At 36.1% G+C, this 71,603-nt stretch overlaps 4 protein-coding genes across 7 annotated transcripts; 2 read left to right on the forward strand and 2 right to left on the reverse strand.

The window, feature by feature from the left end:
* Positions 1-487: 487 nt before the first annotated feature.
* Positions 488-1,984, reverse strand: LOC137819407 (uncharacterized). Its single transcript, XM_068623244.2, has 3 exons — positions 1,136-1,984; positions 886-1,035; positions 488-712 (listed from the first exon to the last, which is right to left on the reverse strand). Exons 1-3 carry the CDS (start codon positions 1,982-1,984, stop codon positions 488-490), a joined length of 1,224 nt encoding a protein of 407 aa, XP_068479345.2.
* Positions 1,985-6,687: 4,703 nt separating this feature from the next.
* Positions 6,688-8,177, forward strand: LOC137819073 (Rhodanese/Cell cycle control phosphatase superfamily protein). The gene is made up of 2 exons (XM_068622813.2): positions 6,688-7,386; positions 7,881-8,177. Exons 1-2 carry the CDS (start codon positions 6,920-6,922, stop codon positions 8,071-8,073), a joined length of 660 nt encoding a protein of 219 aa, XP_068478914.1. The 5' UTR covers positions 6,688-6,919; the 3' UTR covers positions 8,074-8,177.
* Positions 8,178-20,626: 12,449 nt separating this feature from the next.
* Positions 20,627-23,715, forward strand: LOC137819773 (GDSL esterase/lipase WDL1). 3 transcript variants are annotated; one of them, XM_068623753.2, is made up of 6 exons: positions 20,627-20,865; positions 21,608-21,685; positions 22,283-22,423; positions 22,552-22,628; positions 23,156-23,305; positions 23,399-23,715. In XM_068623753.2, the coding sequence occupies exons 1-6, from the start codon at positions 20,755-20,757 to the stop codon at positions 23,610-23,612; spliced, it is 771 nt and encodes a 256-aa protein (XP_068479854.1). In that variant the 5' UTR covers positions 20,627-20,754; the 3' UTR covers positions 23,613-23,715. The 3 variants fall into 3 exon arrangements, with proteins under 3 accessions (XP_068479854.1, XP_068479855.1, XP_068479856.1); XM_068623755.1 differs by having other exon boundaries at positions 20,728-20,865; positions 21,593-21,685; XM_068623754.2 differs by lacking the exon at positions 21,608-21,685 and having other exon boundaries at positions 20,716-20,865.
* Positions 23,716-24,653: 938 nt separating this feature from the next.
* Positions 24,654-30,343, reverse strand: LOC137819772 (LIMR family protein At5g01460). 2 transcript variants are annotated; one of them, XM_068623752.1, is made up of 14 exons: positions 29,665-30,343; positions 29,451-29,536; positions 28,216-28,328; positions 27,999-28,109; positions 27,629-27,727; positions 27,418-27,540; positions 27,153-27,215; positions 27,006-27,070; positions 26,435-26,544; positions 26,220-26,334; positions 26,047-26,112; positions 25,528-25,638; positions 25,150-25,216; positions 24,654-25,068 (listed from the first exon to the last, which is right to left on the reverse strand). In XM_068623752.1, the coding sequence occupies exons 1-14, from the start codon at positions 30,012-30,014 to the stop codon at positions 25,021-25,023; spliced, it is 1,527 nt and encodes a 508-aa protein (XP_068479853.1). In that variant the 5' UTR covers positions 30,015-30,343; the 3' UTR covers positions 24,654-25,020. The 2 variants fall into 2 exon arrangements, with proteins under 2 accessions (XP_068479853.1, XP_090152400.1); XM_090296274.1 differs by having other exon boundaries at positions 29,661-30,234.
* Positions 30,344-71,603: the final 41,260 nt, after the last annotated feature.

Consider the following 71,603-nt stretch of genomic DNA (forward strand, 5'->3'; position numbering starts at 1 on the left):
TAATTTATTCTTGTAAGTGTTTTATAGTTATTTGATGACTATGTGTTTTAAATCTACTGTAGATATCTTTCATATGGGTTTCACCTGTTGTTATGGACAAATACACAATATAGTAATAGATACATGAATTCAAATTTGAGTAGGTAACATCTGAGTTAAGATTAGGCAATGTGTTAATACAAAGGAATAATACACGAATTAAACATTGTAATACAAGATAAAAAAAGAAAAAAAAACTAAAGGCCTTCTCTATTATAATTTGTTTGCTTAATTCCTTCTTCTGGATCAATTAATGGTGCATAAAATAAATAATAATAATTTCACATCAAGTTAGGTCAAATTAAAATAAATAATAATAATTTCACATCAAGTCAGGTGAAAGAAAAATAAATTTGTATATTTTTGCCATGAATCAATTATCTCAAAAAATTTACATAGTCAATGAAGGAATATGAATGATTTTAAATTTTAAATTACATTTTTATCATTATTGTGGCAGGTTCTCTGCTAAATAAATGTAGAAATGTCCCATTGCTCCGGTACGAAACTCATTTACATATCTAGATTCTAGAGTCAAAATTTCTCCATCATTAATCTTGATAGAACCTGGTTGTGGATAACAAATAGACATTCCAATGAGATAATCTTTCTCATTTCCTGCCTCATTTCCTGATCCATACATTGGTGTTGAAGTGCATAAGGTTTGTCCATTCTAAATGACAAAAAAAACATAAATTTTAGAGTTCAAAATGTATTAAAATTTAACCTACTACATGAAATTAAACCATTTATTATATAAAAAAATATTGCCAAAAATGTTTCATAAAATAATTTAACTAATAATACAAAATATATAAATTGAAGGTAAAAAACATGATTTATCACCTCTGCATATAAAGTTGCATTCACAACACCTGAATGCATATGAGCAGTGGCATAAATGAGATAACCTCCTTTATTCATTGGAATGTTTGCCTTTTGGACATGAGGAGAATCACCACTACTATTTGTATTTGCTGGAATGGTATACTCAGCCTACAAATAATTGATTTCTTTTGTTAATCCACTCTCTAATTGAGATTCAAAAGTCTATTTATTTGATTTTTTCAAATTACTATCTTCAATAATATATTACCTGGCAATCATGAATTATTTCAGAACCATTTGATGTTATTCTGTCAGTGGAATCAAGTATGTAAACTTTAACTGGTACTTGGTGCTTGTTCCAATCAACCCAAGAAATTGTATATCTCAAGGAAATCTTTCTTTTTGGACCTTGAAAACCATCTATTTGTTTGCATTGTAAGTTATCTTGACAACAAAAGAGTCCTCCTTTGTAATCTGTGGTCAATGGTTGGTTATGCACATCCACGGTGACATTATAAAAGTCCTTTGGAAGATTCATAAGATCACATCTGCATTCAGTGCAACCTTTCTTATCTTCTGCACCACGTGTATCAATCGCCATGATGTTGAGCAACCATTTCTCTTCATATCCCTCTGGAACATTTGTAGGATTACCTTGTTCTATTGCAAAAGGTTCAGGAATGTTTGAAGTTGTTCCTCGTGATTCAACTCCAAATCCCCAATAATGTGGAAGAATATTTCCATTGCACATGCCTTCATTTCTTTTAAAAGAAAAATCATCAGGATGACGAAGCTTAGGATCGTCTGACATAGTAATATTTTGTATGTACTTTATTGCAAACCAATGATGAAGGTAAGTTTCAAACGAAGGAATTGGATTTCCTTCTTCATCAACTAGTTCAGAATCAAAACTTTTAACTCCAACATGGCCTTTAGGAAACTCTATATTAAAAAATGTTTTTGCTGCAATTGATCCAGATCCCATTTCAAAACTTTCAGATACAAAAGTGGCTCTTTTTGTATGAACTTTAGAATATTGAAATAGTGAATATGAAGTTCTTGACAACAATAACATTATTGCTAATGAAATAAGAATTGCTTTAGAGATAAATTTCATGTCAACCTGGAGATAAATAAACATGTTACGTCGTTAGTTATCAATTATGTTTTTGAAATTCATAAAGATTAATGATATCTAACTTGCACAATTAAAAGAAACAGGAAGATTAAGTCGGAAAAGAAAATAGAAATATTTACCTCGTGAGAAGAAGAACATAGATTGGCCATGTTGGAGATTTGATTTTGGAGATTTGATCTTATTTGAAAATCATAGCAATAAATAAATTGGTGTGGAAATGAAGGTGTTGCTTCCTACTTTTATAATAAGAAGATTTTGTACCAACACAATTGACATGGCTAAAGGTAGATTGAACAGGTAGTATGAAATGTTTATTTCTATTACTAGCTGTAGTAGGTATTAATTGATAATTTTTAGGTAATTAGTTTGAGCATAATTTGATAAGAAGTGTTGGTGTCAATTGAAAATTTATGTAAACAATTTTTTTTTAACATTTTCAGCTCATTTTCAATAAAATTTTGTTCTATTTTTCCTTTTGATTTGTCTATTCATGATTTCTTCCAAAGGTGATACATACATTACATATTAACTAACAAATCAATAGAAACTCCTTCAAATTATGTAAATACTTAATTCAATATTATGTGGTATCTCACTTTTAAAAAGTACACAATTTTCTGGTATTCATGATTAATGCTTTTTCTTCTTTTCATCATAATAGAAAACACACTTAAAGTTGAAAAACTTTTTTATTTAATATTTTTTTTATCAATATATTTACTCTTCCATTATAAATTAGAATCCACAAATTTAAAAATGGAATTTCCAGCACTTCATAATATATTTTTATTTTCTTTCCTTTCATTTATTTTGTTGGGATGTGTATTTCATGCATACTTTTGTAATTAGACAAACAAATTTTCTCTCAACGATGCTAAATTAATGTCCTAAAATGTGTATCTCTACATTTAGTTTGTTCTTGTTTTAAATTATCCATATTTAGAAGAAAATTTACACCACAATTTAAATTTGAAATATAATTTATATAATTAAAGGTTTATCATAAATTTTAATTATTATATATGATTTATTTAATATTAAATATACGACTTTATTGTAATTTTTAGTTGTATAAAAGTAAACATTATCCTATCTAATTCATAAACTAAATTACTAATTTTTCACTATTTAGACAAAATGCTACCTTTTTTAAATCTTAATATTAACGGTAACATTTCAAAATGTGTTGATTAACAGTAACACGTAATTTAGTAAAATAATGGGTAATAATTTTTTATCGTGATTTTGGTGGCCATAAAATTGTGTGGATTATATTAATATTATTTTTTGGAATTATAACTATTTAAAGGCATTAAAATTCTTTTCGGAATGAAATTATTAATATACAGTGGAGTAAAATTCAAAAATACAAATGAACTTTTAGATAATATTGATAGAATAATAAGATGGGTGATAAATAAAAAGCTATTACTAAATTATTGAAGTGAAAGAATAAAAGTTAAAAAAAGTTGTTTTTTTTTTATAACAAATAATAAATAAAATAAGGAAACACATTAACTACATTAACATATAATAACAAGATATAAGAGCACATCAATATACAATTACATTAACTCTTTAAAGGAGCACATTCTCAAGACAAGATACAAAAGTTCAACAACTAAACTTAGTTTTTGTCTGCAAACATAAGTAAACCAAACGCCCAAGCGTCACCCTGTGATGAGGATATAGAAGCCAAAAAAAATTTACACAAAACACACCACGTCTTCCAAATTTGGACAAATCGTTAAACAAGAATAACCAAACATCAATTTCTCCAATATCTCATATAACATAAAGATTCCAAACACTAATCCGAGTAGGAAAAATCAACCAATCTTTTGTTTACCGTAACCCAAGACCAAAATAATCAAACCAACTCTGCTAGAAAGAAACAAAAGCCAAGAAAATCTGCACAAAACACACCACAACTGCCAAACCTAGACAAAATGTTAAACATAAATCATTAAACATCAATCTCTCAAATATTTCATACGATAAAGGGGTTCCAAACACCAATCCGAGTAAGAGAAATCAATCAATATTTCTTTTACCGTAATCCAAGACCAAGTCTTCCTTTGTACCACAGTAAAAAACTCAACTAGATCAACACATCCATTCTTAAAAATCACCTTATTCCTATGATTCCAAATTTCACCTATAATACCTACCCAAACCCCCCTAACAACTAGCAATAACATGTTTCAAACCTATAGGTTAAAACATCTTAAAGTGCATTTGTGCATCCCAATGTAATACTGAAGAAATCTCCAACCACTCGAGACACAGTCCCCAAACTCTCCGAGAGACCCTACACAAAAAAAGAAGAAGATGACTTACGGTCTCTTCTTCCACACCACAGAAGGGACACCGGTCACACATCGGAGAAATACCACACCTAAAAAGATTGTCCTTAGTGGCAATTGCTTTAGATAAACACCCTTCCAGCCATAATTTGTGTTGAGAGTAAGATCTTTAGATTCCAGAACTCTGCGAATAAGTCTCCGTACCCTGCGGACTCCTCCCCCAAAAGAATATTATAGATTGCTTTCACAGAGAAGTTTGTAGATTCTACATCCTTCCAAAGTCATTTATCGGTTGTACCTCCACCCTTTCTTAATAACCTCTTGTTATCCAACACTTGTGATAGAAGTTCAATCTGACTAGATTCCCACACAAGAAAAGCCCTTCTCCAACTCAACTTCCACAACTATCTATTATTATTCCAAATCCCAACTTGTGACAGAGTGCGACCAATATCTAAGGAGATCGAAAATAGTCTAGGAAATTTTTGCATTAAAGGAACATTGTCCACCCACTTATCCTCCCAGAACCAAATTTCTTCTCCATCTCCTACTTCCCACCTACCTTTGTCATCAAAGCCATTACCCCACTCCTCTAGATTCCAAACTTTCCATATGTCCCTCCACCACATCGACTCCCTACAATTATGAACTTGAGACTTTAAGCCCCTCCACCCACCATACTTAGAATCTAGGATATCCTTCCATAAACTTCTCTTTTCAGACTTAAGTCTCCAAATCCATTTCCCCAAAAGAGCCAAGTTAAACTTTCTTACATCAATAACTACTAAGCCACCTTTATCTTTTGACTCACAAACCTTGTCCCACGTCACCTAGGCAATTTTTCCATTCTCTAAGCCCCAATCCCACAAAAAACTCTTTTGTATCTTTTTCACTTCCTTCATCACAATAGTCGGCATACAAAAGAAGGAGATGTAAAATAGCGGCAAAGATGTAATCACAAATCTAATAACACATAGAGAAGAATTTCCCTTTCCAAGAGCTCAACCTACTCCTTAACTTATTGAGCACCCCTTCCCAAAAAACACACCTCTTATGATTCCTTCGTACCGTCACCCCCAAATAATTAAAATGTGCTTTCATAATATCACAGTTAAGAATAGAAACATAAACCATCATCTGATTGACGTTCACACCCACTCCACCAACCTTGCTCTTGGAATAGTTAACCTTAAGACCAAAAGAAAATTCAAAACACTTCAGAAATGCTTTTAAGGTCAAAACACTTTGAGTTGTGGCTTTACAAAAAAATAGGGTGTCGTTTGCATATTGCAGCATACTCACATTTACTCGCCCTTCCCCGACCTCGATACTCTCTACTGACATCTTCTCTTCCGCTTGTCTGACAACCCCTACAAGCCCTTCAACCGCAATAAGGAAGAGAAATTGTGCTAATGGGTCCCCTTCCTTAAGCCCTTCTTTGGTTTGAACTCAGTAGTTGGACTTTTATTTACCAACAAATATCGAAGAAGATTCTAAGCAATTTTTTATCCATTCAATCCACTTTCCACAAAATCCCAATCTTCCTAGCATGTGTCTTAAGCCTTTTCATAATTCACCTTGAACACCACACATTCTTTAATTTTCCTCTTTACTTTCTCAAAAGTTTCATTAGCTACTAACACACTATTCAAGAATCCTCTTCTAAGAACGCAAATTGCCTAAAAAAGTGTTAATAATTACATCAAATAATTATTTTTGTTTATAATAAGAGATAACAAATTATGTAAGAAGAAGAAAAGAAGAAGAAAAGTTGGAAAGTAAACATTTTATTCCCTCTATTTACACTTTAGTTACTTGTGCATTATGGATTATAATTAAATGAAATAAAAAAGAATTGTATAAAACTAAGTTAATTGTGTTAATAAAGCACAAGAATGTCTTAGGAGATAATAAAGAAGTAAATTGAATACGCAAATGTATACTTTTTTTTAATTTGTTAAAACTATATTTATTTAATTCGACGACTTGACATAATAATTAGATACTATACATTCATATATTGTTTAAATGAGAAATGAAATGAAAAATAATAATGTTCAATTTCCATTACATGGAAAAACTTATTAAACCAATATTAGTTATATTACCACTAATGATATTAACTTTTGAATTAGAAAAAAGGAACTCATAGCAGAAAAAGAAGATACATTTAATATAAAACGTTTACTATTTAAAGGTATTTATAAAAGGATACCTTATTTCTGGTTTTGTTCTAATTCCATAAAATGTCAGGTCCAGTTTTCATCTTATCCAACCAATTTTCAATATTATTGAAATTTAATTTTTATATTTGCAAAATTTTCTGAGAGCTATTAATGTCTGTCAGAAGAAAAAAAATAAAATGTTTGATAAAGTATTTTTTGCAGTACAATGAAATGCCTTTTTCTTATCTTATCCTTATGAGATAACATTTGATATTTTTGACTCTTTCTCTTTATATATATTAGAAACTTTGTAGCAAAAAGACAATAGGAAAATCTCAGACTCAACCAATGGTTATGGTCATTAACAGATTTTTCTTCTGTCATCCCAAACCAGTGAAATCAGATCCTTCACAGCAACAGAAAAGGGAGAGAAACATAGGAATATGGCAACCCAATTGAACCATGTGTTCAGAACTTCAATTCTGAAGCTCAAAACACAATCAGAGACCCCTTTGAGAACCTCATCAAGAACCCAAAGATTTGAAGTGATCAATGCAACATCTTCTACCAGCAGTGCAAGGCAGCTCATAGAGTCTGGCACAGTGAGGCCTATATTGGCCAAAGATGCTTCCTCAGCCATAAACTCAGAGGGCTTTATTCTCCTTGATGTTAGGCCAACATGGGAGAGAGAGAAGGCACGTGTGGCAGGGTCTTTACACGTGCCAATCTTTGTGGAAGACAAGGATAACAGTCCTATAACTTTACTAAAGAAGTGGGTGCATTTTGGGTATATTGGCTTGTGGACTGGCCAGTACCTCACTACTGTGAATTCTGAGTTCCTTAGTCAAGTGGAAAATCACATTCCTGGTAAGGACACCAAGCTTCTTGTGGCATGTGGAGAAGGATTGAGGTAATCATAGTGGAAGAAAGTTTTACTTTTATAAAATATACTTGTTTAGTTGTATCAAATTATTGAATTTTGGATGAACATACATATTTCTGCTCATTTCTTGCACTTAGTTGTTCCTGTTCTTGATGAGAAATTCAGGTGATTTTTATGGTAATCATCTCAGTTTTTGTCAAGTAACCTGAAAGTGGATCTAATTAAATTTCCTCCTGATGGAATCTATATATCTTTCTCTTTTCTTTTCTCCATATGCAACATTAAGATGTACAAGCTTATAAATATGTCACACCTGATTTCATAGTTCATAAAGTCATAACACTCTAATCAATAAAATTATCAAATCTGAACTCTTAAATTTTGTGAGACTATTTGAAGCTGTATATTAGTTTGTGTTGTGTAATCTGACATTTTCCAATTTACAAAACCAAGCAAAGCAAGAAGAAGAAGTTGATTATGGAAGGAGAATATTGATTTGTTGGTTTTGGTGAGTGATTCAGGTCAATGACAGCAGCTTCAAAACTGTATAATGGAGGTTACAAAAATCTGGGATGGTTGGCTGGAGGATTTAATCGTTCAAAGGACAATGACTTCCCATCAGCAGAAGGAAAAGAGAAGTTGCAGTATGCTACAGTTGGGGGAGCTTCTTACATATTCCTTCAGTTGCTCATATTTCTAAAGGCTGTGGGATAGCCAATTATTTTCACACCTATTAATGTTCATCTTTAAATTTGTAAACCTTTTATAAGGTTGAATTAAATTTAAAATCTATTTTTTAATACCAGTTTCCTTTTTCATACTATTGCAAAAGTAGTTTGTCATTTTATCATTAGTAGATCTCTTTTTTTGGTATCATAGGGTGATTATTTCCAATTATTTTATGAATTCCTTAATCTTTGTTTACTAGAACAAATTATTTTGGTTTATTTCTCATCATCAAAATATTAAAATATAATATTTTTCTTACTGGAAACCAGAAAGTATCTTGTATCTGAAGTTGAAGTTGGTAAAATAATAAAAAAGTAAAATGTGTTATATAAAATATAAAACTTTATATGAATTTGATTTAGACTAGTTACACATTTCTGAATAATCATTATTAACACAATAAAAGGTAAATTATAATTATTTTATAGATTAGTTATAATTTGTATTACATTAAAGATAAATAAAAAAAATTGAAGTTGTAATATATTATATGATTAATAATTGATATTATCTATAGTAACCGATTTATACGGTAATTAAATTATATTCCTTGAATACAATTAGTTACATAAACATTTTTTCATCTATTATCAATATCAACAATTGAGTGAAAGGTTTATGTTTTGTTACTCTCCTTTAGGGGATATTTTTTTAAGGGTTGAAAAAGAGGTTCTAGTTTTTTCAAACTTTTTTTCTAAATTTTTTAAAGTATATATATATATATATAAAGTATATTTCAATTCTTTAAAATTCTATTGCAAAGTTTTTATTCTTCCAAAATTGTTTTAAACCTTTTATACTCTTCCAAAATTTTCAATCAACTTCCCTATTAGTAATTTAAAATGTTAGTTTAGAATATTCATTTTGATAATTAAAACCTTAATAATTAATTAGATACCAATTTAAAAACTAGTTTATAAATTTTATTAATAATAGAAATTACTTTAGATACTAATAATGTTTTCCGTCTCTAAAATAATATATAATTTAGTCAATATAGTAACTAATTATTTTTTATCTCTAAAATTAATTTATATTCATGATTTTCTTACCGTGTCCTATGTCACCAGCCACTTGGCATAACTCCTATGAGACAACCACTTGGCTTACTATAGTCAAGGTAAAAAGAACTCAAACAAAGTCTAGATTCATAATGTACCTTTACAATTGCAACATAATGTTTTCCAACCGCTATTGTATTAAAAAAAAGAGGTATATTGTAAGTATGTTTGGGATTGAAACTCCTTTAGTCTAAAACTTTGACAAGCCTCCCTTAGATAGAACATACTTCAAAAATATTTTGTCAGAAGTTTCCAAAAGTGATATAGAGTTGTTGCATATACTCGTGCAAAGTATAATTGCAGAAATTGATTGAGTCAAAAAGTTGTTTAAACATGCTTCTAATAGGGATTGTACTCATTATCACTTTTGCTAGTATGTTAGTTGATTCCTCATTCAATAATTTTTGTTCCTTGTTGACATTGTGAACTTTGTGTTAACTCTACTTTTGACAAGTTTTCAAATGTTGCAATCCACTTTGTTAATACTTACACATTACTAACACTATAGCAACACTATAGTCCAAATAATTATCTCATTTCCCTATTTATTTTGGTACACTCCCCTCATAAGAATCACACCATTGATGTCATGTTCACAATGTTCTTAGACACACTTTAGGGCATTGTACCCAATATGAATAAGAGTATTTAGCTTTAGGTATCTTATGTGTTATCCATGCTCAAGCATTAAGTTGCACCATACAAAATACTTCTTGTGTATCTACCTTTCCATGCTTAAATACTATCTTGTTTTTATGATTCCAAATCATCCAAATAATCTCTATCCATACTCCCTTCCAAATTTTATTTTGTTTTTCAGTCAATTCCATGAGGTGAAAATGATGGAAATGTTTAATTATTTTGTTTTATTAAATTTTGATCGATAACTTGTTAATAGTAACTAATCGCTCAACACTGAAAGAGTAAATATTTTAAGAGAAAGCATATTCTATTCATTAAAAGAGAAGGGGGGAGCCACATCCCAGCCCTAAGGAGAAAAAAAAGATGTCAAAGCTTAAAACTTAATTATCTTCATCTTCGAGATCTTCCACGTGAATGCTCGGCCTGACTCCAACAACAGGGATATCTTCAAAGACGAATAGCCAGGTATCATGAGCATCTTTGTTGACGTCAAACTCACCATCGAATGATATACCATGATACAAAACGTGGACCTGTCGGACAACATGATTCAAGCTCGACTCGCACAAATCCAAGACATTATCCTTGAATTTGACTGTAGCACATTTTCTTTTTCTTTATTCAACTATCAATTATCATTTACAAAATTTAAAATAACTTTTTAATTATTTTTTAAATATCTCATAAGATAAAATAATAAAAGTTACAAATATAATAGGATAGTGATAATAGTAAAATTTGGCATAGAGATTTTTTTTAAGAAAAACACTTTTTAAAACTTATCTTTAAATTTTGAAATTATTATTTTTCCTATGAAATGAATAATTTTTTGGTTGATCATTATAAAGTAAATTATCTCTATTTATTAAAATTTTAGATATTTTGTTTCAAGACATAAATATTATTTATTTTAAAATTTTAAACAATCTAAAGTCATATATTAATATAACTTACATGTAAAATCTTTTTTTAAAAGAATAAGGGTGAATTCTATAAGTGGTTCTCTTTTCTAATCACATAATGAGTTCATCTTTTTTTAAATTTTTTTTTTCTGTTTTTTAATATTTTTTATAGATTTTTTTTTTAATTTTGATACTTTTGGCTCGTGATGATTAATAATTTAAATTATATTATATTGTAAATGACCAAAAATCAAAATAAATTATTATGAATCTATAACTTTTGTTTTATTTGAAATTTTTGGGTCTATAAATTTTACACTCATCATATGCTTGAGGATCAAACCCTTTGAATTAGACTAAATTCACGTCTCTACTGGTATCATTAATTTACAAACTCTATTGCCTAAGCATTCAATATATGTGAGGTCTATTTATTTTAGTTTTACAAATGGTATTTCAACCGACCATGTCGAAAGATTGAAAGGTCGATAAATCAGAAGAATGAAAGATTCATCAGTGAAAACCTTACATGGAAAGACATATACTGACTTAAGTTTTGGAGAATTTCTGCAGGTACCGCACCCCATACCGAATGACCGGGAGATAATACAAGAAATACGAGTGACTGAAAAAAGAAGTTGACAAATGAAAGAGGACAAATAGGAGTGAAACAAAGGTTGAAGGTGAAAACCCTCTACCCTATAATTTGTGTAAGTACAATATTTTCACATATGTTAAATGAAAATGCATCTGAAACCAAGTTTTAAAAGAGTATATCAACCAAAACCTCGATTTAGTTTCTCCAAATTATGATCAACTTTAAAGACAAGTCTTTATTTATTTTTGTTTCAATTGAATTTTAGATTAATATATTCACTAAATTACCATAAAAATATTTAATTAATTAAAATATAAGAAATATAAGATTGGACCAAAATTACATATTTTTAAAATAGAAAATTAAATATCTCTATTTTAAAGGGGACTTATTTCTTTAAAAAGAACAGGAGACTAAAATAGAAAATTAAAATTGTATTTGTTCCTTTATGACATTGCTCATTGCAATATATGACAAATGCTTGATCATTTCAATTTTACACCACCATATTTGACAACATAAACTTTGGTACTATATACATATACATGGTCCTATTCCTTACTTAATCATAACAATAAATACAAAGTAACTTCAACAACAGTTACGTGCTGCAAATGTATTGCTAGGTAACATCTGAAATGAGAAATACGAAATTACATTTTTTTATATAACTTAATATTTCAATTACGCTCATATTAAATGTGAAATTAGATTTATAAACTCTTATGATCATGCATTTGTGTCGTGACTGTGGTCCTTAGGTTTTTCAAAATAAAGATGCATTCGAATCTTGTACCATGTTCTCTTGCAACACCCCACAAAATTCCATCCACTCCTGGTTAAAAATCCACTGCTTTTAGACATTCTCATTTGGGTTTCATCTTCTGGGTTTGGTGCACATGAGCACATCTTTGGCATTCAATGAAGAACAAACAAAGTGAATTATAATTTGGTGAAATCAAACCTTTGGTTCAATGTATTTCTCTTTTCTTCTTTAAACACAATACTAGGGTTTCCCAAGAATGAGATCAAGCTCTTTCCTTATTTTTTTCTACCTCTCCTATTGTCTTTTATATAATGCCTTGTGGGGCTGTTATGTTTTGTTAGCTATAAGCATGGTAACGGAGTGTGTTTTCTTTGACAATGGAGTTCATCTGTTTGTTCTAGTATTCTACGTGTATATGTACCGTATTTAGTATGTTTCTAGGTTCTGTTTTTGTGTGATTAGTTAGTAATGAACTTGTTTCTCTAATTTTGGCTATGATGGGTTTTAGATATGTATCTATAAGTCTTATTCGATGGAAATCTAGAAGAATATCTATCAAATCCTCAATATTTATAATAAGGAGTTAAGAAAATTTAACTTATATATAATATTACATGCTGCACCAAATATTAGACTTGTTTTTCTTCCCTGTTGGTTAGATGAGTTTGAAAGATTGGGTACAACGAATAAAAAAAAGGTTGTGCAACACACATGAAAGAGAAAGTAGTGTTCATTATACTAAAAAAAGAAAGAATCACTTTTATATATAAAAAATATATTACAAGAATAAAATTGAGAATTTGAAATTTTGTATTAAATAAAATAACAATTTAATTTTCAAAATATGAGGACTTTGTATGTTCTTATACCCATATCAATGTCTACTATCAACTCTTTGATGAGTGAAACATAATTATAAGAGTTTACTTATGAGTTAGTTTCAATAATTTAAAAATTTATTTGTTTTAACTTTTTTAAGAATGTTAGAAAGATAGGAAAACTTAAATATGTTTGCCAATGCGAATTTAATTTATATGAGTAGAATAAAAATAAAAGAACTTTCACAAGAGAAAAATAAACAAGATATTAGCAAAATTGGAAAAAGAAAATAAAAGAGAAAATATGAAAAGACTAAGGAGATAGAAAAAATGGTGTATCACTTATAGGAGATTGATGGATGAATATTGGAGGATTTCACATTGCACCTTTGACAAGAGTCATGACTAGGACAATGGAAAAAAAAGTACCCAATAAGACATAAAAGTGAGAGTTATTAGAACTTATTTTTCACTTAGTCTTGTAAAAAAATATAGAAGTATATCCCTCTATATAGGTAAATTTGTAATTAGTAGAAGCATAAGTGGTCTTCAATTGGACCTTAATTAGGTGGTCAAAACCCTAGCTCCCAAGTTAACTTAGGCCACCCCAATTAGACCTCAATTGGAGAGTTAAAATCCTAGATAAGAAGTCTAAGTTGACCAACACATGATAAATAGTTTCTAAATTGGTATCTAATTAGCTACTAATTATTTAGATTCTAAAATAGTAGCTAAAATCTTAGTAGCTAACTATATACCAATTTAGAAACTATTTATCAATAATATAAACTAATTTAGATACCAATAATTTTTTTAGTATCTAAAATAGTATATAATTTATAGTTAATATAACAATTAATTATTTTTGTCTTTAAAATTAGTTTTTATTTAATAATTTTTTGTAATGTAATTTTTTTCACGTTTCTTCACTAAAAATAAATTTTTGCATTTTGTGTTTAGATAAAGATAGTCCAATAAACTTTTCACAAAAGGTTTCTTTGCCAAAAAATAAACTTGGGGCTTTATGTATTTAGATAAAAAAAACAAGAACAAATGTAAACCACTAAAGAGGTGAATAAAGACATTTAAGTTTACATTGGTTTATTCAAGAGTTACTTCCAATTTTCCTTCATCAAAATGTGAAGAGTTACATTAATCAAACTCATTACAAACTAGGTTTTTTTTCTTTTCATCATTTCTGATTTACAAGTATTCTTTATGTCTTTTTTGAGGTGCTGATAAAAAAAGTCTTTTTTGAGAAACACCTAGTTTTTTCTTTTCATCATTTCTGATTTACAAGTATTCTTTATGTCTTTTTTGAGAAACACTATATATACAGGTGTACGAGCAAACGTTTGAAAGAGATTAGAGATTTTATTTAACTATCCTTTTGTAATGTTTAAATTGTATATTGAAAAATTACATGTTTTGTACAGATCTTTGTTTAGTTTGTTTAGGGTGTTAAGAACCAATTAATACATGGTTGTTCTATCTTAATCAATGGTTTTGAGTTTGAGTGGTTGTTTGACAATAATTCAATCACAAAAGGTACTATATATTGCTCAAGTAATTTGAATTTAAATGTACTAATTAGGTAATAACGTTATAGGAGTTACAATGAACATGTAGGCTACAGGCTGAGAGGTCTCTAGATTTATGCTATTTGAGACCAACCTTCTAAATATGGCACACGAAGACTAGGTCAAAGGTTGTCATTTTAGGTTGGAATAAAATATTCTTTTGTGAACATATAAATACCTACAACCTACCATGTCAACTTTGCTCGAACCAATTCTTGGGGCGAGCCCTTGCTCCTTGGCTTGTTCATGCAAGCTGTGCTACTGAATTCTTTTGAGAGTTCAACATGGCAGAGTTCGAGGAGAAAGTAAAGGTTACAGCGAAGAAGACCAAAATTGCAGCAAAGAAAGCCAAAAAGGCTATAGTCAAAGGTGGGAAGAAGGCTTATCGTGCGTGCAAGAATGGTTGGGCAAAGATAAAGCAAAGCATCAAGGATCACAACGAGAAGAAAAAGAGAATAGAATATTTAGGCGATCGTCGCCATTGATGATTGTTCTTCATCTCTGTTCATACTCTGGGGAAGTTAAGGTTGTCTCATCACCCTCTGAAGTGAACCTATTTAGTTTTATTGCTTCTTGTTGATAAAAAAAATACTTTGTGGAAACTAATGAATGACATTTACACCTTACGCAGCATGATTATTGGTTATTGTCTTTGTTGTCCTAATACAAGAATTGATTGGTTCAATGGGAAAGAAGCGTGTTGTTTTCTTCGTTATGTCTTTTTCTTGTTGCACCATTTCGTTTCAGGTTTTACTTCTCATGCAATACGTCTATCATATTATATATCGCATGCTTCTTCTAATTAAAATCATATATAAATTATATGTGTAACGCACAGTTTAGAAATTCAAACAATATAATAGGAATTCTACAACTTTAAAATTTGGATGTTATTAAATAGCAAATAAAAAGTATAAATTATTTTCTATCATCAACGCTTTTCTTGAATTTATGCATGAAGAAAAAAAAATTCAGAAAATAATAATATTCTATATTATACATGTTTCTTTGTTCCATATGTAATTTGTATTAGATTTTCTAACTTCTTTCAATACTTCAATTAATATTCAAGAGTTTTGTTATCAAATACATGAAATAAAATAAGAATATATATATATATATATATATTTTATTGACTTTTGTAATAACTCACATGTAAACATGTTATATTTCGTGCGGCTTTCATTTCGCATGAATACAATTACTACGTAGAAGTATGAGAAAGATTGGTATAAAGAAAATTAACATGAACAAGGTTGGAGAGAAAGGAATCAATGTAAAGTATATATTCATGTTAAGATTTCATAATTATTTTGTATTTGTATAGGGTCTAAATAGTATTTACTACCGGTTTGAACAATTCCTTCTCTTTTCTCGGTCGCTCTTCCTTCTCGTACTCGTTCTCTGGTACTTAGTTGGGAGTAAACCTGCAAAAGGTTCTCCGAAGATCAAGTAAGTGCTCTATATTAGAATGAATGATATATTGATAAAAGCATACCTGACTCTTGTACAACAATGCTTATTTATAGTGCTAAGAGTGAGCTATTTCCTTTATGAGCCATATCTAATACATATCTTTAATAAAACAACATTACTTGAATTATCACATGTTTACGGATTTATAGCATATTACCTTATTTATCGTGTATCTCTTTATTATCTATTAATATAACCAATTTGTTCGGTAGATCGATTACTGATACCGAGTGATTTGGCTTACTCGACTTTGATCGATACACTTATCTCAAGCTCGAGGGAAAGCCATTCAGAAGAGCCTAGATGTGACTGTTGGGTGTCTCAAGGTAGGAAGTGATAGTTTTGAGCATGAAAGGTGTGTAGTGTCAGAGGTGATTGGATGTACGTCATTCAACACATCGTGCAAGTTTAACCTAATTTTTTATCTGAGAGATCTAATGATCCAACTGACTGTGTCGTTTCGTGTTCCAATTGTTTGAACTCGTTAGATTAAAGCGAATTCAATAATTGAGAACGAGACAATATTTTGTCTCTTTGTCATAGAAAATATATAAATAACAATTCATTTCAAACTTTTCTACATTTCGTTTACTTGCTCCGACTCCAAACACTAAGTGATTCCCCGAGTGTCGAGTTGTGACTAGGTGTTTTTCGCTTTCTTCTAAAGGTTAGTCATGTCTTCCTCTGAGTCTTTTCCTTCCTTTTGTTCTTCTATATAATCAGAAAGAACCCTTACCAATCATAATGAGGTTAGAGGGGATGTTGGGGGTTCTAGTCGGGCGGTCGACCTTGCTAGCCGATCGCATCAAACGCCTTACTTTGCACTTTAATTGGATTGTCGATTGTGCATTTTTCACTTTGTGTTTTTTCATAAGTATGAATTCTGACCAAATGTTTTTTCATAAGTACGATGGTCACTTTAATAAGTTGAATTCCAATTGCTTACTTAACCTTGCGTTTTTCTTGTTTGATGATCTAATCGTGTAGGTAGGAGTGGTTAAAAACCTTTTGGTAAGTTGTTGGGAGGAATTGTCGTTTAAGACAAAGCTTCCTTAATCGAAGTGGAGTAATATTTGGGCATCGGGAGGGATTGCCATTTTTAGGCAAAGTTTCCTTAACCAATGCATTCGGGAGGGAGCCATTTTTAGCCAACGCATTACGTGTGCGTTCGGGAGGGATTGCTAATTTTTAAGCAATGGCTTCCTCGACCGAATGATGTTCAGAATTTCGTCATAATTGAAAACTTCCTAGATATGTGGAAATCACAATGAGATGAGGGGGGGGGGGGTCCACTTTTTGGGGGTCATCCTTTATTTATAGAGTATTTTTGGATGATCTCCTCCCATTTATATTTTTTCACCAGAATAATATCACAACAAATTTAAATAATAACAATCATATCTTTAGAATAATATCACAACAGATTTAAATAATAACAATCATATCTTTTTATCTCTAGAATAATATCACAACAGATTTAAATAATAACAATCATTTTCCTGATTACTTCACATCATATTTATATTTGATTAAGATCATATCGGTCATATAATCAATATAACTCGAACGATACACAACCCCTAGCCTCGAGGGGAGCGAGCGAGGCAATGAGGCTTTAGTCAATGTTCACATGAAAAAAAAAACCCTTTGCATCAAAAGCAATTAATCCTTGTGTTGTGTACCGTCTAGATCTATAGTTTCGCCATACCGATCAATGTTCGGCCTTTTTCCAATTAGGAGGAAGTTAGTCATCCATGATTTCATCAGTAAAGAGATGTTCCTTAGGTTCTTTTTCCAGAATGAGAGTGCGTTCTAATTGATGGTGCCTAAAGTATTGATGAGTCTGAGTTTGGAGGATGGTAGTCTTCTCCTGATTTTGTGTATCCTTGGACTTTTTCGAGGAGGCTTGTCTTCCAGCCCTTGAGGCCCTGGTCCGGGTGGTGGTCTCCTGACTTTTGGGTTTGACCTTTGAGGCCTTGGTCCGGGTGCAATCCTGACTAGTTCTTGCTTCATTTGATCATTATGTTCTCAAAGGATTCGTATTTCCTCATCATTCTTCTAGCGGAGGGCTCGTATCTCCTCCTTGTTCTTCTGACGCATTTCTGCCATCTTTCTTTGTAAGGTTTGGAGCATAGCTACTAGCTCAGCCTCCGTCATTCTCTCATTTGTCGTCTACCCTGTCACCATTTGCTACTGAGTTTATCTTGGCCTCATGGTGGGCGCCAATTGTACATGTATAGGGCTTAGATAGTACTTGCTACCACCTTGAACAATTGCCTCTCGTCCCTCTGTTGCTTCTCCTTCTCCTTCCTTCTTGGTCTCGCTCTCTAGTACTCGGTTGTTCCTACTTCTCCTTCTTTCTCGTACTCGCTCTGTGGTACTCGGTCGGGAGTAAACCTACAAAAGGTTCTCCGACGATCAAGTAAGTGCTCTATATTAGAATGAATGATATATTGATAAAAACATACCTTATTCTTTTATAATAATGCCTATTTATAATGCTAATAGTGAGTTATTTTGTTTATGGGTCGTATCTAATACATATCTTTAATAAAACAACACTACCAGATTTATCACATGTTTACCGAATTTATAACATATTACTTAATTTATCGTGTATCTCTTTATTTTCTATTAATGTAACTAATTTGTCTCGCCAGTCGGTTACTCATATTGAGTGATGTGACTCACTTGACTCTAACCAGTACATATTTAAAGATCGAATCTAATTAGTGTTGGATAAACTAACTCTAATTTATCACTAATTTTTAAATTGGTTTTTTAATAAAGTCTCTCAGTGTTAGCTAAGCTTAGGGTAATGTTTTTATATTTAAAAATTCATTTAATTTAGCATTGGTAATTGATGTTAAATAAAATCTATTTTTAATATTAATTTAATTTCTATAAGTTTGGTTGACGCTACTGATGATAATTTATTTTAAAAGATCATAATTGACTATGTAAAAAAGGTAGAATGATTTGATTCTCCTACGATGTTCAACATCTTATTCATAAAGTGTAGTATACTCTAGATTGTTGGAGAAACAAACTAAAGAAAAATGTTGGTATTGAGTAAATATTTGGTATCGAAAGAAACACCTCGACTACCACAACCACCTCTATTCTTAGCCTATTCTGCAAATAAAATATATTGCAAATAGATAAGTCGTAATAAAAAAATCAGAGTGATCAATCAACATTTTAAATTTTAGCAATAATCAAAATTTTAACACATTACTTTTTAGAATTTAAATTTAAAATAATTTATAGAATTAAGTTGTTTTAGTTTATCTACGTGTTCAGAATTCACATTAATCTATTACCACAGGTTAATCCACGCAAGTTATTCAGAGTTAGTTATAAAATTATATAAAAGTCACTTTATAATAATGATACAACAGTGTACAAGTGTTCTTTGCCTGCGTGCAGTTTAATCGAAAACAGTGATGTTTTGACTTTAAAAAACTAGTATCTATAATCAAAATGAATATTTTAAATATATGATTCTAATATTTTTTTTAACATATAAATTAAATTCATAATAAACAATATAAATTATAGCATTCGATAATTTTAAACTATTAACAATTTAAAAATGTTAAATTTAATTTATTAATAAATATGGTGAGATTGTTGTTATTGATGTTTGATAGAAAAAAATAAACATGTAAGAAATCAAGTATTCAAACCCAGATCAAACGAATAGAGTAGTTTTGAAATGATTAAGAGAGATTTTTTTTTGGTAAAAGTAACATGTGAATACAATCTAAAAATATATCAAAAGCAGTATTAAAAATGTTTGGTCTTAGAATTTTAATTGAAAGAATAAAAAGAATCTAAGTCTCATCATCTGAATTATATACTTTAATAGTAAATATAAATAATTTAACAAAATTAAATGAAATAAATTTTTAATGAATTTCTACATTTGTATGAAAGGTATTTCACTTGAATTAGATATATAAAAACATAAGTTTTTCAGTTAATTAAAACTTTTCTAATTAACTCAAACGATAAAGATTCAGGTTAAAGATGACATATGTTATTAAATATTTTTTTTATGATGATAAAATATTGAATGTTATTTTTTATGTCTAATAATTTTTAAAGCTTTTTCGTCCTTTATAGTTATTCTATTTTAATCTTTTGCTAAATTGGTTTAGATTAACATAAAAGGTATTACGAACTGGAAATAAAATTTAGTAACATGTCAAAGAATTAAAACATATTTAAATTTATGTGTTATTATAAAAGTAAAATATTAATTTTCATTGGTAAACAAAAAGTACTTGAAATACCAATGTCTAAGTTATTTCATCCCATTTACGTGATTGATCAAAGCAAATTCTTCAAACAACTTCAAAATAGTTACCTCCACCTCATCCACTCTCAAAATTTTCAAAACTACCCAATTCTAGAATAGAATTCAAAATTCAAAATCTCATTTAAAAAAACAAATCCGAAATGTAAAAAATATGTTCTGGACAAATAAAATCTAGAAGTGGAAAAGAATTTTCAAAATTTAAAAATATATTAAAAAAAAATGTTTTAAAAGTATTTTTTAATTATAACTTAAATTCTAAACTCTAAAATCAAACTATCTTTTATTTAAAGGCATTTTTGTCATTTTACATGTAGATGGGGTTGATGAAATGCAAGAAGTAATTGCATTGATCAAAATTCCAAAAGCGACGTAACTTTCATATCGTTATCTACAGAACGTGTTCTGCCAATGAGAAGAGAAGGCAACAAGGCAAAGAAAGCAAATCCACCTCTATAAATATTGAAGTGTGAGTGTATTATTGAGATATATATTGTGAGAAATGGTAGGACCAGTGAGGCCTCAATTTGTGTTGTTTGGTTCATCCATAGTTGAGCTCAGTTATAGTTGTGAAGGTTGGGGAGCCACTCTTGCCAACTTGTATGCTCGCAAGGTACTTCATATTTCATCTTCTTCTTCTTCTTCAAACATCATGGTTTCATATAATGTTGTGTCTTTCTTTTTGCTTTTGGTGCATGCACTTTGATTTGCACAATCTTGGTCTTTCTGATTCAAGGTTACTCACTCACTTTTTTATTGTTGTGAATGATTCTCAAGAGGGTGAAGCTCTTTGTGCTTCGATTTTAATGACTCTTAATGATTATTTCTGTACAAATTTCTTTGAGTTTTTAATCTTTGGGAACAGGACTTCACCCAATAGAACAGTCCCTTTTGGGCCTGTTTACTACGTATTCTGATGCCATGAATGAATATATGGAAACTATGGCTGGTCGTTTTCTTGTGGAGAATCAAAAATAAGATGTCTATCATGGAGGAAAAAAGTGACTTAGAGGTGGTCCTGTTGCATGGTATTGGAAGAAATTAGTCTTCTCCATATAAGCACAGAGTGAAGAATTAGAATTGAAATTGTTACCATAACAAAAGTACTGATGTGACCAAAAAGAATATACAGAATCATTGTTGAGGGTGTCAACGCCACAGTTTGCACAACTTACATAGATATAATATAGATAATAGCTACCCTATGCTTGAAAGTGGTTTAAGAACAGATGCATTTAAAGTGTCTAAATATTCTGAAATATAACACTCAATTTACATTTGTACATAATTTTTGTGAGTGAAGAAGCATTAAGATGGAAAATGAGTTTAACTTATCACAGATTGACTTGACATAGGCAGATGTAATGTTGAGAGGATATTGTGGTTGGAATTCGAGGCGTGCTCTGCAGGCTCTGGATAAAATATTTCCCAAGGTATTGAGCATGTGTCTTAATTGCTGTGTTGATTCAAAATCTCACCTTTTCTTCAACTTCAATATATCATCCTTTCTTGACAAAATGATAAAATGTGGTTATTTTATTTGGAGTGCTTAGTAACTATGGAACCTCAGCTAGCTAGTTGACTAGCATTATCCAAAAGACCATATGAAGTCCTCAATTTGTCTTAGATCTGAACATCGATCTATTAAGAAAATTTATCTGAAATTCAAAAAGATCGAATGTATTATAGCAAACTTCATGTGGAAATTGCAGCATGCACACACAGACACTCATGTGGTGTTAATCTTTAGATTATTTTTGTACAATGTGATCACTTATTCTTATTAGAGATTCCACATCAATTAAAGATAAGGTCAATTTATAGTATAAAAGTAGGTGCAAACTTAACCTTGATATTGATTTGGTAAGATTGATTTAAACTTAAAATTCACTTCTTAAAATGGTATCAGAGTCATTTAAAATCTATTCTAACAAGAATTTGTTGAGTTTATCTTGCCACGTAAATCTCGACTAGGTTTAAAGTTCACTTGTAAAGGAAATCACTTTTTTGTTCTGTCATTTTCAACTCAGAATGCCAGTGATCAACCATCGTTGGTAATTGTGTACTTTGGTGGTAATGATTCTATGCATCCACACCCAACTGCCCATAGTCCTCATGTACCCCTCCAAGAATACATTGAAAATATGAGGAAGATTGCAATTCATCTAAAGGTAAACTTTTACTGAAGAACACAAGTTTCCTTTCTTTTCCCACACATCAGTTACTATTTATTTATTGGTATTGATAGTATTCTTTGCATCCACGTTTATTACTATGAAATTTTACCGATGGTTGTCAGAGCCTTTCAAAGAAGACTCGCTTAATATTTCTCAGTTCCCCTCCCATCAATGAGGTGCAAATGCATGAAATGCTCAGGTTCTCATTACAATTCATTTTGGTTATTCAGTATAATTTCACATTATCTCGAGGCTAAGATAGTGATGTAATGCTTGCATTTCTACTTTTTTATGACGCCTGTACTTTTCTTGACTGATAATGTATCTAAAAACTAAAATCATCATCATCATAATAGTTGAAGAACATGACTAAAATCGCACATCTATGATACCTCAGCGATCCAAATGGTGCAACTGAAAGCACGAAGTTCAGAATTACACTATTATGATACGTAGTAGACCAACTTATTTTTAAGTCAAACTTGTACCCTGGCCCAAAGATTGTTATAAATTGGTATTCAAACTTTAGACTAAGATTGAAAAATGGCATATCTGATATGTAAAAATTGGCATATTTGGCTTCATACCAACAATATCTGAATCAGTTATGCTGGCACATGATAAATTTAGAGGATGGAGGGCTCCAAAAGTTTTGACATTCTTGCTGCCTGATTTTATTGAAAATATAGTTTCTATCGTAAACATTAATGGTTGAACTTGAACCAGTGATCTGCTGGGTCCATTAAAAAGGACAAACGAATCTTGTCGAATATACTCAGAAGCATGTTTGGAGCTGTGCCGTGAGATGAATGTGAAAGCCATTGATCTCTGGTCTGCAGTCCAGCAAAGGCATGACTGGTCAGATGTTTGCTTCACGTGAGTATATATTCCAATTGCTCTCTCTCTTGTGTATATGATGGAAAAGTATAAATCTAGAAATGATTCATTTGATGAGGTGTTGTTTGATAGGGATGGAATTCATTTGTCACATGAGGGAAACAAAATAGTGGCAAAAGAGATACTGAAGGTCCTCAGAGAAGCAGATTGGGAACCTAGTCTGCATTGGAACTCAATGCCAACAGAGTTTGCAGAAGATTCACTTTATGATCCAAATGGTGTGGATGAGGAGAGTATTATAAATGTCTCTAACGGGAATTTCCAGGGAAACTCTCAATCAAAGTAGAATTATTCTGCATTTTTAAGCTACAGAAAAGCACATAATTTGAATCACAAAGTGGAATGGTTGTGTAGTTTATCGGTGCTTGAAGAAATATGGTGTTCTAAAAGCATATTGTAGCATGTTTAAAAACACTTCTAAAATAGAAACAAATCACATACGAAAAGAAACTATAACTATTAGCTTCTGAAAATCATATCCAACAAATGAAATTAAATACACTGTAATATGTCAATTATCATACAAGATCGCTGATAGCTAACGCTTTTTATACAGTACTGATCCCAGGCCATGCCTTATTTTTAATGGGCCATGTGAAGTTTAAAGAAAAGGCTGTGCAATTTGTGCACATGCATTAAGGATTGAAATGCATTGGTGGCACAAATAACTGCATTGAAATGCGTGCTATTTTTCTAATCTTGGCAAAATATTTATAAAAAAGGGCATTAATACATGTGTAAAATAATTTGCCAAAGTATATTTACCTATGAAGAACAAATAAAGGGCTACCAACAAAATTCAAATCATTGCCGTTTCGTCAACTTTCATGTTTAGATTATTTGTTTAGGTTTTTCTTAATCAAACTGATCGCGTCAACTTTTTGACAATTAATACGATTATTTTCACACACATGTAGCTCAAGATGCATATTTGATACACTTTTAAGTCCTGCAAGAAAGTTGTATTAATTTTTATTCAGGTAGTTAGCATAGAAGTGTCACTAAAGTATGTTTGGATTACATTTGGCATCATTTATTATTGTCTGTTTAAATGCATAAGCAGTTTCATTTATACATGTTAGCATCATAATTGCATTGTGTTTCTACATCTTTTTGTTTCGTCCCAAATCATGATATTTTTAGAATAAAACTAATACTTGTCTTGTCGGCCAAATCATAATTTGCAAACTATGTAATGATTTGCTGTCAGATTATTACATTCTTCAACAGATCCGTGAGTTCCTTTTCACAAAAACCCAACACCCTGTTATAGGAACAGGATACGTACGTCAGAGAAATATAAACAATAAAACGTTGACTGGTACAATTTGTTTTTGGGAACAGTTGCATTATACATTAAAGGGTTAGAGAAACCCAGTAGTCTCTTGTGCACATTGTATATTCAATTACATAGTCAGAAGAATGTGTTTGCACAGATCAAACCAAGGAATCATACATACAAGGGTAGGGAAAGAATCAAAGAGCTAAGTGGTATCACAAGCACCACCCAATGATAACATCTCAGGAAAATGATTCTATTCGGGATGCATATCAGCCAACTCTATAATCTTCAAGAAAAAACAAAACTAGGCCAATGCACATCCGAATAAAAGCCACTCCAAATGAGATTTTGCGATAAGAATACTCGATGGCTCCTTTTAGAAGACATTCTTCCATGCAATAAACCATTACCCTCACGTAGACAATTGGAACCTGCCACTGGGCTTCTTTCTTCTCCATCCCTGGCATTTCCAAATTCAAAACTCCTTCAGCAAAATCACGAACATACAAAAGAAAATAAAAAACTCCAGAGTAAAACTTACGAAGGCAGCATAATATACAAAAGTCAACCCAGCCAATGCAACAAAGGCAATCTGGAAGACGTTGTACCTGTGATATGAAAAATGCATGGGTTAATTAGGTATTAAAACCTCCTCTGTTAAATATCCCGGTTAATAGTAAAATATACTCCCTTAAGTACTCGCCCTTAGTTCTCATCTCATACTCAAGTCAATATGACCAGCTGATTTATTTTATGTTTTTCACATTTTGGGTGAATGAAAAGAGATTTAGGGGAGTTAAAAGGACAAGTTGGGACAATCCCATCACAAGGCCAAAATTTGCAATTTAACAAAACATTAGATTATGTTCTTCACCCAATCAGAGGATATAGGGAGAGAAAAATATCCAGCTTGACTCACTTGTACAAATATTTAATTCCACGAAGAGATTCGAAGGTGTGGCCGAATATTTCCTGTGCTGCAGTTGCTTGAGCATAGTAGGCAAACGCTGTGGAGCAGAACTGGATTACACTGAAAAGGTAAAAAACAAGTGAACTTTCAGCAATATTATCACAGCATGACATTGCCATGACAGCACAACAATTTTTCACAATGTAGAGAACCCTACTTGGTACTCTGTCCATAAATAACTTCCTTAAACACTTAATAACTGACACAACTGAGAAAAATTCCCTGCTCCTGAACTTCTGAACAGAAAAATCAAAGCCAGAAAGTAAGACCATTTTCAACTACGCACTCTTTTTAAACTATCCCTTCCTACCATATGTAACCAAAGAAGAATGAAAATCATTGTTTTAAAAATTTATCACGGTAAATAAAACTTAACACAAATGTTGAATCACTGCATCCACCATAACAAAAAGTAAACTTCTATACATAATATACATTTGAAAATGCATCCTACAGTTATATACTGACCTCATGGAAGAAAGAAGAATAAGCCCCACATTGAACAGAAAAGAGTTCATGAGAGTAGCTCCCCACCTGCCATAGACAAGTTCACGTAGTGAGTAATCAACAAGTCCCAGTATGTGACTAATACAATTTAAAAGCAATGTGAAATGATATTATAGACTGCAAAGTTTAATTACTTCATTGGATGTATAGTAATGAAAACTAGTCTCAGCCCAACCACCATGGCTCCAGCAATCACAGCAAGGAGAAGGTAGAAGCAGAAAAATGCAAATGCAGCTGTACCTAGAAGACCTGATGAAAGCAGACATCATGAAAAATAACAGAATGAAAATTGGAAGATAAAGTATCTAAACTCTATATGGTAATGAAATATAAAGGTATTCCAACATACCCCAGATATCATCCAGCTTGATAAAAACCACATTCAAGAAAGGAGAAAGAGGAGGATCAACTAATAGATAGATAATTATATGAGCAACCCATGCCACAGAAACGATTAACCTGGCACAATTTTCAAAACTTATGTTAGATACTATATAGGAGTCATAAAACATCTTATAGATTAAGCAATGCTCATTACAGTGACATACCAAGAGTAATAACATCCCAGCAATAGTTATGCAGCAGTATTCGCTGTCTCATCAAAGGGGTGCCTACTGCCACTCTTATATGTCTATTACCACTTCAATTCAACTAATTGTCTATTTTCTCTAAAATATCATTATTTCTCTTAGCTAAATTAATTATCCTATAACCACATCTAATTTTACTTAAGCTCTTTATCAGTGATTTCCTTCATTAATTTAAATTCTATAAAAATTTAATGATGAAAATAAACCATTAACTCTATTTATCTCTCCATCTATATGAAATTATCAGGAGAGAACCTTCTGAAAATTATCACACAGACAGTTTAGTGTATCTAGCATTCCAAGTAACTCAAACGTTATATCATTGCTTACCCTAAAACTCCCAAAACAAGTTTAGCCAGATACCCGAGAACTGTTAGTGCCCATGTTGTCTCAGCCTGCATTCATACAGGAACAGTAAGTGGGAGAACCATAGCACATTGTTTATGCCTAGAAGTCCAGTATGTACAAGGAACTTACCTTTTCTCCTTGTGGGTACATCTCTTCAAGAAGCTTGACATCTTCTTCTAATTGAAGCAACTCCTGGCAAATTAAGCAAGATAGGTAAGTTAAAAAAACATAACCCCTACAACTTTGAGCCACAACTGTAGACAACTTTGAGCCACAACTAGAACATGCCACATCATATTAATATATACCAGTCCATGTGAACAATGGTACACATAAAATACTTCACACAATGTTGGAAATATTAAGTACCATTAGATCACCAATATCTGTTTACCTTTTCCACAGATTTCACATTTTTACGAAATTTCCTGCCCTTTGAAGCACTTTTTTCTTCCTGATGAAGTGACTCAGCTGCTTTCTTCAGATCTTTTGCTTTTTTTCCCAGTTCAGTAGCTTCCTACAACCATAAACAACAAACAACAACATAAATATAGTACAGCACAGCACATTCAATCAACATTTAGTGTTCTAAAAGAATATAGCACCTTGATATATTGTGAACGAGTGATAACAGCCTTTGGACGCCGAATGAATGAAAATATAAGTCCCAATGGAAGACAAGCAATACCAACACCACCAAATATCTGGATTGAATGGTGGGAAAACAATTGTTAATATCGGTAATATGAAAAAAAAATTTACTTGTGACCTTGAATGGAAAAGGCTACTAAAATTATTATAAGCAATTGCTTCTGCTTGTATGCAATTTATGGTATCAGTCCACACATACACATTTTGACAAGAAAAAAAGGATAATTGAAAGAATGTACTATCATTTGAAAAGCAAAAAAGATATATCTTGCTCATTAATCTATAAACTACCTAGGTAGCATATGAGATTGTGAATTAACTTACAGCAAAAAGCACAGATCCAACTATAGTGGCAAGAGCAACAACATATTCTGGAAAGGTAGTACGCATGGTCCACGTTTTCTCTGATGCAGGACTGGAAGTGTATGCAGAACACTGTTTTTAGGACCAAGGAGAAAATCAGAATGAGAAAAGGCAAAAAAATACTTGTAAGAGCAAAAATATATTGACTTTTGGTGAGAAAGAGAGAGAAACAACAGACCTGATGTGTGTTTCCAATACATTGTTGACCACTGTTGAATTCCCATGTGCTAGGAAATGAGCTTGTGGAAGAAGAGAGATGTCTAACAGTAAAGTCCACCTTCCCAATAATTCCTAATACATCAGTCAGACACATGTCAATATTGATATGAAGCATAAGTGTGGATTTGAAATGTTCACTAAATTGTGGGTTTTCAAAAATGAACAAACAGATTTTGAGGATCATGAATTATCTAATATGCATAACACACCTTCATGAAAGAGCCCTTTGGGCTTGAAACACAGAAACTCGAACTAATGTTAAGGGGTTGGAATTTTATTTAATTATGATTTATTAAGAATGGAGGCAGCTAGAATCAAATTCCTCCCCTTTTATTGTGTGTACGGCTACACGTCTATAACTCACATCAAATTCATATATGACAGAAGCTACTTAACATATCATTTGATGTGAATTTTCAGTGCTTCAACACAGAAACCCAACCCAACCTTAATCCTTAATCAACAACAAACAACTTTCCTTACCGAATAATCCTTAAATTAAACATGGCTTTATATAGCAAAGGAACTTCACCAATTGATATCTTTCGGTAATCTCAACCCCCAGCCCCGCGAAGAACAAAGTAATAAACAGCACGAAAAACCATTTGTCTTTTCCTTAATGTAGGAGTTATAAAATTTACAAGATGGACACACAGTATATAGCTTCACAACCAAAGCAGCACCACCACAACCAATGGATTCCTATGGCTACCAATGAGTGATCACCAGCATGAAACAAACAAAATCCACTCACATTTACACAGATCAACTCTGCCAATTCCACTCTCAACTTCAAAATCTTCATCCCACTGCTCACGCCCATTTAACCATCCAGAAAAACATAGAAAATAATCTATAGACACCAACAGTAAATAAATGTAAGTATGATAGGGCATACGATAAGGCACGACACAAAAACATAGACAGAAATAATAGGCATTGACAAGATGTATGATGTATATATGATATATCATCACTCAAACAACATTTCCATTCACTATCACATAACTCTCAACAAACCAAACAACACAAACCCACCCACCCACCCACCCACCCAATACTAGCTACCAAATCCAAACGCTAAAACATCAAATCACACAGGGAATTACCATGTTACCCCTACCTCGCACAAAACAGATTCAACAAAAAAGGTACAACTGAAATAAAACAACCAACAAAACCATGAAAACATACCATACAGAATCCCCAAAACAAGAGCGCACACAATCGCAGTTGTCACCATCCAACACAACGCGCTCTTAATCCGCTTCCCAACACTCCTGCACACAACACAAACAAAACGCATTGCGATTCCTCAAATCAAACACATTTTTAATTTTTTTTCAACAAATCACGAAAAGTTTAAAACTTTAAAATTTGAATTAGATTAAAAGCACGACGTACTTACTTGTCCTGGTCTCCTTCGTAGTAGAACATGGCAAAGGGGATGACGAAGAAGACGAGGAGCGCGTCGAGGATGTACACCGCGAGCCAGAGGTCCTTCATGGGGAGCGTGAGGTTGCACGCGCCATTGTAGATCGCGTGCCGACAGGCCTGGCGATTGGCAACGTCGGCGGGAAGCATGAGGATGGAGATGGCGGAGACGGAGAGACCCAAAACGACGACGAATTTGGGGAAGTAGGCCTGGTTAACATCATCAGGATGCTGGTAATTGACGAGGAGGTACACGTTAACAAGGAACACGATAACGCACACCACGATCGCCACAATCACCAGCGCCAGGTTGAAGTCTCCCATCCTCGCTGAACGCGATTTGGGAGTTAGGGTTAGGGCTTAATCGGATCTGAAGGGAAATTGGGAATGAAGGAAGGTTTTGGTTACTTGGTTCCGTTGGGGTTGGAACTAAGCAAATACTGTTTTGCCCCTATAGAGAGGAATGGTAGGAAGAGGGTAAGGGTCTTGGAGTAATTTCATGTCTGTTGGTTGGATTGAGAAGAGACAGTTTCGGAAGTTCAAACCAGGCTGTACTAGCGAGTCCAGGTAGGTTGTCATCGAAATACTATGCGCCATTTGGCAGTAACATTTTTGTTCTTTTTTAGGTAATGTTTTTTTGTTCTTTTTTAGATTGTTTGGTTGGATAAATTCTGGTATAAATGTAAAATTCCCAATGTAACTTTTAAAAGTAATTTAATTTAATTTACAAAGAATATAATTTTTTTTTTTTTTTATAATTTTATTGTTTTTATGAATAATTAATTGCAAAATAGAAAAATAATATAATTTAAAATATATATAATTTTTGTAAAAATATTATTAAAAAATATATAATAATCAATTTTAAAAAAATGTTTAATTATTTCTAAATAAAAAGTATTTAATTACTTACTTTATTAAATGATAAAAATAAAATATTTTTTATTTGTTAAAATTTAAAATTACTCAATTAAAAGATAATACTAAAATATCTTGTGAGACAGATTTGAGACTAAAATCTCAGTCAAAACTCAATATACACAATGACGAATGTTTGGTAAAAATTTCACACCAAAAGACCCAAGGAACAAGGCGTAGTAAGTCTGATTGAAAGTGAACAAAACTGGTTTTTCGAAAACAAAACGTCTTGGTTATTCTTCCCTATAACTCCTTTTTGTGATTTGTTTATGTACGTGTCTCCTTAGTTTGATACAAAGAACATATGAAAGTACTCGTGTGAATATGTTTGGAATTTTTCAATGCTAAATGGACCCAAAATGAAATTGTAGAAAGTAGGGAAAAATCACAAATTTTAATAGAGGATAGCATTGGTTTGCACAACTTTTCGAAAAATTTCTCTCGAAATAATTTTTAATTGAAATTCAACGTAAGAATCAAAACTAAATTTGGGACAAAACGCAACAAATTTCAGGTCAAACGGATGAGTATTCACCTAGGAAAAAAATCAAACAGTTTCACACACAAACGAACCTTTCTTTCAGCGCTGACAGTGATGAATAAAACATTTATTGCAAATCTTGTGGGACGAATTTGAGGCTCAAATCTCAGCCAAAACTAAATACACAAAAGAACACATATCTGGTAAAAATTCACAACAAAAGACCCAAGGAAAAGGGCGTAGTAAGTCTTAGACCGAGATTTAAAAAAACTAGTTTTTTGAAAAGAAAACGTCTTGTCTTTTCTTCTCCGTATCTTATTTTTGTGATTCGTTTATGAACGTGGCTCCTTACCTGGGTGCAAACAACATATGAAAGTACTTGTGTGAATTTTTTCAATGCAATACAGACCTAAAATAAAATTGCAAAAAGTAGGGCAAAATTTCACAAGTTTTGGTAGAGGATGGCCTTAGTTTGCACAAAATTTCTAAAAAATTCTCCCGAAATAGTTTTTTCCTGAAATTACACGTAAGAATCTCGACTGAATTTGGGACAAAACGCGATAAATTTCAGGTCACCTAGGAAAAAAATCAAACAGTTTCACACACAAACGAACCTTCCTTTCAGCCCTGACAGTGATGAATAAAAAATTTATTTCAAATCTTGTGGGACGAATTTTGGGGCTCAAATGTCAGCCAAAACTCAATAGATACAATGACGAATGCTTGATAAAAATGTCAGACCAAAATACCAAAGGAGCAGGGCGTAGTAAGTCCCAGACCGAGCATGAACAAAACTGGTTTTCCGAAAACAAAACGTCCTGCCTTTTCTTCCCCGTATCTTCATTTTGTGATTTGTTTATGGACGTGACGCCTTACCTGGGTGCAAACAACATACGAAAGTACTTGTGTGATTTTTTCAACGCAATACGGACCCAAAATAAAATTGCAGAAAGTAAGGTGAAATTTGACAAGTTTTGGTAGAGGATAGCCTTGGTTTAGACAAAATTTCTGAAAAATTTTCCCGAAATAGTTTTTTCTTGAAATTCCACGTAAGAAACTCCAATCCATTTGAGACAAAACGCGACAAATTTTAGGTCAAACGAATGAGTATTCACCCACGAAAAAAATCAAACAGTTTCACACAGAAACGAACCTTCCTTTCAGCCCTGACAGTGATCAATAAAAAGTTTATTGCGAGTCTTGTGGGATGAATCTAGGGCTCAAATCTCAGCCAAAACTAAATAGACACAGTGACAACGACTGGTAAAAATTTCAGACCAAAACACCCAAGGAGTAAGGCGTAGTAAGTCCCAGACCGAGAGTGAACAAAACTTGTTTTCCGAAAACAAAACGTCCTGCCTTTTCTTCCCCGTATCTTCTTTTTGTGATTCGTTTATGGACGTGTCTCCTTACCTGGGTGCAAACAACATGTGAAAGTACTTGTGTGAATTTTTTTCAGCGCAATACGGACGCAATTTAAAAATTGCATAAAGTAGGGCGAAATGTCACAAGTTTTGGTAAAGGATAGCCTTAGTTTGCTCGAAAATTTCTGAAAAATTTTCCCGAAATAGTTTTTTCCTGAAATTCCACGTAAGAATCTCCACTGAATTCGGGACAAAACGCCACAAATTTCAGGTCAAACGGATGATTATTCACCCACAAAAAAAATCAAACAGTTTCACACACAAACGAACCTTCCTTTCAGCCCTAGCAGTGATCAATAAAACATTTATTGTCAATCTTGTAGGACGAATATGGGGCTCAAATCTCAGCCAAAACTCAATAGACACAGTGACGAACGTCTGGTAAAATTTAAGACCAAAACACCCAAGGAGTAAGGCTTAGTAAGTCCCAGACCGAGAGCGAACAAAGCTGGTTTTTGGAAAACAAAACGTCCTGGGTTTTCTACCCCATATCATCTTTTTGTGATTCGTTTATGGACGTGCCTCCTTACCTTAGTGCAAACAACATGTGAAATTAATTGTGTGAATTTTTTTAGCGCAATACGGATGCAGAATAAAAATATCATAAAGTAGGGCGAAACTTCACAAATTTTTGTATGTAACCTTGGTTTGCGCAAAAATTTCTGAAAAATTCTCACGAAATAGTTTTTTCCTGAAATTCCACGTAAGAATCTCCACTGAATTCGGGACAAAACGCGACAAATTTCAGGTCAAATGGATGAGTATTCACCCACACAAAAAATCAAACAGTTTCACACACAAACGAACCTTCCTTTCAGACCTAGCAGTGATCAATAAAACATTTATTGTCAGTCTTGTATGACGAATCTGGAGCTCAAATCTCAGCCAAAAACTCAATAGACACAGTGACGAACGTCTGGTAAAATTTCAGTCCAAAACACCCAAGGAGTAAGGCTTAGTAAGTCCCAGACCGAGAGTGAACAAAACTGGTTTACCGAAAACAAAACGTCCTGGGTTTTCTACCCCGTATCTTCTTTTTGTGATTCGTTTATGGACGTGCCTCCTTACCTTAGTGCAAACAACATGTGAAAGTATTTGTGTGAATTTTTTCAGCGCAATACGGACGCAGAATAAAAATTGCATAAAGTAGGGTCGAATTTCACAAATTTTGGTATATAGCCTTGGTTTGCGCGAAAATTTCTGAAAAAATCTCCCGAAATAGTTTTTTCCTGAAATTCCACATAAGAATCTCCACTGAATTCGATACAAAATGCGACAATATTTAGGTCAAACGGATGAGTATTCACATACGAAAAAAATCAAACAATTTCACACACAAACAAACCTTCCTTTCAGCCCTGACAGTGATCAATAAAACGTTTATTGCCAGTCTTGTGGGGCGAATCTAGGGCTCCAATCTCAGCCAATACTAAATAGACACAGTGACGAACGTCTGGGAAAAATTTCAGACCAAAACACCCAAGGAGTAAGGTGTAGTAAGTCCCAGACCGAGAGTAAACAAAACTGTTTTTCCGAAAACAAAACGTCCTGACTTTTCTTCCTCGTATCTTCTTTTTTTGAGTCGTTTATGGACGTGCCTGCTTACCTGGGTGCAAACAACATGTGAAAGTACTTGTGTGAATTATTTCAGCGCAATACGGATGCAAAATAAAAATTGCATAAAGTAGAGCGAAATTTCACAAGTTTTGGTAGAGGATAGCCTTGGTTTGTGCGAAAAATTCTGAAAAATTCTTCCGAAATACTTTTTTTACTGAAATTCCACGTAAGAATATCCTCTGAATTCAGGACAAAAAACGAAAAATTTCAGGTCAAACAGATGAGTATTCACCCACGAAAAAAATCAAACAGTTCACACACAAACGAACATTCTTTTCAGCTCTGGCAGTGATCAATAAAAAGTTTATTGCGAGTCTTGTGGGATGAATCTAGGGCTCAAATCTCAGCCAAAACTAAATAGACACAGTGACAACGACTGGTAAAAATTTCAGACCAAAACACCCAAGGAGTAAGGCGTAGTAAGTCCCAGACCGAGAGTGAACAAAACTTGTTTTCCGAAAACAAAACGTCCTGCCTTTTCTTCCCCGTATCTTCTTTTTGTGATTCGTTTATGGACGTGTCTCCTTACCTGGGTGCAAACAACATGTGAAAGTACTTGTGTGAATTTTTTTCAGCGCAATACGGACGCAATTTAAAAATTGCATAAAGTAGGGCGAAATGTCACAAGTTTTGGTAAAGGATAGCCTTAGTTTGCTCGAAAATTTCTGAAAAATTTTCCCGAAATAGTTTTTTCCTGAAATTCCACGTAAGAATCTCCACTGAATTCGGGACAAAACGCCACAAATTTCAGGTCAAACGGATGATTATTCACCCACAAAAAAAATCAAACAGTTTCACACACAAACGAACCTTCCTTTCAGCCCTAGCAGTGATCAATAAAACATTTATTGTCAATCTTGTAGGACGAATATGGGGCTCAAATCTCAGCCAAAACTCAATAGACACAGTGACGAACGTCTGGTAAAATTTAAGACCAAAACACCCAAGGAGTAAGGCTTAGTAAGTCCCAGACCGAGAGCGAACAAAGCTGGTTTTTGGAAAACAAAACGTCCTGGGTTTTCTACCCCATATCATCTTTTTGTGATTCGTTTATGGACGTGCCTCCTTACCTTAGTGCAAACAACATGTGAAATTAATTGTGTGAATTTTTTTAGCGCAATACGGATGCAGAATAAAAATATCATAAAGTAGGGCGAAACTTCACAAATTTTTGTATGTAACCTTGGTTTGCGCAAAAATTTCTGAAAAATTCTCACGAAATAGTTTTTTCCTGAAATTCCACGTAAGAATCTCCACTGAATTCGGGACAAAACGCGACAAATTTCAGGTCAAATGGATGAGTATTCACCCACACAAAAAATCAAACAGTTTCACACACAAACGAACCTTCCTTTCAGACCTAGCAGTGATCAATAAAACATTTATTGTCAGTCTTGTATGACGAATCTGGAGCTCAAATCTCAGCCAAAAACTCAATAGACACAGTGACGAACGTCTGGTAAAATTTCAGTCCAAAACACCCAAGGAGTAAGGCTTAGTAAGTCCCAGACCGAGAGTGAACAAAACTGGTTTACCGAAAACAAAACGTCCTGGGTTTTCTACCCCGTATCTTCTTTTTGTGATTCGTTTATGGACGTGCCTCCTTACCTTAGTGCAAACAACATGTGAAAGTATTTGTGTGAATTTTTTCAGCGCAATACGGACGCAGAATAAAAATTGCATAAAGTAGGGTCGAATTTCACAAATTTTGGTATATAGCCTTGGTTTGCGCGAAAATTTCTGAAAAAATCTCCCGAAATAGTTTTTTCCTGAAATTCCACATAAGAATCTCCACTGAATTCGATACAAAATGCGACAATATTTAGGTCAAACGGATGAGTATTCACATACGAAAAAAATCAAACAATTTCACACACAAACAAACCTTCCTTTCAGCCCTGACAGTGATCAATAAAACGTTTATTGCCAGTCTTGTGGGGCGAATCTAGGGCTCCAATCTCAGCCAATACTAAATAGACACAGTGACGAACGTCTGGGAAAAATTTCAGACCAAAACACCCAAGGAGTAAGGTGTAGTAAGTCCCAGACCGAGAGTAAACAAAACTGTTTTTCCGAAAACAAAACGTCCTGACTTTTCTTCCCCGTATCTTCTTTTTTTGAGTCGTTTATGGACGTGCCTGCTTACCTGGGTGCAAACAACATGTGAAAGTACTTGTGTGAATTATTTCAGCGCAATACGGATGCAAAATAAAAATTGCATAAAGTAGAGCGAAATTTCACAAGTTTTGGTAGAGGATAGCCTTGGTTTGTGCGAAAAATTCTGAAAAATTCTTCCGAAATACTTTTTTTACTGAAATTCCACGTAAGAATATCCTCTGAATTCAGGACAAAAAACGAAAAATTTCAGGTCAAACAGATGAGTATTCACCCACGAAAAAAATCAAACAGTTCACACACAAACGAACATTCTTTTCAGCTCTGGCAGTGATCAATAAAAAGTTTATTGCCAGTCTTGTGGGATAACTCTGGAGCTCAAATCTCAGCCAAAACTCAATAGACATAGTGACGAACATCTGGTAAAAATTTCAAACCAAAACACCCAAGGAGTAAGGCGTAGTAAGTCCTAGACCGAGAGTGAACAAAACTGGTTTTCCAAAAACAAAACGTCCTGGCTTTTTTTCCCTGTATTTTCTTTTTTTGATTCGTTTATGGACGTGTCTCCTTACCTGGGTGCAAACAACATGTGAAAATACTTGTGTGAAATTTTCAGCGCAATACGGACGCAAAATAAAAATTGCATAAAGTAGGGCGAAATTTCACAAGTTTTGGTAGAGGATAGTTTTGGTTTGCAAGAAATCTTCTGAAAAATTCTCATGAAATAGTTTTTTCCTAAAATTCCACGTAAGAATCTCCACTGAATTTGAGAAAAAACGCGATAAATTTCAGGTCAAGCGGATGAGTATTCACCCACGAAAAAAATCAAACAGTTTCACACAGAAACAAACCATCCTTTCAGCTCTGACAGTGATTAATAAAACGTTTATTACCAGTCTTGTGTGACGAATCTGGGGCTCAAATCTTAGCCAAAACTCAGTACACACATTCGTCACTGTGTCTATTGAGTTTTGCTGAGATTTGAGCGCCAGATTCGTCCCACAAGGTTGGCAATAAACTTTTTATTGATCATTGCCAGGGGTGAAAGGAAGGTTCGTTTGTGTGTGAAACTGTTAGATTTTTTCGTGGGTGAATTCTCATTCATTAGATCTGACATTTGTCGCGTTTTTTCACGAATTCCGTGGAGATTCTTACGTGTAATTTCAGGAAAAAACTAGTTCGGGAGAATTTTTCAAAAATTTTCGTGCAAACCAAGGCTATCCTCTACCAAAACTTGTGAAATTTCGCCCTACTTTCTGCAATTTTTATTTTGCGTCTATATTGCGCTGAAAAAATTCAGACAAGTAGTTTCATATGTTGTTTGCACCAAGGTAAGGACGCACGTCCATAAACAAATAAAAAAAAGAAGATACGAAAAAGAAAATCCAGGACGTTTTGTTTTTGGAAAACCAGTTTTGTTCACTCTCGGTCTGGGACTTACTACGCCTTACTCCTTGAGTCTTTTTGTCTGAGATTTTCACCAGACGTTCGTCGTTGTGTGTATTGAGTTTTGACTGAGATTTGAACGCCAGATTCGTCCCATAAGATTGGCAATAAACTTTTTATTGATCACTGCCAGGGATGAAGGGAAGGTTCGTTTGTGTGTGAAACTGTTTTATTTTTTTCGTGTGTGAATACTCATTCGTTTGACCTGAAATTTGTCGCGTTTTGTCTCGAATTCAGTGGAGATTCTAACGTGGAATTTCAGGAAAAAACTATTTCAGGAGAATTTTTCAGAAATTTTCGAGCAAACCAAGCCTATCCTTTATAAAAACTTGTGAAATTTCCCCCACTTTCTGAAATTTTTATTCCGCGTTCGTATTGCGCTGAAAAAATTCACACAAGTACTTTCATATGTTGTTTTCACCCAGTTAAGGAGACACGTCCATAAACAAATCACAAAAAGAAGATACGGGAAAGAAAAGTCATGAGGTTTTGTTTTCGGAAAAACAAATTTGTTCACTCTCGGTCTGGGATTTACTACGCCTTACTCCATGGGTGTTTTGGTCTGAAATTTTTGCCAGACTTTCTTCACTGTGTCTATTGAGTTTTGGATGAGATTTGAGCACCAGATTTGTCCCACAAGACTACCAATAAACTTTTTATTGGTCACTGCCAGGGCTGAAAGGCAAGTTCGTTTGTGTGTGAAATTGTTTGATTTTTTTCGTGGGTGAATACTCATTCGTTTGACCTAAAATTTATCACGATTTGTCCCGAATTTAGTGTTGATTCTTACGTGTAATTTCAGGAAAAAACTAATTTGGGAGAATTTTTCAAAATTTTTTGCGTAAACCAATGCTATCCTTTACCAAAATCTGTGAAATTTCGCCCTACTTTATGAAATTTTTATTCTGCGTCCGTATTGCGTTGAAAAAATTCACACAAGTAATTTCATATGTTGTTTGCACCAGGTAAGGAGGCATGTCCATAAACGAATCCAAAAAAGTAGATACGGGGAAGAAAAGCTAGGACGTTTTGTTTTCGGAAAACAAGTTTTGTTCACTCTCGGTATGGGACTTACTATGTCTTACTCCTTGGGTGTTTTGGTCAGAAATTTTTACCGAACGTTCGTCACTATGTCTACTGTGTTTTGGCTGAGATTTTAGCCCCAGATTTCACCCACAAGACTGGAAATAAACTTTTTATTGGTCATTGCCATGACTGAAAGGAAGGTTCGTTTGTGTGTGTAACTGTTTGATTTTTTTCGTGGGTGAATACTCATTCGTTTGACCTAAAATTTGTCGGGTTTTGTCCCGAATTCAGTGGAGATTCTTACGTGGAATTTCAAGAAAAAACTATTTGTTGAACCAAGAGGTGTTCTAGCTTTGAAGAATCCAAACCCTTTGAAGGATGTTGAATCCTTGGCTGAGCTTGTTGTTGCTGTGCTGTTTTAGTTAGGATCTGGGGTAGATTGTGTTTGTAATCCACATCTTTGATTGAATCCAAAGCATAGGCATTCTCAATCTTTTTGAAAGAAAAATGTTTTTCAAACTAAGTTAAAAACAACCGATTGTATTGTCGAAACAACCGATTGTTTATACTTAGATGTTTTTAGAAAAGATTGAAAACTGTTTTTCAAATGGTTGAGCTGTTAAAACCAAAACAACCGATTGATTCGAGGAAACAACCGATTGTTTGTTTTGGGACCATAACAAAAAAACTATTTTATTTTTGACTGAGCCTTAAATGATTTAACTGCTTACGCTCCAGTCATTAAATGCTTTGACCATCTTTTAATGCAATTTAAGAGTTTGTTAAGATTTGATAACAAACAACATCTTTGAATAAATTCAGAAAAACAGATTTGAGTAATATCTTTTACAAGATTTTGAATGGAGTTTTTGAGTTTTCCAAAGAGTTGAGATTGCTTAGAGTTTGTGATTGATCAAAGTGTGTGGAATAGGATTCTGCTTGTATTGATTTCAGATTATCTTCTGTAACAAGTTTAATCCTTGTACTTTGCTGAACAAGTTCTGTTTGTGTGTTTGCTAAGATTGGTTGTGTGTTCTTCAGGGGATCAAGATCAGCAATCTTAGTGTTGGTGTGTTGGCCAAGAAGAGTGTGTGTCTTGAGGGGATCAAGGTCACTTTCTTGGTTGTGGTGTAAGTGATCAAGGTGTGGTTGCTTAGTGGATTTCCTCAGGTTTCTGAGAAGACTGGATGTAGCTTTGGGTTTAGAGTGAACCAGTATAAACATCTGTGTGCAATCTCTCTATCCTTAATATCTTTAAATTCAGTTTTGGTTGTTGTTTGCTGGTATAAACAACCAATTGTTTCTGTGAAACAACCGATTGTTTTTTTCTGGTACTGATGGAGATCAAGATCAAGAAGAAATAGAGGCCGAAGATCAAGGACAAGAGGAGGTAGAGGCCGAAGTTGAAGAAGCTCAAGGAGACACTAGCTTACCTCAAAGGCTTACAAGGAGCAAGTTTAAGGAATTAGGAAGTAGTGGTAGATTGTTTTCTCTTTTTATAGTGTCTTTTGTATAAAAAGTAGAATGTTTAATACATAGTTTTTAGGAAGGTGCTTAGAGGGAAACATTAGATACCTCCTTTGTAAAAGCATATTTAGGCTTTAGTTTAGAATTTTCTAGAAGGTGACTCTTCATAAGTCACTTTAGGCGTTAGCTTAGGAGGCTCTTGGGTAGCTTGTGGTACAAGCTTTGTAAAGCTCATGACTGGCCCTTGCTCCTATAAAATGAGGGCTTGGGTCCTTTGAAATTCAGAATTGGAATTTGTAGTATCAAAACTCTCCCAAATTGGTGATTGAGTGTAGTGAGAACTTGTCTTCTCCTCTTCCTAGTCTCATCTTGAGTGCCTTGGTTCTCTCAAGTGGCGGCAATTCACACTTATCTTGGAGCAATCACACTTCAAGTGGCATGTTCATCAACCAAGAACTACAACCACATAAGTCTTCTTTCTTCTCCATCTATTCCTTCCATTTCCGTGAACATATGAACTTCTAAACATGTCTTAGGTTCTTTTCTTGCAATTCTATTCGGTGCTTTGCCTTTATTTCACATTTTGTTCGGTTCATCTTCTTCCTTGCTGAGTTTAAACGGTTCATCTTCATTCTAGCTTACTTTGTTCGGTGCATTTCAATTGTCAAGCAATTTAATCGGTTCATTTGCATTCTTGCATCTTTTAATCGCTTCAATTGACAAGAAATGGAACTTCCATGTGAGCTTTGGTGTTTGGCGCAAGTTTTGGCGAGTTCTTGAAACATAGAACATTGATCCATTTCTATAAAAGTGCCTCTTCATTCTCCAACTCAAGTTGATTCCATAAAATGTCAAAGAATCATCTATATCTTGCTATTGGAATCATATCAGGTATTGCAGCTTTTGTTTGCTGTTTTGGCAAACTGAATTCTTTATCTATTGTTTTCTTCAGAGAATTTCATTCTTGACTTAAAAGTTTTCGAAAACCCTCTTTAAACAATTCACCCCCCTCTAGTTTAAAGCTATCCATTCTAACAATTGGCATTAAGAGCTTGGTTCTTGAAAGTTATTCAAGTTGATCCTAAAACTGTTTTTAAATGGCTGATAGACTACCTTTTGGAGATGGTGCTTCAATTAACAGACCACCTCTATTTTGTGGTTTGAACTACCAATTTTGGAAAGTAAGAATGAAAATCTTTATGGAATCACTTGACAAAGGAATTTGGGATGCAATTGAAAATGGTCCTTTTGTCCCAAAGTTTGAAAACGATGGATCTGTCATTGAAAAGCCATGGTCTCAATGGACTGATTCAGAAAGCAAAAAGGCCAAATTCGATTGCATTGCCAAAAATATAATAACCTCTGCTTTAAATTCTGATGAGTTTTTCAGGGTCTCCAATGCAATTCATCAAAAGAAATGTGGGACACCTTGGAAGTCACTCATGAAGGGACAAATGAGGTGAAGAGAGCTAGGAAGCATACTCTAATCCAAGAGTATGAGATGTTCAGAATGCTTAAAGGTGAAACAACTGCTAAGGTGCAGAAAAGATTCACTCACATCATCAATCATCTCATGAGCCTTGACAAGACCTTTGAAAAGGAAAAGCTGAACATAAAGATCTTGAAATGTCTTGATAGAGCATGACAACCAAAGGTAACAGCTATTTCCGAATCTAAAGATCTAACATCATTAAGTATGGCTTCTTTGTTTGGTAAGCTTAGGGAACATGAGCTAGAGATGAATAGACTCAATGTTCAAGAAAGTGAAGACAAGCACATAAGGAGCATAGCCTTAAAAGCTTCCAAGCACAAAGGAAAACAAGAATCCAGTGATGATAGTGATGAGGAAAACCTTAGCTTGTTGTCAAGAAAGTTCAACAAATTCTTGAAGAGAAACCGCAACAAGGACAACAACAAAGAAAGGTATGGAAACAAGAAATCCAATGATTTTAATTCCAATAACTATACTTGTTTTGGTTGTGGTGAACAAGGTCATATAAAGGCAGATTGTCCAAACAAGAGCAAAGAGAAAAAGCCTAGCTACAAGGAAAAGAAAGGCAATACAAAGAGAGCCTACATAGCTTGGGATGGATGAGGTATCATCATCAAGCTCTTCATCAAGTGAAGATGAGAAAGCAAACATCTGCTTGATTGCTGAAGATGAAAATGAATCTTGTAGCTCAAGTGAGGTTAGTTTATGTGCTTCCTTAAATGAACAAAATTATAGTGAATTGCTTGAAGCTTTTCAAGAAACTCATGATGAAGCTAATCGATTGGTTCTTTCAAACAACCGATTGAAAGAACTTAACAGCTGGCTGGAAAAGAGAGTGAAATCACTTGAAGATGAGATTGAAAAATCTAAAATTGATTTCAAAAATCTAGAAAATCATTTCAAAAAATTTTCTTGCAAGTGTGACACTCTCATTTGCGAAAATTGTGAAAAGCTTGAGAAAAAGGTTCATTATCTAGTTGACACTGTGGACAGGCTTTCAAAAGAGTTTTGGCCGAGATTTGAGCCCCAGATTCGTCCCACATGATTGGCAATAAATTTTTTACTGATCACTGCCAGGGCTGAGAGGAAGGTTCGTCTGTGTGTGAAACTGTTTGATTTTTTCGTGGGTGAATACTCATCCGTTTGACCTGAAACTTGTCGCGTTTTGTCCCGAATTCGGTGGAGATTCTTACGTAGAGTTTCTGGAAAAAACTATTTTGGGAGAATTTTTCAGAAATTTTCACGCAAACGAAGGCTATCCTCTACCAAAACTTGTGAAATTTCGCACTACATTCTGCGGTTTTTATTCTGCGTCCGTATTGCACTGAAAAAATTGACACAAGTACTTTCCTATGTTGTTTGCACCCAGGTAAGGAGGCACGTCCACAAACGAATCACAAAGAGAAGATACGGGGAAGAAAAGCCAGGACGTTTTGTTTCCGGAAAACCGGTTTTGTTCAGTCTCGGTCTGGGACTTACTACGCCTTACTCCTTGGGTGTTCTGGTATGAAATTTTTACCAGACGTTCGTCACTGTGTCTATTGAGTTTTGGCTGAGACTTGAGCCCAAGATTCGTCCCACAAGATTAGCAATAAATTTTTTATTGATCACTGCCAGGGCTGAGAGGAAGGTTCGTCTGTGTGTGAAACTGTTTGATTTTTTTCGTGGGTGAATACTCATCCGTTTGACCTGAAATTTTTCGCGTTTTGTCTCGAATTCAGTGGAGATTCTTACGTGGAGTTTCTGGAAAAAACTATTTTGGGAGAATTTTTCAGAAATTTTCACGCAAACCAAGGCCTCTACCAAAACTTGTGAACTTTCGCCCTACTTTCTGCGGTTTTTATTCTGCGTCCGTATTGCACTGAAAAAATTCACACAAGTACTTTATATCTTTTTTGCACCCAGGTAAGGAGGCAAGTCCACAAACGAATCAGAAAAAGAAGATACGGGGAAGAAAATCCATGACGTTTTGTTTCCAGAAAACCGGTTATGTTCACTCTCGGTCTGGGACTTACTACACCTTACTCCTTGGGTGTTTTGGTCTGAAATTTTTACCAGACGTTCCTTACTGTGTCTATTGAGTTTTGGCCGAGACGTGAGCCTCAGATTCGTCCCAAGAGATTGACAATAAATTTTGTATTGATCACTGCCAGGGCTGAGAGGAAGGTTCGTCTGTGTTTGAAACTTATTGATTTTTTTCGTGGCTGAATACTTATCCGTTTGACCTGAAATTTTTCGCGTTTTGTCCGAAATTAAGTCGAGATTCTTAAATGGTGTTTCTGGAAAAAATAATTTCGGGAGATTTTTTTCAGAAATTTACACGCACACCAAGGCTATCCTCTACAAAAACTTGTGAAATTTCGCCCTACTTTCTGCGGTTTTTATTCTGCATCCGTATTGCACTGAAAAAATTCAAACAAGTACTTTCATATGTTGTTTGCACCCAGGTAAAGAAGCACGTCCACAAACGAATCACAAAAAGAAGATACGGGGAAGAAAAGCCTAAACGTTTTGTTTCCGAAAAATCGGTTTTGTTCACTCTCGGTCTGGGACTTACTACGCATTACTCCTTGGGTGTTTTGGGCTGAAATTTTTACCAGACGTTCGTCACTGTGTCTATTGAGTTTTGGCCGAGACTTGAGTCCCAGATTCGTCCCATAAGATTGGTAATAAATTTTTCATTGATCACTGCCAGGGCTGAGAGGAAGGTTCGTATGTGTGTGAAACTGCTTGATTTTTTTCGTGGGTGAATACTCCTCCGTTTGACCTGAAATTTGTCGCGTTTTGTCCCGAATTCAGTGGAGATTCTTACGTGGAGTTTCTGGAAAAAATTATTTTGGGAGAATTTTTTAGAAATTTTCACGCAAACCAAGGCTATCCTCTACCAAAACTTGTGAAATTTCGCCCTCCTTTCTGCAGTTTTTATTCTGCGTCTGTATTGCACTGAAAAAATTGACACAAGTACTTTCATATGTTGTTTGCACCCAGGTAAGGAGACACGGCCACAAACGAATCACAAAGAGAAGATACGGGGAAGAAAAGCCAGGACGTTTTGTTTTCGGAAAACCGGTTTTGTTCCCTCTCGGTATGGGATTTACTACGCCTTACTCCTTAGGTGTTTTGGTATGAAATTTTTACCAGACGTTCGTCACTGTGTCTATTGAGTTTTGGCCAAGACTTGAGCCCAAGATTCGTCCCACAAGATTAGCAATAAATTTTTTATTGATAACTGCCAGGGCTGAGAGGAGGGTTCGTCCGTGTGTGAAACTGTTTGATTTTTTTCGTGGTTGAATACTCATCCGTTTGACCTGAAATTTTTCGCGTTTTGTCCCGAATTCAGTGGAGATTCATACGTGGAGTTTCTGGAAAAAACTATTATGGGAGAATTTTTCAGAAATTTTCACGCAAACCAAGGCTATCCTCTACCAAAACTTGTTAACTTTCGCCCTACTTTCTGCGGTTTTTATTCTGCGTCCGTATAGCACTGAAAAAATTCACACAAGTACTTTCATATGTTGTTTGGACCCAGGTAAGGAGGCAAGTCCACAAACGAATCAGAAAAAGAAGATACGGGGAAGAAAAGCCAGGACGTTTTGTTTTTGGAAAACCGGTTTTGTTCACTCTCGGTCTGTGACTTACTACGCCTTACTCCTTGGGTGTTTTGGTCTGAAATTTTTACCAGACGTTCCTTACTGTGTCTATTGAGTTTTGGCCGAGACTAGAGCCCCAGATTCGTCCCACAAGATTGACAATAAATTTTGTATTGATCACTGCCAGGTCTGAGAGGAAGGTTCGTCTGTGTTTGAAACTTAATGATTTTTTTCGTGGGTGAATACTCATGCGTTTGACCTTAAATTTTTCGCGTTTTGTCCCAAATTAAGTAGAGATTCTTAAATGAAGTTTCTGGAAAAAACAATTTCGGGAGATTTTTTTCAGAAATTTACACGCAAACCAAGGCTATCCTCTACAAAAACTTGTGAAATTTCGCCCTACTTTCTGCGGTTTTTATTCTGCGTCCGTATTGCACTGAAAAAATTGAAACAAGTACTTTCATATGTTGTTTGCACCCAGGTAAGGAGGCACGTCCACAAACGAATCACAAAAAGAAGATACGGGGAAGAAAAGCCTTGACGTTTTGTTTCCGAAAAATCGGTTTTGTTCACTCTCGGTCTGGGACTTACTACGCATTACTCCTTGGGTGTTTTGGGCTGAAATTTTTACCACACGTTCATCACTGTGTCTATTCAAGTTTGGCCGAGACTTGATTCCCAGATTCGTCCCATAAGATTGGCAATAAATTTTTCATTGATCACTGCTAGGGCTGAGAGGAAGGTTTGTGTGTGTGTGAAACTGCTTGATTTTTTTTCGTGGGTGAATACTCCTCCGTTTGACCTGAAATTTGTCGCGTTTTGTCCCGAATTCAGTGGAGATTCTTACGTGGAGTTTCTGGAAAAAATTATTTTGGGAGAATTTTTTAGAAATTTTCACGCAAACCAAGGCTATCCTCTACCAAAACTTGTTAACTTTCGCCCTACTTTCTGCGGTTTTTATTCTACGTCTGTATAGCACTGAAAAAATTCACTCAAGTACTTTGATATGTTGTTTGCAACCAGGTAAGGAGGCACGTCCACAAACGAATCACAAAAAGAAGATACGGGGAAGAAAGGCCAGGACGTTTTGTTTTTGGAAAATCGGTTTTGTTCACTCTCGTTCTTGGACTTACTAAGCCTTACTCCTTTGGTGTTTTGGTCTGAAATTTTTACCAGACGTTCGTCACTGTGTCTATTGTGTTTTGGCTGAGACTTGAGTCCCAAATTCGTCCCACAAGATTGGCAATAAATTTTGTATTGATCACTGCCAGGGCTGAGAGGAAGGTTTGTTTGTGTGTGAAACTGTTTGATTTTTTTCGTGGGTGAATACTCATCTGTTTGACCTGAAATTTGTCGCGTTTTGTCCCAAATTAAGTGGAGATTCTTACGTGGAGTTTCTGGAAAAAACTATTTCGGGAGAATTTTTCAGAAATTTATACGCAAACCAAGGCTATCCATTACCAAAACTTTTTGAAATTTCGCCCTACTTTCTGCGGTTTTTATTCTGCGTCCGTATTGCACTGAAAAAATTCAAACAAGTACTTTCATATGTTGTTTGCACCCAGGTAAGGAGGCACGTCGACAAACGAATCACAAAAAGAATATACGGGGAAGAAAAGCCTGGACGTTTTGTTTCCGAAAAATCGGTTTTGTTCACTCTCGGTCTGGGACTTACTACGCATTACTCCTTGGGTGTTTTGGGCTGAAATTTTTACCACATGTTCATCACTGTGTCTATTCAGTTTTGGCCGAGACTTGAGTCCCAGATTCGTCCCATAAGATTGGCAATAAATTTTTCATTGATCACTGCCAGGGCTGAGAGGAAGGTTCGTCTGTGTGTGAAACTGCTTGATTTTTTTCGTGGGTGAATACTCCTCCGTTTGACCTGAAATTTGTCGCGTTTTGTCCCGAATTCAGTGGAGATTCTTACGTGGAGTTTCTGGAAAAAATTATTTTGGGAGAATTTTTTAGAAATTTTCACGCAAACCAAGGCTATCCTCTACCAAAACTTGTTAACTTTCGCCCTACTTTCTGCGGTTTTTATTCTGCGTCTGTATAGCACTGAAAAAATTCACACAAGTACTTTGATATGTTTTTTGCAACCAGGTAAGGAGGCACGTCCACAAACGAATCACAAAAAGAAGATACGGGGAAGAAAGGCCAGGACGTTTTGTTTTTGGAAAATCGGTTTTGTTCACTCTCGTTCTTGGACTTACTAAGCCTTACTCCTTGGGTGTTTTGGTCTGAAATTTTTACCAGACGTTCGTCACTATGTCTATTGTGTTTTGGCTGAGACTTGAGTCCCAAATTCGTCCAACAAGATTGGCAATAAATTTTGTATTGATCACTGCCAGGGCTGAGAGGAAGGTTCGTTTGTGTGTGAAACTGTTTGATTTTTTTCGTGGGTGAATACTCATCTGTTTGACCTGAAATTTGTCGCGTTTTGTCCCAAATTAAGTGGAGATTCTTGCGTGGAGTTTCTGGAAAAAACTATTTCGGGAGAATTTTTCAGAAATTTTCACGCAAATCCCGTACCAAAACTTGTAAAATTTCGCCCTACTTTCTGCGGTTTTTATTCTGCGTCCGTATTGCACTGAAAAAATTCAAACAAGTACTTTCATATGTTGTTTGCACCCAGGTAAGGAGGCACGTCGACAAACGAATCTTAAAAAGAATATACGGGGAAGAAAAGCCAGGACGTTTTGTTTTCGGAAAACCGGTTTTGTTCACTCTCAGTATGGGATTCACTAAGCCTTAGTCCTTGGGTGTTTTGGTCTGAAATTTTTACCAAACGTTCGTCACTGTGTCTATTGAGTTTTGGCAGAGACTTGAGCCCAGATTAGTCCCACAAGATTGGCAATAAATTTTTTATTGATCACTGCCAGGGCTGAGAGGAAGGTTCGTCTGTGTGTGAAGCTGTTTGATTTTTTTCGTGGACGAATACTCATCCGTTTGACCTGAAATTTGTCGTGTTTTGTTCCGAATTCAGTGGATGTTCTTACTTGGAGTTTCTGGAAAAAATTATTTCGGGAGAGTTTTTCAGAAATTTTCACGCAAACCCTCTATAAAAACTTGTGAAATTTCGCCCTACTTTCTGCGGTTTTTATTCTGCGTTTGTAATGCACTGAAAAAATTCACACATGTACTTTCATATGTTGTTTGCAACCAGGTAAGGAGGCACGTCCACAAACGAATCACAAAAAGAAGATACGGGGAAGAAAAGCCAGGAGGTTTTGTTTTTGGAAAATCGGTTTTGTTCACTCTCGTTCTTTGACTTACTAAGCCTTACTTCTTGGGTGTTTTGGTCTGAAATTTTTACCAGACGTTCGTCACTGTGTCTATTTTGTTTTGGCTGAGAGTTGAGTCCGAAATTCGGCCCACAAGATTGGCAATAAATTTTGTATTGATCACTGCCAGGGCTGAGAGGAAGGTTCGTCTGTGTGTGAAACTGTTTGATTTTTTTCGTGGGTGAATACTCATCTGTTTGACCTGAAATTTGTCGCGTTTTGTCCCAAATTAAGTGGAGATTCTTACGTAGAGTTTCTGGAAAAAACTATTTCAAGAGAATTTTTCAGAAATTTTCACCAAACCAAGGCTATCCTCTACCAAAACTTGTGAAATTTCGCCCTACTTTCTGCGGTTTTTATTCTGCATCCGTATTGCACTGAAAAAAAGTTACAAAAGTACTTTCATATGTTGTTTGCACCTAAGTATGGAGGTACGTCCACAAACGAATCACAAAAAGAAGATACGGGGAAGAAAAGCCAGGACGTTTTGTTTCCGGAAAACCGGTTTTGTTCACTCTTGATCTTGGACTTACTACACCTTACCCCTTGGGTGTTTAGGTCTGAAATTTTTACCAGACGTTCGTCACTGTGTCTATTGAGTTTTGGCCTAGACTTGAGCCCCAGATTTGCAACACATGATTGGCAATAAATTTTTTATTGATCACTGCCAGGGCTGAGAGGAAGGTTCGTCTGTGTGTGAAACTGTTTGATTTTTTTCGTGGGTGAATACTCATCCGTTTGACCTGAAATTTTTCGCGTTTTGTCCCGAATTCAGTGGAGATTCTTTCGTGGAGTTTCCGGAAAAAATTATTTCGGGAGAATTTTTCAAAAATTTTCACGCAAACCAAGGCTATATCCTCTACCAAAACTTGTGAAATTTCGCCCTACTTTCTGCACTTTTTATTCTGCGTCCGTATTGCACTGAAAAAATTCACACAAGTACTTGCATATGTTGTTTGCACTCAGGTAAGGAGGCACGTCCACAAACGAATCACAAAAAGAGGATACGGGGAAGAAAAGCCAGGATGTTTTGTTTCCGGAAAACCATTTTTGTTGACTCTCGGTCTGGGAATTACTACGCCTTACTCCTTGGGTGCTTTGGTTTGAAATTTTTAACAGACGTTCGTCACTGTGTCTATTGTGTTTTGGCCGAGACTTAAGTCCCAGATTCGTCCCATAAGATTGACAATAAATTTTTTATTGATCACTGCCAGGGCTGAGAGGAAGGTTCGTATGTGTGTGAAACTGTTTGATTTTTTTCGTGGGTGAATACTCATACGTTTGACCTGAAATATGTCGCGTTTTGTCTCGAATTCAGTGGGCGGTCCTAAGTGGAGTTTCAGGAAAAAACTATTTCGGGAGAATTTTTCAGAAATTTTCACGCAAATCCCGTACCAAAACTTGTAAAATTTCGCCCTACTTTCTGCAGTTTTTATTCTACGTCCGTATTACACTGAAAAAATTCACACAAGTACTTTCATATGTTGTTTGCACCCAGGTAAGGAGGCAGGTCCATAGAAAAATCACAAAGACAAGATACGGGGAATGAAAGTCAAGACGTTTTGTTCCTGGAAAACCGGTTTTGTTCACTCTCGGTCCGAGACTTACTACGCCTTACTCCTTGGGTGTTTTGATCTGAAATTTTTACCAGATGTTCGTCACTGTGTCTATTGAGTTTTGGCCGAGATTTGAGCCCCAGATTCGTCCCACAAGATTGGCAATAAATTTTTTATTCGTCACTGCCAGGGCTGAAAGGAAGGTTCGTTTGTGTGTGAAACTGTTTGATTTTTTCGTCGGTGAATACTCATCCGTTTGACCTGAAATTTGTCGCGTTTTGTCCCAAATTCAGTGGAGATTCTTGGGTGGAATTTGAGGAAAAAACTATTCCGGGAGAATATTTCAGAAATTTTGTGCAAACCAAGGCTATCCTCTACCGAAACTTGTGAAATTCCGGCCTAATTTCTGCAATTTCATTCTGGGTCCGTATCGGGCTGAACAAAAATTAACACGAGCACTTTCGTATGTTGTTTGCACCCACGCAAGGAGGCACATCCATAAACGAATCACAAGAAGAAGATACGGGGAAGAAAAGCCTGGACGTTTTGTTTTCGGAAAACCGGTTTTGTTCACTCTCGGTCTGGGACTTACTACGCCTTACTCCTTGGGTATTTTGGTATGAAATTTTTACCAGACATTCGTTACTGTGTCTATTGAGTTTTGGCTGAGGTTTGAGCCCCAGATTCGTCCCACAAGATTGGAAATATATTTTTTATTCGTCACTGCCAGGGCTGAAACAAAGATTCGTTTGTGTGTGAGACTGTTTGATTTTTTTCGTGGGTGAATACTCATCCGTTTGACCTGAAATTTGTCGCGTTTTGTCCCAAATTCAGTGGAGATTCTTGGGTGGAATTTCAGGAAAAAACTATTCCGGGAGAATTTTTCAGTAATTTTGTGCAAACCAAGGCTATCCTCTACCAAAACTTGTGAAATTTCGGCCTAATTTCTGCAATTTCATTATGGGCCCGTATCGCGCTGAAAAAAATTCACACGAGCACTTTCGTATGTTGTTTGCACCCAGGCAAGGAGGCACGTCCATAACCGAATCACAAAAAAATGATATGGGGAAGAAAAACCTGGACGTTTTGTTTTCGGAAAACCGGTTTTGTTGACTCTCGGTCTGGGACTTACTACGCCTTACTCCTTGGGTATTTTGGTATGAAATTTTTACCAGTCATTCGTCACTGTGTCTATTGAGTTTTGGCTGAGGTTTGAGCCCCAGATTCGTCCCACAAGATTGGCAATACATTTTTTATTCGTCACTGCCAGGGCTGAAAGGAAGGGGTCGTTTGTGTGTGAAACTGTTTGATTTTTTTCGTGGGTGAATACTCATCCGTTTGACCTGAAATTTGTCGCGTTTTGTCCCAAATTCAGTGGAGATTCTTTGGTGGAATTTGAGGAAAAAACTATTCCGGGACAATTTTTCAGAAATTTTGTGCAAACCAAGGTTATCCTCTACCGAAACTTGTGAAATTCCGGCCTAATTTCTGCAATTGAAATCTGGGTCCGTATCGCGCTGAAAAAAAATTCACACGAGCACTTTCGTATGTTTTTTGCACCCAGGCAAGGAGGCACGTCCATAAACGAATCACAAAAAGAAGATACGGGGAAGAAACGCCAGGACGTTTTGTTTTCGGAAAACCGGTTTTGTTCACTCTCGGTCTGGGACTTACTATGCCTTACTCCTCTGGTATTTTGGTCTGAAATTTTTACCAGACATTCGTCACTGTGTCTATTGAGTTTTCGCTGATGTTTGAGCCCCAGATTCGTCCCACAAGATTGGCAAGAAATTTTTTATTCGTCCCTGCAAGGGGTGAAAGGAAGGTTCGTTTGTGTGTGAAACTGTTTGATTTTTTTCGTGGGTGAATACTCATCCGTTTGACCTGAAATTTGTCGCGTTTTGTCCCAAATTCAGTGGAGATTCTTGGGTGTAATTTCAGGAAAAAATTATTCCGGGAGAATTTTTCAGAAATTTTGTGCAAACCAAGACTATCCTCTACCGAAACTTGTGAAATTCCGGCCTAATTTCTGCAATTTCATTATGGGTCCGTATCGCGCTGAAAAAAATTCACACGAGCACTTTCGTATGCTGTTTGCACCCAGACAAGGAAGCACGTCCATAAACGAATCACAAAAAGAAGATACGGGGAAGAAAAGCCAGGACGTTTTGTTTTCGGAAAACCGGTTTTGTTGACTCTCGGTCTGGGACTTACTACGCCTTACTCCTTGGGTATTTTGGTATGAAATTTTTACCAGTCATTCGTCACTGTGTCTATTGAGTTTTGGCTGAGGTTTGAGCCCCAGATTCGTCCCACAAGATTGGCAATACATTTTTTATTCGTCACTGCCAGGGCTGAAAGGAAGGGGTCGTTTGTGTGTGAAACTGTTTGATTTTTTTCGTGGGTGAATACTCATCCGTTTGACCTGAAATTTGTCGCGTTTTGTCCCAAATTCAGTGGAGATTCTTTGGTGGAATTTGAGGAAAAAACTATTCCGGGACAATTTTTCAGAAATTTTGTGCAAACCAAGGTTATCCTCTACCGAAACTTGTGAAATTCCGGCCTAATTTCTGCAATTGAAATCTGGGTCCGTATCGCGCTGAAAAAAAATTCACACGAGCACTTTCGTATGTTTTTTGCACCCAGGCAAGGAGGCACGTCCATAAACGAATCACAAAAAGAAGATACGGGGAAGAAACGCCAGGACGTTTTGTTTTCGGAAAACCGGTTTTGTTCACTCTCGGTCTGGGACTTACTATGCCTTACTCCTCTGGTATTTTGGTCTGAAATTTTTACCAGACATTCGTCACTGTGTCTATTGAGTTTTCGCTGATGTTTGAGCCCCAGATTCGTCCCACAAGATTGGCAACAAATTGTTTATTAGTCTCTGCCAGGGCTGAAAGGAAGGGGTCGTTTGTGTGTGAAACTGTTTGATTTTTTTCGTGGGTGAATACTCATCCGTTGGACCTGAAATTTGTCGCGTTTTGTTCCAAATTCAGTGGAGATTCTTGGGTGGAATTTGAGGAAAAAACTATTCCGGGAGAATTTTTCAGAAATTTTGTGCAAACCAAGGCTATCCTCTACCGAAACTTGTGAAATTCCGGCCTAATTTCTGCAATTTAAATCTGGGTCCGTATCGCGCTGAAAAAAAATTCACACCAGCACTTTCGTATGTTTTTTGCACCCAGGCAAGGAGGCACGTCCATAAACGAATCACAAAAAGAAGATACGGGGAAGAAAAGCCAGGACGTTTTGTTTTCGAAAAACCGGTTTTGTTCACTCTTGGTCTGGGACTTACTACGCCTTACTCCTTGGGTATTTTGGTAAGAAATTTTTACCAGTCATTCGTCACTGTGTCTATTGAGTTTTGGCTGATGTTTGAGCCCCAGATTCGTCCCACAAGATTGGCAACAAATTGTTTATTAGTCTCTGCCAGGGCTGAAAGGAAGGGGTCGTTTGTGTGTGAAACTGTTTGATTTTTTTCGTGGGTGAATACTCATCCGTTGGACCTGAAATTTGTCGCGTTTTGTTCCAAATTCAGTGGAGATTCTTGGGTGGAATTTGAGGAAAAAACTATTCCGGGAGAATTTTTCAGAAATTTTGTGCAAACCAAGGCTATCCTCTACCGAAACTTGTGAAATTCCGGCCTAATTTCTGCAATTTAAATCTGGGTCCGTATCGCGCTGAAAAAAAATTCACACCAGCACTTTCGTATGTTTTTTGCACCCAGGCAAGGAGGCACGTCCATAAACGAATCACAAAAAGAAGATACGGGGAAGAAAAGCCAGGACGTTTTGTTTTCGAAAAACCGGTTTTGTTCACTCTCGGTCTGGGACTTACTATGCCTTACTCCTCTGGTATTTTGGTCTGAAATTTTTACCAGACATTCGTCACTGTGTCTATTGAGTTTTCGCTGATGTTTGAGCCCCAGATTCGTCCCACAAGATTGGCAACAAATTGTTTATTAGTCTCTGCCAGGGCTGAAAGGAAGGGGTCGTTTGTGTGTGAAACTGTTTGATTTTTTTCGTGGGTGAATACTCATCCGTTGGACCTGAAATTTGTCGCGTTTTGTTCCAAATTCAGTGGAGATTCTTGGGTGGAATTTGAGGAAAAAACTATTCCGGGAGAATTTTTCAGAAATTTTGTGCAAACCAAGGCTATCCTCTACCGAAACTTGTGAAATTCCGGCCTAATTTCTGCAATTTAAATCTGGGTCCGTATCGCGCTGAAAAAAATTCACACGAGCACTTTCGTATGTTGTTTGCACCCAGGCAAGGAAGCACGTCCATAAACGAATCACAAAAAGAAGATACGGGGAAGAAAAGCCAGGACGTTTTGTTTTCGAAAAACCGGTTTTGTTCACTCTCGGTCTGGGACTTACTACGCCTTACTCCTTGGGTATTTTGGTATGAAACTTTTACCAGACATTCGTCACTGTGTCTATTGAGTTTTGGCGGAGGTTTGAGCCCCAGATTCGTCCCACAAGATTGGCAATAAATTTTTTATTCGTCACTGCCAGGGCTGAAAGGAAGGTTCGATCGTGTGTGAAACTGTTTGATTTTTTTTCGTGGGTGAATACTCATTCGTTTGACCTGAAATTTGTCGCGTTACGTCCCAAATTCAGTGGAGATTCTTGGGTGGAATTTCAGGAAAAAATTATTCCGGGAGAATTTTTCAGAAATCTTGTGCAAACCAAGGCTATCCTCTACCGAAACTTTTGAAGTTTCGGCCTAATTTCTGCAATTTAATTATGGGTCCGTATCGCGCTGAAAAAAATTCACACGATCACTTTCGTATGTTGTTTGCACCCAGGCAAGGAGGCACGTCCATAAACGAATCACAAAAAGAAGATACAGAGAAGAAAAGCCAGGACGTTTTGTTTTCGAAAAATTGGTTTTGTTCACTCTCGGTCTGGGACTTACTACGCCTTCCTCCTTGGGTATATTGGTATGAAATTTTTACCAGTCATTCGTCACTGTGTCTATTGAGTTTTGGCTGAGGTTTGAGCCCCAGATTCGTCCCACAAGATTGGCAATAAATTTTTTACTCGTCACTGCCAGGGATGAAAGGAAGGTTCGTTTGTGTGTGAAACTGTTTCATTTTTTTCGTGGGTGAATAGTAATCCGTTTGACCTGAAATTTGTCGCGTTTTGTCCCAAATTCAGTGGAGATTCTTGGGTGGAATTTCAGGAAAAAACTATTCCGGGAAAATTTTTCATAAAATTTGTGCAAACCAAGGCTATCCTCTACCGAAACTTGTGAAATTCCGGCCTAATTTCTGCAATTTAAATCTGGGTCCGTATAGCGCTAAAAAAAATTCACACGAGCACTGTCGTATGTTGTTTGCACCCAGGCAAGGAGACACGTCCATAAACGAATCACAAAAAGAAGATACGGGGAAGAAAAGCCAGGACGTTTTGTTTTCGGAAAACCGGTTTTGTTCACTCTCGGTCTGGGACTTACTACGCCTTACTCCTTGGGTATTTTGGTATGAAATTTTTACCAGACATTCGCCACTGTATCTCTTGAGTTTTGGCTGAGGTTTGAGCCCCAGATTCGTCCCACAAGATTGGCAATAAATTTTTTATTCGTCACTGCCAGGGCTGAAAGGAAGGTTCGTTTGTGTGTGAAACTGTTTGATTTTTTTCGTGGGTGAATAGTAATCCGTTTGACCTGAAATTTGTCGCGTTTTGTCCCAAATTCAGTGGAGATTCTTGGGTGGAATTTCAGGAAAAAACTATTCCGGGAGAATTTTTCAGAAATTTTGTGCAAACCAAGGCTATCCTCTACCGAAACTTGTGAAATTCCGGCCTAATTTCTGCAATTTCATTCTGGGTCCGTATCGCGCTGAAAAAAAATTCACACGAGCACTTTCGTATGTTGTTTGCACCCAGGCAAGGAGACACGTCCATAAACGAATCACAAAAAGAAGATACGGGGAAGAAAAGCCAGGACGTTTTGTTTTCGGAAAACCGGTTTTGTTCACTCTCGGTCTGGGACTTACTACGCCTTACTCCTTGGGTATTTTAGTATGAAATTTTTACCAGACATTCGCCACTGTGTCTATTGAGTTTTGGCTGAGGTTTGAGCCCCGGATTCGTCCCACAAGATTGGCAATAAGTTTTTTATTCGTCACTGCCAGGGCTGAAAGGAAGGTTCGTTTGTGTGTGAAACTGTTTCATTTTTTTCGTGGGTGAATAGTAATCCGTTTGACCTGAAATTTGTCGCATTTTGTCCCAAATTCAGTGGAGATTCTTGGGTGGAATTTCAGGAAAAAACTATTCCGGGAAAATTTTTCATAAAATTTGTGCAAACCAAGGCTATCCTCTACCGAAACTTGTGAAATTCCGGCCTAATTTCTGCAATTTAAATCTGGGTCCGTATAGCGCTAAAAAAAATTCACACGAGCACTGTCGTATGTTGTTTGCACCCAGGCAAGGAGGCACGTCCATAAACGAATCACAAAAAGAAGATACGGGGAAGAAAAGCCAGGACGTTTTGTTTTCGAAAAACCGGTTTTGTTCACTCTTGGTCTGGGACTTACTACGCCTTACTCCTTGGGTATTTTGGTATGAAATTTTTACCAGACATTCGCCACTGTGTCTATTGAGTTTTGGCGGAGGTTTGAGCCCCAGATTCGTCCCACAAGATTGGCAATAAATTTTTTATTCGTCACTGCCAGAGCTTAAAGGAAGGTTCGTTTGTGTGTGAAACTGTTTGATTTTTTTCGTGGGTGAATACTCATCCGTTTGACCTGGAATTTTTCGCGTTTTGTCCCAAATTCAGTGGAGATTCTTGGGTGGAATTTGAGGAAAAAACTATTCCGGGAGAATTTTTCAGAAATTTTGTGCAAACCAAGGCTATCCTCTACTGAAACTTGTGAAATTCCGGCCTAATTTCTGCAATTTCATTCTGGGTCCGTATCGCGCTGAAAAAAAATTCACACGAGCACTTTCGTATGTTGTTTGCACCCAGGCAAGGAGACACGTCCATAAACGAATCACAAAAAGAAGATACGGGGAAGAAAAGCCAGGACGTTTTGTTTTCGGAAAACCGGTTTTGTTCACTCTCGGTCTGGGACTTACTACGCCTTCCTCCTTGGGTATATTGGTATGAAATTTTTACCAGTCATTCGTCACTGTGTCTATTGAGTTTTGGCTGAGGTTTGAGCCCCAGATTCGTCCCACAAGATTGGCAATAAATTTTTTATTCGTCACTGCCAGGGATGAAAGGAAGGTTCGTTTGTGTGTGAAACTGTTTCATTTTTTTCGTGGGTGAATAGTAATCCGTTTGACCTGAAATTTGTCGCGTTTTGTCCCAAATTCAGTGGAGATTCTTGGGTGGAATTTCAGGAAAAAACTATTCCGGGAAAATTTTTCATAAAATTTGTGCAAACCAAGGCTATCCTCTACCGAAACTTGTGAAATTCCGGCCTAATTTCTGCAATTTAAATCTGGGTCCGTATAGCGCTAAAAAACATTCACACGAGCACTGTCGTATGTTGTTTGCACCCAGGCAAGGAGGCACGTCCATAAACGAATCACAAAAAGAAGATACGGGGAAGAAAAGCCAGGACGTTTTGTTTTCGAAAAACCGGTTTTGTTCACTCTCGGTCTGGGACTTACTACGCCTTACTCCTTGGGTATTTTGGTATGAAATTTTTACCAGACATTCGCCACTGTGTCTATTGAGTTTTGGCGGAGGTTTGAGCCCCAGATTCGTCCCACAAGATTGGCAATAAATTTTTTATTCGTCACTGCCAGAGCTGAAAGGAAGGTTCGTTTGTGTGTGAAACTGTTTGATTTTTTTCGTGGGTGAATACTCATCCGTTTGACCTGGAATTTTTCGCGTTTTGTCCCAAATTCAGTGGAGATTCTTGGGTGGAATTTGAGGAAAAAACTATTCCGGGAGAATTTTTCAGAAATTTTGTGCAAACCAAGGCTATCCTCTACTGAAACTTGTGAAATTCCGGCCTAATTTCTGCAATTTCATTCTGGGTCCGTATCGCGCTGAAAAAAAATTCACACGAGCACTTTCGTATGTTGTTTGCACCCAGGCAAGGAGACACGTCCATAAACGAATCACAAAAAGAAGATACGGGGAAGAAAAGCCAGGACGTTTTGTTTTCGGAAAACCGGTTTTGTTCACTCTCGGTCTGGGACTTACTACGCCTTCCTCCTTGGGTATATTGGTATGAAATTTTTACCAGTCATTCGTCACTGTGTCTATTGAGTTTTGGCTGAGGTTTGAGCCCCAGATTCGTCCCACAAGATTGGCAATAAATTTTTTATTCGTCACTGCCAGGGATGAAAGGAAGGTTCGTTTGTGTGTGAAACTGTTTCATTTTTTTCGTGGGTGAATAGTAATCCGTTTGACCTGAAATTTGTCGCGTTTTGTCCCAAATTCAGTGGAGATTCTTGGGTGGAATTTCAGGAAAAAACTATTCCGGGAAAATTTTTCATAAAATTTGTGCAAACCAAGGCTATCCTCTACCGAAACTTGTGAAATTCCGGCCTAATTTCTGCAATTTCATTCTGGGTCCGTATCGCGCTGAAAAAAAATTCACACTAGCACTTTCGTATGTTGTTTGCACCCAGGCAAGGAGACACGTCCATAAACGAATCACAAAAAGAAGATACGGGGAAGAAAAGCCAGGACGTTTTGTTTTCGGAAAACCGGTTTTGTTCACTCTCGGTCTGGGATTTACTACGCCTTACTCCTTGGGTATTTTGGTATGAAATTTTTACCAGACATTCGCCACTGTGTCTATTGAGTTTTGGCTAAGGTTTGAGCCCCGGATTCGTCCCACAAGATTGGCAATAAATTTTTTATTCGTCACTGCCAGGGCTGAAAGGAAGGTTCGTTTGTGTGTGAAACTGTTTCATTTTTTTCGTGGGTGAATAGTCATCCGTTTGACCTGAAATATGTCGCGTTTTGTACCAAATTCAGTGGAGATTTTTGGGTGGAATTTCAGGAAAAAACTATTCCGGGAAAATTTTTCATAAATTTTGTGCAAACCAAGGCTATCCTCTACCGAAACTTGTGAAATTCCGCCCTAATTTCTGCAATTTAAATCTGGGTCCGTATAGCGCTAAAAAAAATTCACACGAGCACTTTCGTATGTTGTTTGCACCCAGGCAAGGAGGCACGTCCATAAACGAATCACAAAAAGAAGATACGGGGAAGAAAAGCCAGGACGTTTTGTTTTCGAAAAACTGGTTTTGTTCACTCTCGGTCTGGGACTTACTACGCCTTACTCCTTGGGTATTTTGGTATGAAATTTTTACCAGTCATTCGTCACTGTGTCTATTGAGTTTTGGCTGAGGTTTGAGCGCCAGATTCGTCCCACAAGATTGGCAATAAATTTTTCATTCGTCACTGCCAGGGCTGAAAGGAAGGTTCGTTTGTGTGTGAAACTGTTTTGATTTTTTTCCTGGGTGAATACTCATCCGTTTGACCTGAAATTTGTCGCGTTTTGTCCCAAATTCAGTGGAGATTCTTGGGTGGAATTTCAGGAAAAAACTATTCCGGGAGAATTTTTCAGAAATTTTGTGCAAACCAAGGCTATCCTCTACCGAAACTTATAAAATTCCGGCCTAATTTCTGCAATTTCATTCCGGATCCGTATCGCGCTGAAAAAAAATTCACACGAGCACTTTCGTATGTTGTTTGCACCCAGGCAAGGAGGCACGTCCATAAACGAATCACAAAAAGAAGATACGGGGAAGAAAAGCCAGGACGTTTTGTTTTCGAAAAACTGGTTTTGTTCACTCTCGGTCTGGGACTTACTACGCCTTACTCCTTGGGTATTTTGGTATGAAATTTTTACCAGACATTCGTCACTGTGTCTATTGAGTTTTGGCTGAGGTTTGAGCCCCATATTCGTCCCACAAGATTGACAATAAATTTTTTATTCGTCACTGCCAGGGCTGAAAGGAAGGTTCGTTTGTGTGTGAAACTGTTTCATTTTTTTCGTGGGTGAATACTCATCCGTTTGACTTGAAATTTGTCGCGTTTTGTCCCAAATTCAGTGGAGATTCTTGGGTGGAATTTCAGGAAAAAACTATTCTGGGAGAATTTTTCAGAAATTTTGTGCAAACCAAGGCTATCCTCTACCGAAACTTGTGAAATTCCGGCCTAATTTCTGCAATTGAAATCTGGGTCCGTATCGCGCTGAAAAAAAATTCACACGAGCACTTTCGTATGTTGTTTGCACCCATGCAAGGAGGCACGTCCATAAACGAATCACAAAAAGAAGATACGGGGAAGAAAAGCCAGGACGTTTTGTTTTCGGAAAACCGGTTTTGTTCACTCTCGGTCTGGGACTTACTACGCCTTACTCCTTGGGTATTTTGGTATGAAATTTTTACCAGACATTCGTCACTGTGTCTATTGAGTTTTGGCGGAGGGTTGAGCCCCAGATTCGTCCCACAAGATTGGCAATAAATTTTTTATTCGTCACTGCCAGGGCTTAAAGGAAGGTTCGTTTGTGTGTGAAACTGTTTGATTTTTTTCGTGGGTGAATACTCATCCGTTTGACCTGAAATTTGTCGCGTTTTGTCCCAAATTCAGTGGAGATTCTTGGGTAGAATTTCAGGAAAAAACTATTCCGGGAGAATTTTTCAGAAATTTTGTGCAAACCAAGGCTATCCTCTACCGAAACTTGTGAAATTCTGGCCTAATTTCTGCAACTTCATTTCGGATCCGTATCGCGCTGAAAAAAAATTCACACGAGCACTTTCGTATGTTGTTTGCACCCAGGCAAGGAGGCACGTCCATAAACGAATCACAAAAAGAAGATACGGGGAAGAAAAGCCAGGACGTTTTGTTTTCGAAAAACTGGTTTTGTTCACTCTCGGTCTGGGACTTACTACGCCTTACTCCTTGGGTATTTTGGTATGAAATTTTTACCAGTCATTCGTCACTGTGTCTATTGAGTTTTGGCTGAGGTTTGAGCCCCAGATTCGTCCCACAAGATTGGCAATAAATTTTTTATTCGTCCCTGCAAGGGGTGAAAGGAAGGTTCGTTTGTGTGTGAAACTGTTTCATTTTTTTCGTGGGTGAATACTCATCCGTTTGACCTGAAATTTGTCACGTTTTGTCCCAAATTCAGTGGAGATTCTTGGGTGGAATTTCAGGAAAAAACTATTCCGGGAGAATTTTTCAGAAATTTTGTGCAAACCAAGGCTATCCTCTACCGAAACTTGTGAAATTCCGGCCTAATTTCTGCAATTTCATTATGGGTCCGTATCGCGCTGAAAAAAATTTCACACGAGCACTTTCGTATGTTGTTTGCACCCAGGCAAGGAGGCACGTCCATAAACGAATCACAAAAAGAAGATACGGGGAAGAAAAGCCAGGACGTTTTGTTTTCGAAAAAGTGGTTTTGTTCACTCTCGGTCTGGGACTTACTACGCCTTACTCCTTGGGTATTTTGGTACGAAATTTTTACCAGTCATTCGTCACTGTGTCTATTGAGTTTTGGCTGAGGTTTGAGCCCCAGATTCGTCCCACAAGATTGGCATTAAATTTTTTATTCGTCACTGCCAGGGTTGAAAGGAAGGTTCGTTTGTGTGTGAAACTGTTTGATTTTTTTCCTGGGTGAATACTCATCCGTTTGACCTGAAATTTGTCGCGTTTTGTCCCAAATTCAGTGGAGATTCTTGGGTGGAATTTCAGGAAAAAACTATTCCGGGAGAATTTTTCAGAAATTTTGTGCAAACCAAGGCTATCCTCTACCGAAACTTGTGAAATTCCGGCCTAATTCATGCAATTTCATTCTGGGTCCGTATCTCGCTGAAAAAAAATTCACACGAGCACTTTCGTATGTTGTTTGCACCCAGGCAAAGAGGCACGTCCATAAACGAATCACAAAAAGAAGATACGGGGAAGAAAAGCCAGGACGTTTTGTTTTCGAAAAACCGGTTTTGTTCACTCTTGGTCTGGGACTTACTACGCCTTACTCCTTGGGTATTTTGGTATGAAATTTTTACCAGACATTCGTCACTGTGTCTATTGAGTTTTGGCTGAGGTTTGAGCCCCAGATTCGTACCACAAGATTGGCAATAAATTTTTTATTCGTCACTGCCAGGGCTGAAAGGAAGGTTCGTTTGTGTGTGAAACTGTTTGATTTTTTTCGTGGGTGAATACTCATCCGCTTGACCTGAAATTTGTCGCGTTTTGTCCCAAATTCAGTGGAGATTCTTGGGTAGAATTTCAGGAAAAAACTATTCCGGGAGAATTTTTCAGAAATTTTGTGCGAACCAAAGCTAACTCTACCGAAACTTGTGAAATTCCGGCCTAATTTCTGCAATTTAAATCTGGGTCCGTATCGCGCAGAAAAAAATTCACACAAGCACTTTCGTATGTTGTTGGCACCCAGGCAAGGAGGCACGTCCATAAACGAATCATAAAAAGAAGATACGGGGAAGAAAAGCCAGGACGTTTTGTTTTCGAAAAACCGGTTTTGTTTACTCTCGGTCTGGGACTTACTACGCCTTACTCCTTGGGTATTTTGGTATGAAATTTTTACCAGACATTCGTCACTGTGTCTATTGAGTTTTGGCGGAGGTTTGAGCCTCAGATTCGTCCCACAAGATTGGTAATAAATTTTTTATTCGTCACTGCGAGAGCTGAAAGGAAGGTTCGTTTGTATGTGAAACTGTTTGATTTTTTTCGTGGGTGAATACTCATCCGTTTGACCTGAAATTTGTCGCGTTTTGTCCCAAATTCAGTGGAGATTCTTGGGTGGAATTTGAGGAAAACACTATTCCGGGAGAATTATTCAGAAATTTTGTGCAAACCAAGGCTATCCTCTACCGAAACTTGTGAAATTCCGGCCTAATTTCTGCAATTTCATTCTGGGTCCGTATCGCGCTGAAAAAAAATTCACACGAGCACTTTCGTATGTTGTTTGCACCCAGGCAAGGAGGCACGTCCATAAACGAATCACAAAAAGAAGATACGGGGAAGAAAAGCCAGGACGCTTTGTTTTCGGAAAACCGGTTTTGTTCACTCTCGGTCTGGGACTTACTACGCCTTACTCCTTGCGTATTTTGGTATGAAATTTTTACCAGACATTCGTCACTGTGTCTATTGAGTTTTGGCGGAGGTTTGAGCCCCAGATTCGTCCCACAAAGTTGGCAATAAATTTTTTATTCGTCACTGCCAAAGCTGAAAGGAAGGTTCGTTTGTGTGTGAAACTGTTTGATTTTTTTCGTGGGTGAATACTCATCCGTTTGACCTGAAATTTGTCGCGTTTTGTCCTAAATTCAGTGGAGATTCTTGGGTTGAATTTGAGGAAAAAACTGTTCCGGGAGAATTTTTCAGAAATTTTGTGCACACCAAGGCTATCCTCTACCGAAACTTGTGAAATTCTGGCCTAATTTCTGCAATTTATTTCAGGGTTCGTATCGCGATGAAAAAAATTCACACGAGCACTTTCGTATGTTGTTTGCACCCAGGCAAGGAGGCACGTCCATAAACGAATCACAAAAAGAAGATACGGGGAAGAAAAGCCAGGACGTTTTGTTTTCGAAAAACCGGTTTTGTTCACTCTCGGTCTGGGACTTACTACGCCTTACTCCTTGGGTATTTTGGTATGAAATTTTTACCAGACATTCGTCACTGTGTCTATTGAGTTTTGGCTGAGCTTTGAGCCCCAGATTCGTCCCACAAGATTGGCAATAAATTTTTTATTCGTCACTGCCAGGGCTGAAAGGAAGGTTCGTTTGTGTGTGAAAGTGTTTGATTTTTTTGGTGGGTGAATACTCATCCGTTTGACCTGAAACTTGTCGCGTTTTGTCCCAAATTCAGTGGAGATTCTTGGGTGGAATTTCAGGAAAAAACTATTCCGGGAGAATTTTTCAGAAATTTTGTGCAAACCAAGGCTATCCTCTACCGAAGCTTGTGAAATTTCTGCCTAATTTCTGCAATTTAAATCTGGGTCCGTATCGCGCTGAAAAAAATTCACACGAGCACTTTCGTATGTTTTTTGCACCAGGCAAGGAGGCACGTCCATAAACGAATCACAAAAAGAAGATACGGGGAAGAAAAGCCAGGACGTTTTGTTTTCAGAAAACCGGTTTTGTTCACTCTCGGTCTGGGACTTACTACGCCTTACTCCTTGGGTATTTTGGTATGAAATTTTTACCAGACATTCGACACTGTGTCTATTGAGTTTTGGCTGAGGTTTGAGCCCCAGATTCGTCCCACAAGGTTGGCAATAAATTTTTTATTCGTCACTGCCAGGGCTTAAAGGAAGGTTCGTTTGTGTGTGAAACTGTTTGAGTTTTTTCGTGGGTGAATACTCATCCATTTGACCTGAAATTTGTCGCATTTTGTCCCAAATTCAGTGGAGATTCTTGCGTGGAATTTGAGGAAAAAACTATTCCGGGAGAATTTTTCAGAAATTTTGTGCAAACCAAGTGATGGAGATCAAGTTCAAGAGAACATGGAGGTCACTCATCAAGCTCAAGAAGAGGTGGAGGCACAAATGGAGGACGCCCATGGAGGTCAAAGTCCACCTCAAAGGATTACAAGAAGCATGTTCAAAGCTTTGGGAGCTAGAGGACATTTATTTTCTCTTTTTGTAGTTTCTTTAGTTGAAGGTGCTTAGAGGGAAACTTTAGAAACCTCTTTTGTTACAGCATCTTTTAGGCTTTAGTTAGGAGCTTTAGGGGGGTGTGTTAGTAGATAGGTGTAGAAGTAGAATAGGAGGTGCCAAAGTGAAGGAAGGAGTCACACCTTCCTCATGGCTTGAAATAGGCGCCGGTTTTAGCTTGCTTTGGGAGGGAAATTTGAATTGTTTTAGCTTGCATTTTCAGCACCTTAGGCTATATATAGAGGTGCTCTCTTTGTAAAATTCAGATTGGAATTAATCTAAGAAAACTATACTCAAATTTTGAGTGACCTTTGGAGAGCTTTTGGAGCCTTCTTCCCTAGTCTTATCTTGATGGATCCATGGAGTCCTCAAGTGGCGGCATCACTCTCATCTAGGAGCATTCCACACTTCTAGTGGCGAGATCATCCATCCTCCTTCCATCTTCATGAGCATTCTCTTCTCCTTCCTTTCTTCTTCTTCAATTGTTCATGTTGCCTTGTGTTTTGAGTTGTTTTAGTTTCGGTTCTTCCATTTTCCAGCACCTATATTCTGTTTTGTTTCTTAATTCTGTTCGGTTCAATTGAATATTGGTTTATTTCTGTTCGGTCTTTTCAATTTTAATTCCTTTGTTGATTCAATTTGACAATATTTGGTTCATCCAAATGAGTTTGGGATTTGGTACTAGTTATTGGTGAGTTCTTGTCTTAGAACCATGATCCAACTCTAAGAAAAGTGCCTCTATATTTTCCAGCTCAAGGTGATTCCTAAAAATGTCAAGAATTTTGTTCTATGTGGCTATTGGAATCACATCATGTGGTATCATGAGTCTTAGGTTCATTCTTGTTTAATTGTTGAGTTGTGTGCACTTTATTTCAAGAGCTCTTTATTTTTCTTGCAATTTAAGTTTCTGTTTTGGGAATTAATTGTGTTTTCTTGCTGTTTTTCTTTTATACCAAGTGTTTGTGAAAAGGTTTATGGCACTCATTATTCTTATGAGTATGGTTGCTCTTTTGGAATGGCATTATCCTTCCTAGAGTTTACCTTAAGCTTCCTTTCACTTGTTAAAATTTGTGATGTGTCTTTTAATTTTGTAATCATGTCAAGTTTTGTCTTAGTCATGTTATTCCATAATTGTCATTACTTCTAGTAGTACTTTTCTTGTTTTGATTGTTTCTTGCTTTAGTGTCATATAATTTTCTGAATTGATGTTGATCCTTTGTGCATTTTCTTTTTAGAATTGAGTTCATACTTGTATTCTAGACCTATACAACTTCCAATACATCATTTTCCATTATGTCTTTGCTAGTTCATAATCCTGTTTTTTATTCCTATTAGGATTCCTCTGTTTCTGAAAAAAGTGCTTACTGTTTTTCCTTATTGCAATTGATTTACTGACTGGAAAATTCTGAAATTCTGGATTTGTGATATTCAAAGTGTTAGAAAAGATTAGAAAAAAGAATCATTCAAAAATTCAAAGTACACAAAAAATGATAAATAAAATAAAAAAAGTGTACAATTCTGCCGAAAAGAATACGGTAATCTGGCAGCGATTTTGAAAAATTTATTTCTCTCAATTGGCTTACTGTTTTTAATTGATTCCAGTGCCATTATTGAGTTAACATCTTGAAGTTTCTGTGGTATAAATTTCATAATCCAGTTCGCTCTACAACGTTCCAGTTAAATCAGTGAATATCAAACACAGTTTGCATAAATTTTTTTTTTCCAGTAGCTAAATTTTTTTGTTTTCTTCATCTACTCTAGTGCTTTTCCTTAGGTATTCTTTTGTGTGCCTACTTTTCTCATTGAGTTCTTTATTTTCTTGATTGTCTTTCATTCTTACTCTTTGAGTTTGTCTTACATATAGTATTCCTTTTGCAATTACCTTTCCTTGCTTATACCTTTTCTTGTTTGTCTTTATTGTTTCTTTGGTTTTGTGGTGGTTTGCTCTTAAGATTGGTGTGCTTGCTTTGACATATTTCATTTGAGGATTCCAAGGCCTCAAGATCAGATTGGTGCAAGAACATTATTTCTTTGAGAGTGATATCTTTTCAGCCTTAGTTCACTTCGGCAGTTTCATTGCCATAAGCTCACTGTTTTTGCTAATTTTTAACTTGTTTGCTGTTTTTGTGTGTTTGCTGTTTTTAATTACCAATGGCTGGATTTTCAAGTGATGCATCCTACAAGCAGAATTCTCCTTCCAAAGCTTCAATTCTTGGTGAATTACATGAAGCTCAAAGAACAATTAGACGGTTGGAGGAGAAAATGCTAAAGATGGAGGTACAACAAGCTAGACCATCTCCTTCTATCCATGATGGACATCATTCTCATAGACCATCTTCTAGAGCTTCTTCAAATGATGTTGGCCGTGAAGATGAGCATAGGAGAAGGAGACCTCCACCCCAAGTCCATGGACAAAGACATCATCACCAAGGGGAAAGAATTCACTACGGCAATGGCTTCTACCATGATGCAAAGTCCAAGCTTCCTTCGGTCAAACTACCTTGTTTTAATGGTTCTAGTGATCCAAATGTGTATTTAGATTGGGAGGCTAAGTGTGAACAAATTTTTGAGATCCATGAGATCCAAGATGAGCATAAGCTCAAGCTAGCCACCCTAGAGTTTAGTGATTATGCCATGAAATGGTGGCATGGAATTGTAAAGGACATTATCTATCACAAGGGTCCTCCCGTGGACTCTTGGAACTCTTTAAAGGATCATATGCGCGCTAGGTTTGTGCCCCCACATTTTAGGAAAGACCTCATGTTGAGACTCCAACGGTTTCAACAAGGCACACTAAATGTGGATGAATATTATAAGGAGCTTGAGACGCTTGTGCTTAAAATTGAATTAGAAGAAAGTGAAGAAGCCATGGTTGCTAGGTTTGTGAGTGGTCTTAGGAAGGATATTCAAGACATTGTTGAGTTACAAGAGTATTCATCATTGGGCTCTTTAGTTCATCTTGCAATGAAGGTGGAAGCCCAACTTGCTAAGAAAAACTCTTTTAAAAATGCTTCCAATGATGGATACTACTCCAAGTCTTGGAGAAACAAAACTTCTTTTTCTAAACATCCTTCCAAAGATTCTTCTTTCAAACCCAAGGAATCTAAGCCATCAACTTCTAGACCTAAGTCTCCCACTAGAACATCTAACACTAAATGCTTTAAATGTATGGGTTATGGTCATATTGCTGCAAATTGTCCTTCCAAACGAAGTATGTACATGCATGAGGGCATTGTAGTTAGTGAGCATGATTCGGATTCTCCAAAGCATTCATTGCATTCTCATGCATCTAGTGAGGAAGAGAGCGAATGTCCACTTGAAGGGGACTTGTTAGTTGTGAGAAGACTTCTTGGACAAGTTTCACAACCTTTTGATGAAAGTCAAAGGGAAAATATTTTCCATACAAGATGTCTTATTCAAAACAGCATTTGTTCCTTGATAGTGGATGGGGGTAGTTGTGCAAATGTGGCTAGTACAAGAGTAGTAGATAAGCTTGGATTGCCTACTATCTCTCATACAAAGCCCTACAAGTTACAATGGCTTAGTGAAGTAGGAGAAATAATTGTTAATAAACAAGTCCTCATCCATTTCTCCATTGGAAAATACAAAGATGAGGTATTATGTGATGTTGTGCCCATGGAAGCCACTCATGTTCTTTTGGGAAGGCCTTGGCAATTTGATAGAAAAGTTTTACATGATGGCTTTACCAACAAATTATCTTTTGAATTCCATGGTCACAAGGTTACTTTAAAATCTCTCTCTCCAAGAGAAGTCCATGAGGACCAAGTTATCATGAAGAAAAAGAGGGAGAGTGAAAAAGATAAAAAAGATAAGAGTTCTAAGCCTACACTCCTTGTGTCTAGGCGTGACATTGAAAGGGAAATAGTGGCTCATCATCCTCTTTTTTTAGCCATCCCTATAACTCTTAGAGTAGAATCACTTGTTGATAGTCCTCATTGCTTGGAAAATTTGGTAGAAGAGTTCAAAGATGTGTTTCAAGATCCTCCCAATGGACTTCCACCTTTGAGAGGGATTGAGCACCAAATTGATTTGATACCGGGCTCTTCTTTACCAAATCGTCCAGCATATAGGACCAATCCAAGTGAAACCAAGGAAATTCGCCAACAAGTTGAGGCTTTGATTGAAAAAGGGTGGGTGCAAGATAGCATGAGTCCTTGTGCTATGCCTATCATCTTAGTGCCAAAAAAGGATGGCACATGGCGAATGTGTTCGGATTGTAGGGCCATCAATAACATAACCATTAAGTATAGGCATCCCATACCTAGACTAGATGATTTGTTGGATGAATTACATGGTTCAAAAATCTTTTCAAAGATTGATCTTAAAAGCGGCTACAATCAAATCCGTATCAAACCGGGTGATGAATGGAAGACAGCTTTTAAGACCAACTTTGGTTTATATGAGTGGTTAGTTATGCCTTTTGGTTTAACTAATGCACCAAGTACCTTCATGCGCCTCATGCATCATGTTCTTAGACCTTTCATTGGTAAGTTTGTTGTGGTTTACTTTGATGACATTCTCATTTATAGCTTATCTTTGAATGACCATAGGTTGCATGTTAGGCAAGTTTTAGAAACCCTTAGGAAGGAACATTTGTATGCTAACCTTGCTAAATGTATGTTTGCTCTTGATCATATAGAATTCCTAGGGTTTGTTGTGAGTTGTAAAGGGGTCCATGTGGACAAAACAAAGGTGGTGCCATTCAAAATTGGCCTACACCGAAATCTTTGAATGAGGTCCGAAGTTTTCATGGACTAGCTTCTTTCTATAGAAGATTTGTCCCAAACTTTGGTACCATTGCCGCACCACTCAATGACATAGTGAAAAAGGATGTGGTCTTTCATTGGGGAGAAGCACAACAAAATGCTTTTGATACTTTGAAAGAAAAATTGACTAATGCTCCCATCTTGGCCCTTCCTAATTTCACTAAGACATTTGAGATTGAGTGTGATGCTTCAAGTATAGGTATTGGGGCTGTTCTCCTTCAAGAGGGCCACCCCATAGCCTATTTTAGTGAGAAATTGAAGGGAAGTCATCTCAACTATTCCACCTATGATAAGGAATTGTATGCACTTGTTAGGGCTTTGTTTACTTGGCAACACTATCTTTTTCCCAAAGAGTTTGTGATACATAGTGATCATGAATCTCTTAAATATTTGAAAAGCCAAAACAAACTTAACAAGAGGCATGCTAAGTGGGTGGAATTCATTGAGCAATTTCCTTATGTGATCAAACACAAGCAAGGCAAAATAAATATTGTGGCGGATGCTCTTTCTAGAAGATACACCTTGCTAAATCTTTTAACCTCTCAATATCTTGGTTTTGATCACATTAAGGAACTTTATCATGATGACCTTGATTTTTCTCCCATCTATCAAGAGTGTCTTAAAGGAGGACACAAAGACTTTTTTATTCAAGATGGCTTTCTTTTTAAAGGAAAACGTCTTTGTGTTCCCCAATGCTCTATTAGATTATCTCTTGTTAGAGAAGCTCATGAGGGGGGTTTAATGGGACATTTTGGGGTTGCTAAAACTTTGGATGTGTTGCATGAACATTTCTTTTGGCCTCATATGCATAAACATGTTCATAGTTTGTGTGATAAATGCATAGCTTGCCGCAAAGCTAAGTCTAAAATGCATCCCCATGGTCTTTATACTCCTCTTCCTATCCCTTCAATGCCTTGGGTAGATATATCTATGGATTTCATCTTAGGCTTACCCAAGACATCAAAGGGAAAGGACTCCATTTTTGTGGTAGTGGATCGTTTTTCAAAGATGGCTCACTTTATTCCTTGCCACAAAGTGGATGATGCATGCCACATTGCAAACCTCTTCTTCCAAGAAGTGGTTCGCTTGCATGGGATTCCTAGGTCTATAGTGTCCGATAGAGATCCTAAGTTCTTGAGTCACTTTTGGAAGACCTTGTGGGGCAAGCTTGGAACTAAGCTTTTATTTTCTACCACTTGCCACCCACAAACTGATGGTCAAACCGAGGTGGTGAATAGAACTTTGGGACAACTATTGAGATGCTTTATTTCGGGGAATCCTAGAGTGTGGGAGAATTTACTACCCCATGTTGAGTTTGCATATAACCGAGTAGTAAATTCTACCACCTCCCATTCTCCTTTTGAGGTGGTCTATGGGTTTAATCCCCTAACACCTCTTGATCTTCTTCCTATTCCCCTTCTTGAAGATGTCTTGTGCAAAGATGGGGATGAAAAGGCTTCTTTTGTGAAAACTTTGCATAAAGACATCAAGAAGAGAATTGAGAAGAAGGTTGGCAAGTATGCTGAACTTGCCAATAAAAGGAGAAAAGCATTGTTGTTTGATGAGGGCGATTGGGTTTGGCTTCACTTTAGGAAGGATCGTTTTCCTACTCAAAGGAAGTCCAAACTAATGCCTCGAGGGGATGGACCTTTCCAAGTCCTCAAGAGGATTAATGACAATGCTTATGAGTTAGATATGCCTGATACATTCTTAGGTAGTCATACTTTTAATGTCAGCGATCTAACTCCTTTTTCTGTAGGTCTCCAGAATTCGTGGTCGAATTCTCTCCAACTCGGGGAGTATGATGGAGATCAAGTTCAAGAGAACATGGAGGCCACTCATCAAGCTCAAGAAGAGGTGGAGGCACAAAAGGAGGACGCCCATGGAGGTCAAAGTCCACCTCAAAGGATTACAAGAAGCATGTTCAAAGCTTTGGGAGCTAGAGGACATTTATTTTCTCTTTTTGTAGTTTCTTTAGTTGAAGGTGCTTAGAGGGAAACTTTAGAAACCTCTTTTGTTACAGCATCTTTTAGGCTTTAGTTAGGAGCTTTAGGGGGGTGTGTTAGTAGATAGGTGTAGAAGTAGAATAGGAGGTGCCAAAGTGAA

The sequence above is a fragment of the Phaseolus vulgaris genome, chromosome 10, assembly GCF_051622355.1.
Source record: "Phaseolus vulgaris cultivar YP4 chromosome 10, ASM5162235v1, whole genome shotgun sequence".
NCBI classification, from domain to species: Eukaryota; Viridiplantae; Streptophyta; class Magnoliopsida; order Fabales; family Fabaceae; genus Phaseolus; species Phaseolus vulgaris.

Bases quoted from the DNA above. Each gene is read 5' to 3' on its own strand.
- LOC137819407 (XM_068623244.2), bottom strand. From the start codon at position 1,984: ATGAAATTTATCTCTAAAGCAATTCTTATTTCATTAGCAATAATGTTA. The intron at 1,036-1,135 runs GTAATATATTAT...AATTATTTGTAG, and splicing joins AAATAATTCATGATTGCCAG to GCTGAGTATACCATTCCAGC. The intron at 713-885 runs GTGATAAATCAT...TTTGTCATTTAG, and splicing joins ATGCAACTTTATATGCAGAG to AATGGACAAACCTTATGCAC.
- LOC137819773 (XM_068623753.2), top strand. From the start codon at position 20,755: ATGGTAGGACCAGTGAGGCCTCAATTTGTGTTGTTTGGTTCATCCATA. The intron at 22,424-22,551 runs GTAAACTTTTAC...GATGGTTGTCAG, and splicing joins AGATTGCAATTCATCTAAAG to AGCCTTTCAAAGAAGACTCG. The intron at 23,306-23,398 runs GTGAGTATATAT...GTTGTTTGATAG, and splicing joins TGGTCAGATGTTTGCTTCAC to GGATGGAATTCATTTGTCAC.
- LOC137819772 (XM_068623752.1), bottom strand. From the start codon at position 30,014: ATGGGAGACTTCAACCTGGCGCTGGTGATTGTGGCGATCGTGGTGTGC. The intron at 27,071-27,152 runs GTAAGTTCCTTG...GTATGAATGCAG, and splicing joins TGTACCCACAAGGAGAAAAG to GCTGAGACAACATGGGCACT. The intron at 26,113-26,219 runs GTAATTAAACTT...TGTCTATGGCAG, and splicing joins ATTACTATACATCCAATGAA to GTGGGGAGCTACTCTCATGA.
- LOC137819073 (XM_068622813.2), top strand. From the start codon at position 6,920: ATGGCAACCCAATTGAACCATGTGTTCAGAACTTCAATTCTGAAGCTC. The intron at 7,387-7,880 runs GTAATCATAGTG...TGAGTGATTCAG, and splicing joins GCATGTGGAGAAGGATTGAG to GTCAATGACAGCAGCTTCAA.